Source organism: Gouania willdenowi, chromosome 21, assembly GCF_900634775.1.
Source record: "Gouania willdenowi chromosome 21, fGouWil2.1, whole genome shotgun sequence".
Taxonomy (NCBI): Eukaryota; Metazoa; Chordata; class Actinopteri; order Blenniiformes; family Gobiesocidae; genus Gouania; species Gouania willdenowi.
In genome coordinates this window covers 2,636,022-2,708,110 of record NC_041064.1, presented here as the reverse complement: position 1 = coordinate 2,708,110, position 72,089 = coordinate 2,636,022, and the positions used below count along the sequence as shown (strand labels likewise).

Sequence of the window (72,089 nt, the reverse complement as noted above, 5' to 3'; positions counted from 1 at the left end):
TGGAAGGAAAGTGGTTTTAAAACTCATTTGGTTTTTGTTGGAATGTTTTATCTATTCTGATTAGTCGTAAAATATTCTGATGATGATGAAGTTAAACTAGTAGCTAGTTTACACTTTCAAAATACAAAATGTTTTTATTGCAGTTGTTTTTTTACGATGGCGTAAAAATAAAAATAAATCTGAGCACTGTGAGATTAAAGTGGTATTTTTATGATCTGTGTCACATTTTGCCAAAAGTTATTAGAATATAATTTTAGCTTCGAGAAACGGCATGAACCTGAGTAGTTCCAAATCGCTGAGTCACTGTTAGATCTGTGTTTGAATTAGAGCTTGAAACAGTCTCCAATCTATTCCTGTAAATTCTATTTAACCAGATTAATATTGCTTCCAGTCATGTGTGGACTTGACGAGCGTTTAATACCTTCTCATCAGTCTCAATGAGCGATAAACATGGAGAAGCTTTAAACGCCTATTTATCATCCACCTACTGTAACGCCATTAGCTGATGATTATCTATTACCGCCGGCCGGTGACCAAGCATCGCGTCGTTAAATGATGCAAACCGCTCTGTGAGGTGAGCGGATTATCATTATCAGCCTGAATGATCATTATTATTATTAAAGATAAGACGAGTCAAATGACCACGTGGGCGACATGTGAGGATGTGACGCCAGGAATCTCTGACTCGTGCCTGATGATTTGATGTGAAGATTAATCCATTAATCAGATCTCTCCTTAGAAAGATCTGCATGGTAAAACGGTTAGTGCCGAAGTTTCAAAGATGATGGCTTAGTTGTAAATGTCTTACTTTTTTGCATTTTTCTACAATTCTGTATGTGTTTGAAGTCATTTTCTGTATTTTTTGTGTCATTTTCTATATTTTTTGTGTCATTTTCTATATTTTTTGTGTCATTTTTGTTGTCCTTTTATATATTTTTCATTCATTTGTGTATATTTTCAAGTCCTTTTTGTGTATTTTTGTTCCTGGGACAGGCTTCAAGCTAAAAATCCAACATCCCCTTTTTAAAACAAAAGCATCTCCATCCATCCATCCATCTATCTTCTCCCGCTTAGCCGTTTCCGGGTCGCGGGGGCAGCATCCTCAGTAGGGAGGCCCAGACTTCCCTCTCCCCGGCCACTTCCTCCAGCTCTTCCGGGGGGACCCCGAGACGTTACCAGGCCAGCCGAGAGACATAGTCTCTCCAGCGTGTCCTGGGTCTTCCCCGGGGCATCTCTTCACAAAAGCATCTCTTCACAAAAATATGATTACACATGATCAGAATTCATGTCAGCATTTAGAATAATGACCAATCTGAGCATTAACGCAGGGAACAACAGACGGTTTTTGTGTGGGTTTTATTCTCTTAATTTTGTGTGTTTTTGTTTTCATTTATTGTGTTTTTGGAGTTATTTTTGTTATTTTTCTATAATTTTGTGTGTTTGGAGTCATTTTGTGCATTTTTTGTAGTCATTTTCTATGTTTTTTGGGTCATTTTTGTTGTCCTCTTGTGTATTTTTCTGTAATTTTGTCTGTTTGGAGTAAATGTATCTAATCTTTTTGGTTTTTTGAGTCATTTTTGTTGTCCTTTTATATATTTTTCTGTCATTTGTGTATTTTTTCAAGTCCTTTTTGTGTATTTTTGTTCCTGGGACCGGTTTCAAGCTAAAAAAATCAAACATCCCCTTTTCAAAACAAAAGCATCTTTTCATTTTGTGTGTGTTTGGAGTAATTTTGTTCATTTTTCTGTCATTTTATTGTTTGTTGTTGTCAATGTATGTGTTTTTAAAATCATTTTTGTTGTCCTTTTGTGTATTATTCTGTAATTGTGTCTGTTTGGAGTCATTTTGTGCATTTTTGTATCTTCTTCTGGGTTTTTATTGAGTCATTTTTGTTGTTTTTTTGTATATTTTTCTGTCGTTTGTGTATTTTTTCAAGTATTTTTTGTGTATTTTTGGTCCTGGGACCAGCTTCAAGCTAAAAATCAAACATCCCCTTTTCAAAATAAAAGCATCTCTTCTTGTCGTAGGTTTTTAACGCTTTTGTAAATACGGCTCTTGTTTTGAAGTTAATTGATAGTCTTGTCAGTAGCACAATGGAAGGTCTCTGAAAACGTATGAAATGTGTCTACGTGGGGTTTTATGGATGAAATGAGCACATGTTGATATTCTACTTGGTCACTTTCTCACTTCAAATGTTTTCAAAACTTTCAAAGTAAAGGTGGAGAATCAACAGAGATATTTAGCCTCAGTGTGAACAAGGTTTTTAACGCTGTAGGTTCCAAATGCATCTTGGGAAACTTGGAAATACACTTCAGTGTAAACTCTCATCATCCTAATCATACTTATATTACATAGTAGGCATTATATACTATTTGAGTCTGTAGTGTGTCGGTATGCTGTAGTATAGGAGTGTACTATTTCGAACACACTTATGTTGTATTTTTGAAATTTTTCAGTGGATTTTTACAAAAGCAGGAAGTAATAATGCATGATGAGCTGTGATTGTGTTAACTTTGAGAAAGGAAACAGAGTTTGGAAATGTAACGATGTGACGCTCAAGGCCTCAGCTGCATATATCCAAAGAAAGAGGACTAGAAGACGTCTAATGTCGACTCCATTTAACATCAGCGTCTTTAACGATCAGAATAATAGTGTGAGGAAAGGGAGGAATTGTCAGATGATGAAATGTGGATGTGTGCACGCTCCCTCCCCCTCGTCTTTTCATTAGCCCTCTGTGTGTGTATGTCTGTGATCTAGTCTCGCTCTCCAGGCGGAGACGCCAAGTCGTCAGACGACGTGGTGTTTGAAGTGGCAGCTGACATCCTCAGCAAGCTGCCAGCAGACTTTGACATGGAAGTGGCGATGCGTCGTTTTCCCACAAGCTACAGCCAGAGCATGAACACGGTGCTGCTGCAGGAGATGGGACGATTCAACAAGTTGCTGAGCTCCATACGGGACTCATGTGTCAACATTCAGAAGGCCGTAAAGGTACATCTACACAATGATGGTGGTCTGCAACAAGCACAACATAGGGTTGAATGATGAAGGTCTTTCAGGTAACGGAGTGGAGTGGACAACAGGAAAGTCTGTCACAGCCGTCACACACTGAGCTACAACTCAATGATTCCTGTTCTAATGTCCTTCATTGGCTTTTTAAAAATTGACATCAAAAAGTTGTTCTGGGTTTCCATGGATACGGTTGATGGTAATGGAGTGGAAAGGAAAGGAAAAGGAAAAGTGCTGAAAATCATAAATAGAACCTGCATTACAAAAAAACTAGCGGAACTAGATTTTTCTGCTTTATTAAACAAGACACATTTGATATTTCAGTGGGTGACATTTCCTGAAAACAATATGTTAAAAAGTATAGGACCAGGACATATTTTTTCCTAAATGTGCCTCTAATGATGTTTCCTATTAAACAACCACTAAACAGTCAAAATGACAACAAAAATACACAAAATGACAACACAATTAGACAAAAGAACCCCAAAAAACATCAAAACAACAGAAAAATACACAATACAAGATCACTTGGAGCCAAACCTCCTCCAAGATCCATATCTCCTCTTTTCCAGATGATATCACTTATCTGGATCAATGATCCTGATCATGTTACATTATCATTCACACTTTAAAAGCTTGGAACATAATTCTATCCCCATTAATAACCATACAGTAGGTCACAATGTATGGACATTGGACACCCCAGTTTCATTCATAAAAATCACAATGAAATGAGCAAATTGGATGTAACTCAACAAAACACACAAAGCGACGACAAAAATAATTTTAATAATGATACAAAATAACTCATGCAATGACAGCGAAATGTGGAAAATGTCAACCAAAGTACAAACAAGTGAAAACAAAAACACACGAAAAGATGCAATAAATACAAAATGTGACACATAGAACACAACAAATGATACAAAACAACACTTAGTCAAAATACCAATGCAATTACACAAAATACCAAACAAAACAACAAGAAAAGTACAGAAAAATACACAAAGTGACTTCAATAACACATAAAACAAAAACTGTCCTGTGTTAACGCTCAGATGGACATTATTTATTATTATTCTAATGCTGATGTGAATGTTGATCATTTAATCTTATTTCATGTGATCAACTCAAGTTAGTCTTTTGTTGATTCAGTGGAGGAAGTGAGGATACACACACACGCACACACACACACACACTGTGAAGGAAGAACCAGGCGACCAATAGGAATTCATTATTTTAGCTCCCTGAGTTTACTGGTAGAGGATGGTCATGTGACCAGCTGTTATGTGTCATGTTTACCATGGCATCTTTAATGGTGCATGATTGAATGAATTCAAATAGTTTCAAGTCTCTTTGAGGCTTTAATAAGTGTTTCCACTCAGACGCTGCATTCAGAAAAACATGAAGCGCCAGGAAGCAGGAACGAGTTAATCATGGTTGACACAACGCAATCAAAGCCCCCCCATGGAGAAATAAGAGCCCCATTGGAGCTGCTGTGTTGAATACGTCGGCAACTAAATGTCTGCACCGGGTTCAGTGTGTGTGTGTGTGTGTGTGTGTGTGTGCAGGGCTTGGTGGTGATGTCAGCAGACCTGGAGGAGGTGGTCAGCAGCATCTTGAAGGGTCGCGTCCCCGCCATGTGGATGAAGAAGTCCTACCCCAGCCTCAAACCTCTGGGGGGCTACGTCACCGACTTCCTGGAGAGACTCCAATTCTTTCAGGTACGTGGAGTTACATTTAAATACTGAAGAGTAATTCAAGTTGTTCGAAGGATGAACATACGATGACAAAATGCAGAAAATGTCAACCACAAAGTACACAAAGTACCAACAAAAACACATAAAAAGACACATAGGACACAAAAAAGGACTCACAAAACAACACTTACACAAAATGATTCCAAAGACACAAAAAAATCACTCCAGACACACAAAATGCTGAAGGAAATACAAAAAAATGTACTTCAGAAATAAAAACTCACAAGGATAAACATAATACACAAAATAACTCACACGACGATGACAAAATGCAGACAGTGTCAACCAAAGTACACAAAGTACCAACAAAAACACACAAAAAGATGTAATAAATACACAAAGTGACACAGAACACAAAAAATAACTAACAAAACAACAACACTTACACAAAATGACTCCAGACACACAAAATACCAATGAAATTACACAAAATGTGTGTGACATAACAGGATCAGCTGTTCTTTGTGTTGCGCGTGCATCGTCCTGTATAGACTCTTGATGTGAGGTTGGCTTTAGGTCGCATCACATGTGATTCACAAAACATTCCCTCATTGTTCAGCTGAACAGGAAGTCCAACAGGGAGTTCATTACAACTCATGACCAGCCTGTGTGTGTGTGTGTGTGTGTGTGTGTGTGTGTGTGTGTGTGTGTGTGTGTGTGTGTGTGTGTGTTGGGTTGTCAGGATAAACTCAACCAATGATTAGATTTGAATCCCATGAAAAAAAAAAAAAAACTACTTCAAACCAAATATTGGGTTACAATGATGCTCTTAACTCTTTTCATTTTGAATACATATAAATCTTATTTTAGAGTAAAAAACACATTAGTCAAAATACATATTCTTATTCTTATTTTTATTATAAAAAATATATTTACAGTATATTTTTTTCCTATCACCTTCTTACAAACCATTTTGAAATGTTTGAACTCATGAACCAAAGTAAACATTTCTTCATTTATCACCGGACAAAGTTCAACAAAAATATATATATATTTTTAAAAATAAAAGAAAAGTTTTCAAATCATAAATGCAGTGAAAAAATAGAGGTGACTTTATTATTATTATTATTATTATTATTATTATTATTATTATTATTATTATTATTATTATTATTATTTTTACATTTATTATACAGATAAATATATTGCATGTTTTTTTTAATGTATGTTATATTGTTTAGGGGTATGTGTGTGTGTGTGTTTGTGTGTTTGTGTGTGTGTGTGTGTGTGTGTGTCATGTGTCGCTCTGTGCCGACCATTCAGGCTTAATTTCGATCGTTATATCACGGGTCCTGATGTTGTGCGGTAAATCAGGTGATGTGTGCGTCTTTGTCGCACTAATGGATGCTGACTAGGTCTACAAGCGCGCACGGATGTAGATAATGTTGGGCACGAGTTCCTTTTTTGGCCCGATTAAATATTTACTGCAGCATCTAAACAAGCGTCACTAAAACAGTCACAGCTCCTCCTACTGTTTAATCATAATAGTGCAGTGTCTGTAGGAAGTATTTATTTATTTATTTATTTATTTATTCAGTTTATTTCCGACGTGGTTGCATTCACAGTTTCTTTTTCTCTTTTTTTGTACATGCCGAGAAAGGAGACGAGAGAAGCCGGTTGCTTATCCGAGTATGTGTCGCTATAGAAAAGTGGGAGGTTTAGTAGATTTTTAAATGAGGTTGTGTTTGAAGGTGTGACGTCAGGGACATTTAGGTTTGTTGTGAAAAGTGTAAAGTGATAAATATTGTGTTTTCATATATTTTGGCTTTTACCAAGGACACTGTAGGGAGTTGAACCTACAGCTGAATCTATTCCCATTCCAGTTTGTTGTCCTCGTGAATCCGGATCTTTCCTCAGACCAGAACAGACTCTGTACGCGTTTAGCATCATTAATCCACAACAGTCAGTTCAGATACACACAGAATTTGTAAAGCATTTATCAAATAATTCATTAATGGTGTCATTGCAGTCCAAACAAATCCGACGTTGCACACACACACACACACACACACACACACAGCTGTATCCATTTTCATCTCTTCTTATTTGCATTGATTTGTAGCTGATATAGGATCAATCCTTACATCCCTGCCTGTGAGTCATGGAAAGTCAATGAAACACTTGTATCTTTTAATAAAATCACTTCTCCAAACGAACTCCAAACCCTGAAGTTGGACGTTTGGAGTTAAGTGCGTTCTGACTTCTCTATCTGATGTGATTTTAAGATTTGGTGAAATCTTGATTTTCAAATGTCTCTTTCTTCTTTGTGTTCAGGACTGGCACGATGAAGGCACGCCGGCAGTTTTCTGGATTTCCGGCTTCTTCTTTACGCAGGCGTTCCTCACGGGCAGCCAGCAGAACTACGCCCGCAAACACCGCGTCCCCATCGACCTGCTCGCCTTCGACTTTGAAGTCCTCGATGACAGGAAATACAAACGAGCCCCAGAGGACGGTAGGAGGCACGCAGACACAATGATGCAGCCATGATCAATGTTTTTAGTAGAAATAAAAGTAGCACAAAAAGACACAAAGAAGATGGTATGAGGAGGAAAAAGCAAACTATGTACATGTGCAGATAATTTCCAAAAAATGAATAAAATTTACTCTGAAAATAGACTAAGTAGACTACACAATTACATCTTGTGTCTTTTCTTTCTTTGTCCTGTTTTGTTTTCTTTCAAAAAAAATGCATCATACTTGTGATGACAGTTGTTTGTGAAAATGACAATTTGTTTGTTACTTATATAAATAAAGTATTAAAAGATAGACAAAGAAGATGAAATGAGAGGCTGTGGGAGCTGAAAGTCTAAAGTGTGAAAGTCAATAAAAGTGTGTGTGTGTGTGTGTGTGTGTGTGTGTGTGTGTGTGTGTGTGTGTGTGTGTGTGTGTCCATGAATCAGCCCCTCACTGTGAGATTCTCCCTCATTCCTCCTCTCAATCAGCCCCCAGCTGAGCCACACCCCCGGGAGGTCAGGTTTGCCCCGCCCCCTCCTTGCTCCAGGTCAGGTTGCGTTAGCGTCTGAGTTTTATTGTTGAGAAACACTTTCAGGTTTTCTTTATTCAATCCAAACCAAAAAACGTGTTGAATTGCTGCAGCCGCGTCGTCATGACAACAGAATTACATTTTATGTTTTTTTTTACTGAATTTTGGAGCATTTCAACTCCTTCAGCGTTTCACCGATTTGGACAATTAAGATATCAAAATGTGTCAAAAATTCAGCACAAAGATGCTTGTACTTTTGTGATTTGTAACTTTTATCAATTTTAGTGAAAAAAAAATAAAAACAGTTAAAATATCCATGTTAATTATGATTGGGAATTTCAGCGTTTTAAGATTTAACGGCTTCAACTTTGAACCTCAGCTGCTCAGCCATTCTTCAACGAGTTTCAACCATTCAACTTTTGAAAGATTCAACTGTTTGTTGTCTTTTAAATTTAAAGCTGATATCTGGAGTTTCTGAGAAATCTATGTTTATGTATAATTTATTTTTTTATTTGAAAAAGTAACTAGTCTTTTACTATGGCCTACTGTAGGTGGTCATTCATATACATCATTGTATATAAGACCCGCCTTCGTCCTATAGACCCCTATAAAACCCCTATTATTGGAAACGAGCGCCGAGTTGGCCCAGCCAATAGGCTGTGTTCCGCGAAGCACGTGCACAAACGTAGAGGCGTGGCTTCTGGTAGACTGCAGAGGAAGGGGGAGGAAGTGGAGCTGTTGAGGTATCTACAACTGTTTTTGACCCACAACCCTTCAACTGCAGCGGGTTTTCAGCTCCAATCCCATTTTTAGAGTGGAACAGGTCCTATTTTAACCTAAAAATCTCATAACTCCCAAAATATTCAACCCAGAGTCCTAGTTTTCTCAATAGTAGTAGTACTGTATATCCAGGATTGGGAGGGTTACTTTAAAAAAGTAATCTGGTACAATTACAAGTTAGCTGTTAAAAAATGGAATCAGTAACTTATTGTAAGTATCACTGTATTAAAGTATTGTAACTAGGGATGTAACGATTCACTCAACTCACGATACGAGTCGATTCACGATACTGGGTTCGCGATACAATTTATTTTACAAAATGGGAATGTAGATAAATGATGACTGAAAAATATTCCTTTATTTTTTTTGGGAAAAAAACTAGAAAAACTATTCAAAACAATTCAATTTAACTAAAAATGAATCTTGAATGAAATAAATACAAATGAAGAAGAAGCCTATTATAATAAATTCTGGTTCTATAGTAAACAATGCAAAACTGCATAATAGTTCTTTTTCTTTTTAAAAGTGCAACTAAAAAAGGAATTTTGTGACTTAACAATTGGACTTTAAAAAAAAAAAAAACAGTCATTGCACTGCATTTAGGTGAGATATTTATTTGGACCAGCAGAGGGCGCTGGTAACCCAGTGGTCGGTTGGCATGCAGATATTCTAGTGGCGAAGAAGAAATGCTATCCGCTAGCAGACAGAGCTAATAGAAAAACGTGACTTTTACAGATATTCACGTAATATTACAGATATTCTTTCGGTGCTAAAGGGGTAATGAATCATTTATGAACATGTTTAAGAGTAGAAGGCGGCCAGAAAGAAAGTAGTAGCAGATTCTGCCCGTTACCTACACTTCTGGACAAGAGAAGGATAAATATATATATAGCGCCCTCTGCTATTTAATTTTTAACTGCCTTACAATTAATCATTACATCCCTATAAAGAGCACACAATGACTCCAAAAACACACAAGATATCTACAAAATGACCAAAAAAATATTAAAAACACCTGCCGTCCGCTGTTTAAAAAAAGTACTGCGATTCAATTTTCAGAGAATCGATATGAACCGTGATACCTATGAATCGATTTTTAACTGTCTTACGATTAATCTTTACATCTCTAATTGTAAGTGATTACTTGTGGATTACTGTTGGATTACTTCAATACAAAACATACAAATAAAGACACAAAAGGATAGAATATGTGTAACCTGCTCATTGTAATATTTTAGACAAACATAAATAAATAAGGTGTCGAAAGATTAATTTACTCATTAATTATGAACAATTCACTTGAATCATTGACCTAGACCGCAGACCATACTATAATGAATAATGTATGTTATATAATAAATGGTATTGTTACAGTTTTGTAATGTATTTAAAACAAAAAAGCACCACCTGAAAGGTTTTAATAACTTCTATAGTTATAGTTACAAAGGGACATACACAACATAGTAACAGTTGTCATTTCTATTAAAAGAAGCGCCACCTGAAGTAGGTGTTTTAGGTATTAACACGCTAAAGTTAATTAGAAGTCATTTCTCTACACTGGTGTTAGCATTGTGTTTATGTGTCATGTAGTGTGCAGGTGCTTTAAGTAAATGTGTGCCTATTTTCTGAAAATGATTTCTGAGACTAAGAAATGCAGTTAACCTGCATCCTGCAGCCTTCTGACAGAAATAATTATATTTCACTAAAACATGATTTGTTTTTATATCAATCCTCCCTAAGAAGAGCTTTTAAAAGACTGGATGTTAATAACTTACAACACATCCATCCACTTTCTGACCGGCTAACTTACAACAGATAAAATAATACAGACTATAAGCAATATATACAAAAATATAAGACACAGCCAACACATATAGAGCCGTTATGTTAGTTCACACTATGATCCAAGTTAGCTGTTACCATAATAGGTTTTAAAATGTCACAGTTCTGCTGTTTGTTGGATGTGTTTGTTGTAGATTTCCTAATTCCTACAGTTTTGGCAGTGAGTGAAGGCAACATGAGGGTGCAGGGGACTGAGAGGAGGGGGTTAGTGTTGAGGGTTTGTTGGACCTCAGAAGTTAGGATTCATCCTCGAGTTTTATTTGGCGTGGTCACGGCCGATAGTGACCAGATAATAACGGCGTGCGCTTTTTTGTGGAATAACTTAAGCACCTACAGTCCAATCCCCCTGATACTAGATACATCATACTGTTTTATAGTAAGTGGAAGCACTGACGGGTTAGCTTTAGCTACTGTATTTCTGTGTGTTTGTAATCCCTGGATGTCAACAACATATTAACAGCAAACAGTTATCATTCACTTTGTGCTGGGATAGTGTTTCCTTTTTCAGATTTAAATGAAAAATTATGTTGGAGTTTCTATGCAGTGAAAGCTCACACACACACACACACACACACACACACACACACACACACACACACACACACACACAGAGTCAGACAGGCAGCGCGTTGGTTTCACATGTTCATCATTTGTTGTGGTGAACTGCCATGAATTGTTGCAATGTGTGTATTTGCTAAAGCTAATGTTAATGCTAGCTAATGCTAATGCTTTGTCAATGCTAATATTAATGCTAGATTAAAGTTTGGCTAATACAAATATTTTAGTTATAACAGTTTCCCTTTGAACTTGAGGAAACATGTGACTTCTTCCTTTTTCCTGCCTTTGATTGTTTTTAGTGCCTTTGTCTAATCGTGTGAGTGTGTGTGTGTGTGTGTGTGTGTGTGTGTGTGTGTGTGTGTGTGTGTGTGTGTGTGTGTGTGTGTGTGTGTGTGTGTGTGTGTGTGTGTGTCAGGTGTGTACATCAGAGGGCTGTTTGTGGACGGAGCGCGCTGGGACAGAAAAACCAAACAGCTGGCAGAGTCCTTCCCTAAAGGGCTGCAGGATCGCATGCCCGTGGTGAGACACACACACACACACAGACACACACACACACACACACACACACACACGCACACACACCTCAAAATGACTCCAAAAACACACAAAACAGCAGCAAAAATACACAAAGGGACAAGAAAATATATTTTTGTCTAACTCATCGACTGGTTTTTCGGTCAGAAAAGCCTTATATAGTGTTGCAGACTGGTGGTCCGGTGGCCACATGTGGCCCTCAGACTACTTTTGTTCGGTCCTTAAAGTAACAACACAAAATTACTTCAAAAATACACACAAAATTACAGAAAAATACATAAAATGTGAACAGAAATACACAGTTAGAAATAATAATAATAATGTAACAAGTGAATTTCTCCATTGTGAGATTAATAAAGGATATCTTATCTTATCTTATCTTATCTTATCCTAAAATTACTCGAAACAACAAACACCAACAAAATGAGAAATGATATACAAAACAACTTCAAAAATATACACAATCAAACCTCTTTGTTCCTTCCAGATCGGTCATTTTTTTTAAATCAATGGTGTCAAACTCAAGGCCTGCGGGCCCTTCTCTTTCGGCCTGTGTGGGGAGTTTGTTTGTACCCTGTATGTTTATGCCCATACATTTTAGTTCCACATATCTCAGTTACTTCAAAATAAAAAATAAAAATGCATTTTTTTCTTAAATAATCCCTGAAATTACAATAAACACGTCCACAAAAGATCCTGGAGTTACTCAAATCTTTGGACGTTCAGTGTGATTTTTTAATCACTAAAATCCAACCTGGTTTCAAAACAAATAAAAGCTGTTATTATTGAGTGTTTTTCCTCTCAGAGGAAACAATAATCCTGGTGTCTTCTCTGTCAGATGTGGGTGAAGCCTCTGCGACGTCAGGACGTTCCTCAGAGGATGAGCTACGTGGCTCCCGTGTATAAAACCAGTGAAAGACGAGGTACGCTGTCCACCACGGGCCACTCCACCAACTACGTGATGTCCATGACGCTGAGATCAGATGTTCCCTCAGAGCACTGGATCAGACGAGGAGTCGCTCTGCTCTGTCAGCTCAGCTCATAGTAGCACACACTACCTTCTCCTTTATACATGTCTTTATTTCACTTTATCTACTTCTGTTACTACGTGGGTTTATTTGGAGTCATTTTGTGTTCATTATGTGTGTTTTGTTGTTGTTTTGTATTTTTTACTGGTCTCCCTTGTGTGTTTTTCTAGTTGTTTTGGTTTATTTTTAATTTTTTGTTTTCATTTTGTGTATTTTTCTGTAATTTTGCATGTTTCTTGGAGTCATTTTGTGTATTTTTGTTTTCATATATTTTTGTGTTGTTTTGTTGTGTTTTAAAGTCATTGTGTGTATTTTGTTGTCCTTTTGTGCCGTTTTGTCATGTTTTTTATATTTTTTATTTATTTTGTATTGTTTTTGGCGTCATCTTACATATTTTTGTTGTCGTTTTATATATTTTCATGTATTTTGTACTCGTCTTATGTGTGTTTTTTACTTGTTTTTGTAATTTTTTGTGGTCTTTGTGTGTTTTTGAAGTCATTTTTGGTTTTTATATTTTTTTTTCATTTTGTAACTTTTCTGAAGTCATCTTGTGTATTTTTGTTGTTGTTTTACATATTTTGGTGTATTTTGTAGTGATGGTAAGATAATGTCTCATGAGGCATCGTACCACTAAAGCCAAAAGGTCTGAGAAATGGTTCATTTCTTGACGCTCCATGTACACTCTTCATTTTGTCTGTTATGGTTTTTGGGAATGACTATGAATTAATAAAAATGTATGAATTATATATTTCTCTACATAATTACATAAATAAATTGATTTTGAATTTATGGCTTTTATGGCTTACTTTAGCCTTACCTCCGAAATTTGGGTTTTTCTCATTTTTCATGTCTTGCTGCGTCATATTTAAATGTTTGCTTTACTATTTATCTCAGAAATAAATGTAAATGTTTATGCCTTGCTATAGCCTTACCTCCGTTTTGAGGCGTTTGACAATTTTGAGCCCAATTTAACTATGTGCATTATATTTGCAGTAGTTTTTATGGTCTAATGATGGTCTTAACTCAATTTTTTTTTTTTTTTGAAATTTTTGAAAAATATGCCTTACTAAAGCCTTATCTCCTTTTTTGGGTGATTTTTTTTATTTTTGTCAGTTTTTGTGCCTCACTGTCTTCTGATCCCATTTTAAGTATGTGCATGATATTTGCTTTAGTTTTTAAGGTCTAATGATGATCTTAACTCAATTTTTTTTTCTTTTGCAATTTCTGAAAATTATGCCATACTTAAGCCTTACCTCTTTTTTGGGTCATTTTTTATTTTTTTGTGCCTTATTGTTTTCTGAGCCCATTTTAAGTGTGTGCATTATATTTGCTGTAGTTTTTAGGGTCTAAAGATTGTCTTAACTCATTTTTTTTTTTTTTTTTTTTAATTTTTGAAAAATATGCCTTACTAAAGCCTTATCTCCTTTTTTGGGTGATTTTTTATTTTTGTAATTTTCTGTGCCTTCTTGTTTTCATAGCCCATTTTAAATATGTGCATTATATTTGCATTAGTTTTTAAGGTCTAAAGATTGTCTTAACTCTATTTTTTTTTCTTTTGAAATTTTTGAAAAATATGCCTTACTAAAGCCTTATCTCTTTTTTGGGTCATTTTTTTAATTTTTTTTATTTTTTTGTGGCTTATTGCTTTCTGAGCCCATTTTGTGCATTATATTTGCAGTAGATTTTATGGTCAAATGATGATCTTCACTCAATTTTTTTTTTTTTTTTTAATTTTTGAAAAATATGCCTTAAGCCTTATCTCCTTTTTTGGGTGATTTTTTTTTTATTTTTGTCAGTTTTTGTGCCTCACTGTCTTCTGATCCCATTTTAAGTATGTGCATGATATTTGCTTTAGTTTTTAAGGTCTAATGATGATCTTAACTCAAATTTTTTTTTCTTTTGCAATTTTTGAAAATTATGCCATACTTAAGCCTTACCTCTTTTTTGGGTCATTTTTTATTTTTGTCAGTTTTTGTGCCTTATTGTTTTCATAGCCCATTTTAAATATGTGCATTATATTTGCAGTAGTTTTTAGGGTCTAAAGATGGTCTTAACTCATTTTTTTTTTTTTTTTTTTTGAAATTTTTGAAAACTATGCCTTACTAAATAAAGCCTTATGTCCTTTTTTGGGTCATTTTTTATTTTTGAATTTTTTTGTGCCTTATTGCTTTCTGAGCCCATTTTAAGTATGTGCATGATTTTTGCTGTAGTTTTTAGGGTCTAATGACGGTCCTAACTCAATTTTTTTTTTTTTTTTTTTTTTTTTTTAAATTTTTAAAAAATATGCCTTGTTATAGCCTTACTTTTGATTTTGGCTGATTTTTGTTTTGTGTCATTTTTTGTGCCTTACTGCTTTCTTAGCCCAGTTTAAGTATGTGCATTATATTTGCAGTAGTTTTTAGGGTCTAATGACGGTCCTAACTCAATTTTTTTTTTTTTTTTTTTTAAATTTAAAAAAATATGCCTTGTTATAGCCTTACTTTTGATTTTAGGTGATTTTTGTTTTGTGTCATTTTTTTGTGCCTAACTGCTTTCTTAGCCCAGTTTGAGTATGTGCATTATATTTGCAGTAGTTTTTAGGGTCTAATGACGGTCCTAACTCAAATTTTTTTTTTTTTTTTTTTTTTTTTTAAATTTTTAAAAAATATGCCCTGTTATAGCCTTACTTTTGATTTTGGCTGATTTTTGTTTTGTGTCATTTTTTGTGCCTAACTGCTTTCTTAGCCCAGTTTAAGTATGTGCATTATATTTGCAGTAGTTTTTAGGGTCTAATGACGGTCCTAACTCAATTTTTTTTTTTTTTTAAATTTAAAAAAATATGCCTTGTTATAGCCTTACTTTTGATTTTGGCTGATTTTTGTTATTTGTCATTTTTTGTGCCTAACTGCTTTCTTAGCCCAATTTAAGTATGTGCATTATATTTGCAGTAGTTTTTAGGGTCTAATGATGGTCCTAACTCAATTTTTTTATTTTTTTTTTTATTTTGAAAAAATATACCTTGTTATAGCCTTACTTTTGATTTTGGCTGATTTTTGTTTTGTGTCATTTTTTGTGCCTAACTGGTTTCTTAGCCCAGTTTGAGTATGTGCATTATATTTGCTGTAGTTTTTAGGGTCTAATGACGGTCCTAACTCAATTTTTTTTTTTTTTAAATTTTGAAAAAATATGCCTTGTTATAGCCTTACTTTTGATTTTGGCTGATTTTTGTTTTTTGTCATTTTTTGTGCCTTACTGCTTTCTTAGCCCAGTTTCAGTATGTGCATTATATTTGCAGTAGTTTTTAGGGTCTAATGACGGTCCTAACTCAAATTTTTTTTTTTTTTTTTTTTTTTTTAAATTTTTAAAAAATATGCCTTGTTATAGCCTTACTTTTGATTTTGGCTGATTTTTGTTTTGTGTCATTTTTTGTGCCTAAGTGCTTTCTTAGCCCAGTTTAAGTATGTGCATTATATTTGCAGTAGTTTTTAGGGTCTATAGATGGTCCTAACTCAATTTTTTTATTTTTTTTTTAATTTTGAAAAAATATTTTTACTTTTGATTTTGGCTGATTTTTGTTTTGTGTCATTTTTTGTGCCTAACTGCTTTCTTAGCCCAGTTTAAGTATGTGCATTATATTTGCAGTAGTTTTTAGGGTCTATAGATGGTCCTAACTCAATTTTTTAATTTTTTTTTTAATTTTGAAAAAAAATGCCTTGTTATAGCCTTACTTTTGATTTTGGCTGATTTTTGTTTTTTTGTCATTTTTTGTGCCTAACTGCTTTCTTAGCCCAGTTTGAGTATGTGCATTATATTTGCAGTAGTTTTTAGGGTCTAATGACGGTCCTAACGCGATTTTTTTTTTTTTTTTTTTTTTTTTTTAATTTTTAGAAAATATGCCTTGTTATAGCCTTACTTTTGATTTTGGCTGATTTTTGTTTTGTGTCATTTTTTGTGCCTTACTGCTTTCTTAGCCCAGTTTAAGTATGTGCATTATATTTGCAGTAGTTTTTAGGGTCTAATGACGGTCCTAACTCAATTTTTTTTTTTTTTTAAATTTAAAAAAATATGTCTTGTTATAGCCTTACTTTTGATTTTAGGTGATTTTTGTTTTGTGTCATTTTTTTGTGCCTAACTGCTTTCTTAGCCCAGTTTGAGTATGTGCATTATATTTGCAGTAGTTTTTAGGGTCTAATGACGGTCCTAACTCAAATTTTTTTTTTTTTTTTTTTTTTTTAAATTTTTAAAAAATATGCCCTGTTATAGCCTTACTTTTGACTTTGGCTGATTTTTGTTTTGTGTCATTTTTTGTGCCTAACTGCTTTCTTAGCCCAGTTTAAGTATGTGCATTATATTTGCAGTAGTTTTTAGGGTCTAATGACGGTCCTAACTCAATTTTTTTTTTTTTTTAAATTTAAAAAAATATGCCTTGTTATAGCCTTACTTTTGATTTTGGCTGATTTTTGTTATTTGTCATTTTTTGTGCCTAACTGCTTTCTTAGCCCAATTTAAGTATGTGCATTATATTTGCAGTAGTTTTTAGGGTCTAATGATGGTCCTAACTCAATTTTTTTATTTTTTTTTTTATTTTGAAAAAATATACCTTGTTATAGCCTTACTTTTGATTTTGGCTGATTTTTGTTTTGTGTCATTTTTTGTGCCTAACTGGTTTCTTAGCCCAGTTTGAGTATGTGCATTATATTTGCAGTAGTTTTTAGGGTCTAATGACGGTCCTAACTCAAATTTTTTTTTTTTTTTTTTTTTTTTAAATTTTTAAAAAATATGCCTTGTTATAGCCTTACATTTGATTTTGGCTGATTTTTGTTTTGTGTCATTTTTTGTGCCTAACTGCTTTCTTAGCCCAGTTTAAGTATGTGCATTATATTTGCAGTAGTTTTTAGGGTCTATAGATGGTCCTAACTCAATTTTTTAATTTTTTTTTTAATTTTGAAAAAATATTTTTACTTTTGATTTTGGCTGATTTTTGTTTTGTGTCATTTTTTGTGCCTAACTGCTTTCTTAGCCCAGTTTAAGTATGTGCATTATATTTGCAGTAGTTTTTAGGGTCTATAGATGGTCCTAACTCAATTTTTTAATTTTTTTTTTTAATTTTGAAAAAAAATGCCTTGTTATAGCCTTACTTTTGATTTTGGCTGATTTTTGTTTTGTGTCATTTTTTGTGCCTAACTGCTTTCGTAGCCCAGTTTGAGTATGTGCATTATATTTGCAGTAGTTTTTAGGGTCTAATGACGGTCCTAACTCAATTTTTTTTTTTTTTTTAATTTTGAAAAAATATGCCTTGTTATAGCCTTACTTTTGATTTTGGCTGATTTTTGTTTTGTGTCATTTTTTGTGCCTAACTGCTTTCGTAGCCCAGTTTGAGTATGTGCATTATATTTGCAGTAGTTTTTAGGGTCTAATGACGGTCCTAACTCAATTTTTTTTTATTTTTTTTAAATTTTTAAAAATATGCCTTGTTATAGCCTTACTTTTGATTTTGGCTGATTTTTGTTATTTGTCATTTTTTGTGCCTAACTGCTTTCTTAGCCCAATTTAAGTATGTGCATTATATTTGCAGTAGTTTTTAGGGTCTAATGACGGTCCTAACTCAATTTTTTATTTATTTTTTTTTTTTTTTAATTTTGAAAAAATATTTTTACTTTTGATTTTGGCTGATTTTTGTTTTGTGTCATTTTTTGTGCCTAACTGCTTTCTTAGCCCAGTTTAAGTATGTGCATTATATTTGCAGTAGTTTTTAGGGTCTATAGATGGTCCTAACTCAATTTTTTAATTTTGAAAAAAAATGCCTTTAGGCTAACTGCTTTCTTAGCCCAATTTAAGTATGTGCATTATATTTGCTGTAGTTTTTAGGGTCTAATGATGGTCCTAACTCAATTTTTTTTTTTTTTTTAATTTTGAAAAAATATGCCTTGTTATAGCCTTACTTTTGATTTTGGCTGATTTTTGTTTTGTGTCATTTTTTGTGCCTAACTGCTTTCTTAGCCCAGTTTGAGTATGTGCATTATATTTGCAGTAGTTTTTAGGGTCTAATGACGGTCCTAACTCAATTTTTTTTTTTTTTTTTTAATTTTTAAAAAATATGCCTTGTTATAGCCTTACTTTTGATTTTGGCTGATTTTTGTTTTTTGTCATCTTTTGTGCCTTACTGCTTTCTTAGCCCAGTTTAAGTATGTGCATTATATTTGCAGTAGTTTTTAGGGTCTAATGACGGTCCTAACTCAATTTTCTTTTTTTTTTTTTAAATTTTTAAAAATATGCCTTGTTATAGCCTTACTTTTGATTTTGGCTGATTTTTTTTTTTTTGTCATTTTTTGTGCCTAACTGCTTTCTTAGCCCAATTTAAGTATGTGCATTATATTTGCAGTAGTTTTTAGGGTCTAATGACGGTCCTAACTCAAATGTTTTTTTTTTTTAAATTTTTAAAAAATATGCCTTGTTATAGCCTTACTTTTGATTTAGGCTGATTTTTGTTATTTGTCATTTTTTGTGCCTAACTGCTTTCTTAGCCCAATTTAAGTATGTGCATTATATTTGCAGTAGTTTTTAGGGTCTAATGATGGTCCTAACTCAATTTTTTTTTTTTTTTTTTTTTTTTTTTTTTTTTTAAAAAATATGCCTTGTTATAGCCTTACTTTTGATTTTGGCTGATTTTTGTTTTGTGTCATTTTTTGTGCCTTACTGCTTTCTTAGCCCAGTTTAAGTATGTGCATTATATTTGCAGTAGTTTTTAGGGTCTAATGACGGTCCTAACTCAATTTTTTTTTTTTTTTAAATTTAAAAAAATATGCCCTGTTATAGCCTTACTTTTGATTTTAGGTGATTTTTGTTTTGTGTCATTTTTTTGTGCCTAACTGCTTTCTTAGCCCAGTTTGAGTATGTGCATTATATTTGCAGTAGTTTTTAGGGTCTAATGACGGTCCTAACTCAAATTTTTTTTTTTTTTTTTTTTTTTTTAAATTTTTAAAAAATATGCCCTGTTATAGCCTTACTTTTGATTTTGGCTGATTTTTGTTTTGTGTCATTTTTTGTGCCTAACTGCTTTCTTAGCCCAATTTAAGTATGTGCATTATATTTGCAGTAGTTTTTAGGGTCTAATGATGGTCCTAACTCAATTTTTTTATTTTTTTTTTTATTTTGAAAAAATATGCCTTGTTATAGCCTTACTTTTGATTTTGGCTGATTTTTGTTTTGTGTCATTTTTTGTGCCTAACTGGTTTCTTAGCCCAGTTTGAGTATGTGCATTATATTTGCTGTCGTTTTTAGGGTCTAATGACGGTCCTAACTCAATTTTTTTTTTTTTTTTTTTTTTTTTTTTAAATTTTGAAAAAATATGCCTTGTTCTAGCCTTACTGTTGATTTTGGCTGATTTTTGTTTTTTGTCATTTTTTGTGCCTTACTGCTTTCTTAGCCCAGTTTCAGTATGTGCATTATATTTGCAGTAGTTTTTAGGGTCTAATGACGGTCCTAACTCAAATTTTTTTTTTTTTTTTTTTTTTTTTAAATTTTTAAAAAATATGCCTTGTTATAGCCTTACTTTTGATTTTGGCTGATTTTTGTTTTGTGTCATTTTTTGTGCCTAACTGCTTTCTTAGCCCAGTTTAAGTATGTGCATTATATTTGCAGTAGTTTTTAGGGTCTATAGATGGTCCTAACTAAATTTTTTTTTTTTTTTTTTTTTTTTTTTTAATTTTGAAAAAATATGCCTACTTTTGATTTTGGCTGATTTTTGTTTTGTGTCATTTTTTGTGCCTAACTGCTTTCTTAGCCCAGTTTAAGTATGTGCATTATATTTGCAGTAGTTTTTAGGGTCTATAGATGGTCCTAACTCAATTTTTTAATTTTTTTTTTAATTTTGAAAAAAAATGCCTTGTTATAGCCTTACTTTTGATTTTGGCTGATTTTTGTTTTTTGTCATTTTTTGTGCCTAACTGCTTTCTTAGCCCAGTTTAAGTATGTCCATTATATTTGCAGTAGTTTTTAGGGTCTAATGACGGTCCTAACTCAATTTTTTTTTTTTTTTTTTTTTTTTTTTAATTTTGAAAAAATATTTTTACTTTTGATTTTGGCTGATTTTTGTTTTGTGTCATTTTTTGTGCCTAACTGCTTTCTTAGCCCAGTTTAAGTATGTGCATTATATTTGCAGTAGTTTTTAGGGTCTATAGATGGTCCTAACTCAATTTTTTAATTTTTTTTTTAATTTTGAAAAAAAATGCCTTGTTATAGCCTTACTTTTCATTTTGGCTGATTTTTGTTTTTTTGTCATTTTTTGTGCCTAACTGCTTTCTTAGCCCAGTTTGAGTATGTGCATTATATTTGCAGTAGTTTTTAGGGTCTAATGACGGTCCTAACGCGATTTTTTTTTTTTTTTTTTTTTTTTTTTTTTTTTTTTAAAAAATATGCCTTGTTATAGCCTTACTTTTGATTTAGGCTGATTTTTGTTATTTGTCATTTTTTGTGCCTAACTGCTTTCTTAGCCCAATTTAAGTATGTGCATTATATTTGCTGTAGTTTTTAGGGTCTAATGATGGTCCTAACTCAATTTTTTTTTTTTTTTTAATTTTGAAAAAATATGCCTTGTTATAGCCTTACTTTTGATTTTGGCTGATTTTTGTTTTTTGTCAGCTTTTGTGCCTTACTGCTTTCTTAGCCCAGTTTAAGTATGTGCATTATATTTGCAGTAGTTTTTAGGGTCTAATGACGGTCCTAACTCAATTTTTTTTTTTTTTTTTTTAAATTTTTAAAAATATGCCTTGTTATAGCCTTACTTTTGATTTTGGCTGATTTTTTTTTTGTGTCATTTTTTGTGCCTAACTGCTTTCTTAGCCCAGTTTATGTATGTGCATTATATTTGCAGTAGTTTTTAGGGTCTAATGATGGTCCTAACTCAATTTTTTTTTTTTTTTTTTTTTTTTTTAATTTTTAAAAAAAATGCCTTGTTATAGCCTTACTTTTGATTTTGGCTGATTTTTGTTATTTGTCATTTTTTGTGCCTAACTGCTTTCTTAGCCCAATTTAAGTATGTGCATTATATTTGCAGTAGTTTTTAGGGTCTAATGACGGTCCTAACTCAAATGTTTTTTTTTTTTTAATTTTTAAAAAATATGCCTCGTTATAGCCTTACTTTTGATTTAGGCTGATTTTTGTTATTTGTCATTTTTTGTGCCTAACTGCTTTCTTAGCCCAATTTAAGTATGTGCATTATATTTGCTGTAGTTTTTAGGGTCTAATGATGGTCCTAACTCAATTTTTTTTTTTTTTTTAATTTTGAAAAAATATGCCTTGTTATAGCCTTACTTTTGATTTTGGCTGATTTTTGTTTTTTGTCAGCTTTTGTGCCTTACTGCTTTCTTAGCCCAGTTTAAGTATGTGCATTATATTTGCAGTAGTTTTTAGGGTCTAATGACGGTCCTAACTCAATTTTTTTTTTTTTTTTTTAAATTTTTAAAAATATGCCTTGTTATAGCCTTACTTTTGATTTTGGCTGATTTTTTTTTTGTGTCATTTTTTGTGCCTAACTGCTTTCTTAGCCCAATTTAAGTATGTGCATTATATTTGCAGTAGTTTTTAGGGTCTAATGACGGTCCTAACTCAAATTTATTTATTTATTTATTTATTTTTTAATTTTTAAAAAATATGCCTTGTTATAGCCTTACTTTTGATTTTGGCTGATTTTTTTTTTTTGTCATTTTTTGTGCCTAACTGCTTTCTTAGCCCAGTTTATGTATGTGCATTATATTTGCAGTAGTTTTTAGGGTCTAATGATGGTCCTAACTCAATTTTTTTTTTTTTTTTTAATTTTTAAAAAAAATGCCTTGTTATAGCCTTACTTTTGATTTTGGCTGATTTTTGTTATTTGTCATTTTTTGTGCCTAACTGCTTTCTTAGCCCAATTTAAGTATGTGCATTATATTTGCAGTAGTTTTTAGGGTCTAATGACGGTCCTAACTCAAATTTTTTTTTTTTAATTTTTTAAAAAAATGCCTTGTTATAGCCTTACTTTTGATTTTGGCTGATTTTTGTTATTTGTCATTTTTTGTGCCTAACTGCTTTCTTAGCCCAGTTTGAGTATGTGCATTATATTTGCAGTAGTTTTTAGGGTCTAATGATGGTCCTAACTCAAATTTTTTTTTTTTTTTAAATTTTTAAAAAAAATGCCTCACTAAAGCCTTATCTCCGTATTGAGGTGTTTGACATTTTTTCCCCCATTCTGTTTTCTCACCTTCATTTGATGTTTTTGAAAACCTTTTGCCCTTTTTTGTCTAACTTTTGTTTTGAGGCGTTTGACAATTTTTTCACCTTTTTTCAGCGCCTGACTTTCGTTTTGAGGTGTTTGAAAATTTTTTGCACTTTTTCATGCCGTACTATTGCCTTATCTCAATTTTTGAAGACATACTCGAGGAGTTTTATTTTTAACCTTAGGAATCAACGACTACATCGTTTCAGTTTATTTCTCTTCATGTTGAGAACACACAAACAAGCAAACAGCAAAGTTTTCACATTTGGCATTTTTTGATTCAGATTCAAACCGACACATACAGAGCATCAGAGATCTGACCAATGAACAGCAGGTAAACGTTGGGAGGGGCGGGGTGGGGAGGCGTGTCACACGTCAGCAGCTTTTTACACTCTCCAGGGCAGCTTCAAATCAAGCATGATATGAAAATACCGTTTAAAAAAAAAAGCACCTTTGATCACTTTAAACGTACAAAAAGTTAATTATTTTTTTCAGCAAAACCAGAGTCATAGTCGAGTCATCGTTAAGGAAGGGAAGTGAGGTCGACTTGAGCCTTAAAAATACATTCAGGTTTAATTCAAATAAATACAATCAAAAGATAAAATAAAAGGAAACAGAAAGGCTGCTGACACGGGAACACCCGCACCCCACGCTGCGTTAATCCTAGATTCATGCACAGACCTCCATTAGTGATGATGATGATGACGACGCAGACGATGGAATGCAATGGAAAAAGGGGGTGGAGTCAAGCACCAACCACTGAGGATGCAGCGTTACCATCAGGAATGATTGATGTGCTTCATTTTCTTCTTCTTTAAACTGTGATTGTCCGACAAGATGAAGCCAATATTTACAGGAAGTAGAAATAAAAACGTCTTTAAACTACAAATAAACATTGATTTACATCTACGTAGAAAATTTAACATGTTAATTTCTCCCAAAAAATAAAGAAACGTCAACTAGAAGACGTGACAACAAGTGTCCGAGCAAACACCGAGCACACGCTCGTTGGCAGCTAACGATGCTAACAGCTATCGTTGCTAGCAGCATTCATTACCATGAATCATTACAGTTTTTTTTTCTCCATAAAATCTAAGGCTATTAAATGCTATTAAGTATCAAACGACGCCACTGTTAGCATGATTCATCATATAAAGTCAAAGAGTCAGTTAGCGGCTAACCGCGGCTAACTGACTCCCATAAGGTGCCAGATATGATCCAATCAGAATAGAAGAGGAATGTTTGAGGGAATACTTTCATAAAGCTTCACAAACATCCGTCAGGTTCATCGTGGGCGGTGCTAAATCAAGCCACGCCTTCTTTCAAGACGTGCGCCCAGTGGCGGGGGCGTGGCACGGAGGAGGTGACGGGTGGACAAGTGACGGGACGACAACGACAACAAGAACAACACAAAGGACAAACACTGACGGGTCAGCCATGACAGCTGGCTCCTCCCCCTCACCACCTCCAGCTGCTGAGGCTCCTCCCACTCATGGCAGAGGCGGAGCATCAGCTTGTAAACATTATGACGCTTGGAATGGAGACCACGAATGAGAAGCTAACACTGCAGGCAAAGCACGATAAGGCCGATGATGATGTCACAGCTGGCCCCGCCCACTCACGTCCCGCGTCCTTGACTAAAAGTTAAAGTTGAACACGATGCGATCTTCAAAGATGGCGATGAGCAGCATGATGGTGAATCCACAGAGTAGACCCATGTTCTGGAGGATGAAGTGACCCAGCTGCCAGTGGTCCTCCCCGTCACCATGGAGCATCTCAGGAAGCTGAGGTGGGAGGTTAGCATTAGCATGAGCAACAGACCTTAAATTCCAAACATTTTCCATTTTTATGCCTTCGTCAGAAACAAAATCCCACATTTTTCTAATTTTATGCCTTACTTCTAAAAAAATTCCAGTCAATTTCAATGCTTTACAAAAGTCTTAGCACAGAAAAAAATCCAAAATGTTTCCATTTTTATGCCTTAGACGTGCTTTCATGATCTGAAAGCATAGGGCGGTGACAGAGACTCACCATGTCCACCAGAGCTACGTAGAGGAACATTCCGGCGGTGATGGCGAATATCCAGCTGGTGACGTTGTGCGTGTACTGACCCACGGCCGTACCGATGATCATCCCCACGTACGCCATGAGGGCAGAGAGCAGGTTATAGACGATGGCCTGTTTCACCGACATACCAGCCTTCAGCAGCACCGCAAAGTCACCTGGAAGAACACACCCAGGGTTTAGAGAAACACACACTTGACAGGGAGGGATTGGATACAACCACCAAGTCTCCCAGTAAAAATGATGATATTCCTCTTCCTCATTGGTTAACATTTAAAGATAAATAAATACTATCAAGTAGTAGTTTTTTACATTTGTTTTGCATAATTTTTTATCAGATAAACGTGTTGTGAATGTCCCACTACAAACTCAATGATTATATACTGTCTACTATATACTACAGTATATACCGTCTACTATATACTACAGTATATACTGTCTACTATATACTACAGTATATACTGTCTACTATATACTACACTATATACTGTCTACTATATACTACAGTATATACTGTCTACTATATACTACACTATATACTGTCTACTATATACTACAGTATATACTGTCTACTATATACTATACTATATACTATAGTATGATTAGGATGATGAACGTTCCCACTAAAGTATACTTCACAGTTTCCCAAGATGCATTTGGAACCTACAGCGTTAAAAACCTTGTTCACACTGAGGCTAAATATCTCTATATTCTCCACCTTTACTTTGAAAGTTCTGAAAACATTTTAGTGAGAAAGTGACCAAGTAGAATATCAACATGTGCTCATTTGATCCATAAAACTCACGTAGACACATTTTCAAAGATTCTCTATTGTGCTACTGACAAAACTTCCTGTTAACTTTAAAATAAGAGCCTTTTTTATAAAAGAGTTAAAAAAAAAAAGTAATGGAAGACAAGAAGAGATGCTTTTATTTTGAAAAGAAGATGTTTGATTATTAGCTTGAAGCTGGTCCCAGGAACATTTTACGCTATGCTTGCAATGCATCATGGGATGGTTGAGTATGACTAGTGTGCTCACCATGTATACTTAAAAAATGTCCCCATATATATTATACTGTACATCCTTTATATTTCCTGATGCTTAGACACGCCCCCCTCGCCTCCCTCTCATCTACTGAAATTAACACAGCCATCGCTACCAATTAGCTTCACTGTGGGAGGTTAAAGAATCATCTCTGCATCAGCTGCCAGACGGCACTGGGGGGGCGTCAACAGGAAACGTGACAAAGAGAGTCGTGATGCTCATCATCACTCGCTGCTTGAGACGAGACTTCAGAGCTGCTGCTAAACATCTGTGAAGTGGAGCAGGAGAAACTCTAGAAGCTGTAGACGATGAGTCTCCAGCACAAAAAAAACATCTGCACGCCAAAAAACACGAGAGCGTCTCAAACCAAACGCCTTTGATGTTTAAACAGGAGCAGGAGTGTTGGTCACACACTCAGAGCAGCTGTATGGTACATGTAGGACCTCCTCAGGTCTCACAGTGAGACAAACCAAACGCCGTCAGATGAAATGACCTCAGGCTTCAAAATAAAAGTCATCAGATTCAACGACCTCAAATAAAACTGCCTCAGGCCGTTCAACACAACATGATGTCATCAATATGTGCTGCTTCAGATATTGACCTTTATTTTTAAAGGTCAATATATATATAAATGTATTTATTAATCAAACAATACATAGATATATCTAAACTTTTAAAAAATAAAAGGAAAGAACAGCTTTTCAACTGACTTTACATGTGGACTTCCAGTTCCTTCAAAACAAAACGCCATCTCGTTTTACGGCCTGAGGCTGTTGAGTTTGATGACTTTTATTTTAAAGCCTGAGGCTGTTTCATCTGACGGAGGTTTTGCTGAGTCATGAGTTTAAAGCTGGGCTCCTTTAAAGTGGACATAATGACATCGACAACGCTCTAAATGGGAAAATGAGCTCCTGATTTTACGCCATCGCAGGAAAGGAACAGAGAAAAGCAAATTCAAGTTTTGAAATGGAAAATATAAATATGGAAATGCCTCACATCGTGCATTTAACAGAAAACACATGACTGAAACTGATAAATACGTACAAATCTCCCCATAATCTCATGCAAAAATCTACGTGTAACGGATAGAGTGGTGATGGTGTTATCCTGTGACTGGAAATGAATGCAGAGCTTCATCTGAACGTGTGTTTTTAACATGTTGGTTCACATTATTATTATGACTGCATTAAAATGTGAAAAGGCTCTGGTACAAAGACAGGTTTAGTTGATGGTGTAGTAGCTGAAGTGGTCATCAGTTTACCTGGTGACACGTCACAGCAGAACCATCTCTAATCACATGACTGTGCAGAGTTTTAAAACATGAGGGTGATTCACTGGTTGGTGGTGATTAAAGGTTTCATAAATAATGTTTTGGGATCATGTCACACATTTCTATGGGATGTTTCCTGTTAAACTGTTAGCTAAGGGTTAGCATGTGGCTAATGTCACTCTTCCTCTAAAACGGGTGTCAAACACATTTCACTTCAGGGGCCAAATACGGAGCAGTTCGAGCGGGAAATAAGTTATTTAAACATTATTGTGTCATAGTTTGCACTTCTACTTATAGATAAAATATAAAATATGAAAGAAACCGACAATATCCAAGCAATAAATGACATATATCAGTCCCAACAGGATCTTTACTTTAAATTTCCGAAATTTTGTGACCAATTTCTATTTAATTAAGAGAAATATAATGTCATAACTTAAAAATGACTGAAATCATGCCATATAAGCATCAGGAAGTGTGAACCCCTGCAAGTATTGTTGAGTTTCATTTACTCTGTCATTTTTATTTTCTCCTGTAGGCTGAACTGGATGCTCCAAAGGGCCGAATTTGGCCCCAGGGCCATGAGTTTGACACGTGCTCTAAAGCAAATAAAATACTGAATTAATAACAGTGTTTGACTCTTTTATTCCTATTTATTTATCATGTTTGGAGTGATTTAATGAAGTTTAATACCCAGTAAAGTTTCTAAACATGTATAGAAGGTTCCGGTGTTCTTACCCAGCTCATGAGGTAGTTCATGACAGAAAACAGCCACTGACGTACTGATTCCTCCTGTCAGGTTAGCGCTGAAAGCTGCTCCTGTGGAGACAGAACAGAGATAGAGCTGTAGCCACACATTCACTGTGTTCATTACCAACTATTTTATTTTCCCGGGCTTATATCACAACTTCTGACATTTCTAACTACAAAATTTGGAGAAAAAAAATCTGGTAAATTCTCACAAACAATCCCACAAAATTCCTCTAAATTACACAAAGATTTATCACAAAATGAGAAATATTTAGTAAAGAAAATCCTTCATGGACTCTTTCAATTATTGCCTGAATATTGTCAGTGTGGGATGTAAAACCTTAGGGTCAGGATCCCATTTGGGGTCACGAGACACTGGGAGGGGGTCGATTAAGTGATATCTTAATCTAGTATTGTCATTAAATATCATAACCATGAACAGGAGATTTAGATCTACACAATCAATTAAATTATGCACACAATAGGATTATGTTCTTTCAGAGAGGTAATCTACCTTTTTAATTGTAGCTCTGTTAGCTCAGGCACTGACTAATTTTTCTAAGAAATCACTTAGTACTCTAAATTAAGTGTTCTCAACCTTTGGGTCGGGACTCCCTTTGGGGTCGCGAGACACTGGGAGGGGGTCGCCAGATGCCTTTAATAACCTCACACTATTTTCTAACAATTTGAGCTCTTTTTTGCTTATTTTTACCCTTTTTCTACAAAGGAACCAAACTTGGGCTTTTCTTGCCATATTTTTGCTCCTTTTAATGCATTTTTGCTACATTACTCCCATTTCTGACACTTTTCCATCACATTTGAATGCCTTTTCTGCACATTTTTTTCCCACTTTTTAGGACATTTTTAGCACTTATAAACCCTTTCCACCACATGTCACATATGTTGACCCATTATTGTCACTTTTTCACCATTCATGATGTGTCATGCCCATTATATACCAGTTTAAACTAATTGTTCCAATATGTTCTATTAACCATTTTCTGTGGTCTTTAAAATTCCATTTCACCACATTTTAATCACTTTTAACCCGTTTTATTTCTGATTAAAACAAGGATTTCCATCTTTAACATAAATATGAACTTCCTGTATAACAGTGGCTATTATTCAGAGGGAAAGAGCAGGATTTGAACCACTGACCTATGGCGAGGCCATCACTAAAGTTGTGCATTCCGTCTCCCATGATGACCATCCATGCGATGCTGGCGATGCCGGCCTCCTTCATCTCTTTGTCTGAGTGACAGTTCCCTCCGTGTGAGTGTCCGTGTCCGTGGGAGTGTCTGTGCGTCTTGGCTTTGCGTCCGTTCTTGTTAACTGGGGACGGGGGTTCTGGGCGGGGTCCAACGGGGGTCAGCGGCGTCCTGTTGGTGGGTGAGTCGGGCGTCTGCAGCTCACTCAGCTGGGTGTCGTTGTGGCCGTTGTCACAGGAAACGACGGTGGTGTCTGGGTCTGAGTGGAGCAAAACGGAGGAGTGGGCTCAATTATTACTGGAATTATGTGATAGCCTGATGCTAATGCTATTATAGAGCTAATGCTAGGTTAATGCCATTTCTAGCTGAATGCTAATGCTAGGTAATGCTATTGTTAGGTGAATGCAATAAGGTTTTTGCTAATGCTCGGCTAATTCTAGGTCATTGCTATTGCTAGGCTAATGCTACATTAGTGTTAATATTCGGCTAATGTTACAGCTAGGCTAATGCTAATTTAATGCTAATGCTAGGTTAGTGCTAATACTAGCAATGTTAATTAATACTAATGCTTAAGCTAAGTAAATGTTAATGGCATGTTAATGTTAATGTAATGCTAACTGATGGGATGTTAAGTCTCATGTTAATACCAATGCTAGCTAATGCTACCTAATGCTAATATATGTTAATGACAATAACGCTAACGCTAGCTAATGCTAATGAAGTGCGACGCAGGCCAGCACCTGCATCCTCACTTGCATTTTCTTCAGGAAATGCAAATATTCTAATTGTAATTGACTTTCAGGGGAAAATAATAACTGTAATTTTAATTAATTTATAATTTGAAAAAATGCCAGTCAATGTAATCGTAATTGAGTTGTAATTGAACATGCATAATTGAATGCGTAATTGTAATGTGCTTACCCTCAGTGAGGGACTTCAGGTGCAGCCACTCTGCGTCAGAGCGACGGTTTAATTTGTGGTCGGACAACTTCCTGCCGATGTTTCCCTCCTCGTTCCTGTTCTTCAGGTCCTGTGAGGAGGAAATAACGAGGATTACATGATGACCTCTGACCCGTTGAACACGTGTCACTTCCTGTCACTCACTCTCTGGTCTTTGAAGTGCTTAAACATTCCGATGCAGTGTTCCACGATGAACAGGAAGTAGATCCCAGCCAGCGCCGTCAGACCCTTCCACACGCCGTCAAATGCTGTGACCAGGTCGTCACTGTGGCTGCTGCCGTGTTGGCTGTGGTCGTGGTGACTCTGAGACTAAAACACACACACACACACACACACACACACACACACACACACACACACACACACACACACACACACACACACACACACACACACACACACACACACACACACACACACACACACACACACACACAATCAAACAACAACAACAAACAACACAAACCTCCAGATTTTATTAATTTTTTTAGTTAAACGTATCAATGATCAGGAGACATTTTACTGGTGATGGAAAAACTAAACATTGATTCATAAAGTTAACAGTAAACATTATCAATATTATTATTATTATGATAGTATGTGAGCAGCGTCAGAAAAACTTTTATTTGTCCCAGAGTTGCATTTTAGGGTAAGCAGCATAAAAAAGAAAAAAGGACAAAACTATATTTACAAAATAAATACAATATAAAACATTATACAGGAAATATAATATAATAAAAGAATATACAAGTTAGCATTAAGAATAATGAACAATATGAGCATTAATACAGGAAAAAACAAAGTTTGAGTTTTTTTATTTATCTTTCTCTCATTTTGTATATTTTTGTGTGTACTTTTCATGTTGTTTTGTGATTTTGGAGTCATTTTTGTGTATTTTTGATGACCTATTGTGTATATTTCTGTCATTTTGTTTGTTTTTGGAGTCATTCCTGTTGTTCTTTTGCATATATTTCTGTCCTTTCGTGAATTTGTCATCATTGTATGTGTTTTTTTAGCCATTTTATGTAATGTTGGTGTGTTTTTATGTTTGAGTTATTTTTGTTGCCCTTTCTTTTGTATTTCTGTAATTTTGTGTTTTTGTTGTCATTGTGTGTTTTTAGTCATTTTGTCTAATTTTGGTGTTGTTTTGTGTTTTTGGAGTCATTTGTGTGTGTTTCCTATTGTGTATATTCCACATGTGGCCCCCATAAAGTGTAGTTGTGTACTCACGTGAGGCAGCAGGTGGAGCAGAGCGTCCCCGCTGAGCGTCCCCACAGCCAGAGCCACCAGGAAGGTGAGCAGGAACTTAAAGCAGGACTGCTTCAGGATGGGAACCAGTACGACTCCCAGTAGAGACAGCAGGCTGATGATGGTGATGGACACGAAGCTCCATAGCCACACCCACACTGGACAAAGTACACACACAATACACACAAGGTCAATGATGGGGCTTGAGTTAGAGCGCACATCGCCAAAATAACTAAAAGTAGAAAATCACAGAAAAATACACAAAACAGCAGCAAAAAAATACAGAATTATTCCCAAAACACTCGAGGACTACAAAAATAACCAAAATATAATAAAATACAAATAACTACATACAAAATGATAACCAAAGTACACTAAAACATACAGAAATTACATAAAAATACACAGAATGATTAAAAAAAGAAAATAATACAAAAATGACATTACATAACATACATAAAAAGGCTCCAAAAAACATAAAAAAATAAGAAAGGAAAATACACAAAATTACTTTTAAAAAATCAGACAAAAAAATACATAAAAATAGACAAAATTATTTACAAAAAATACATAAAAAAACACAAAATGACAACAAAAACAGATAAAACAAGAACAAACACAGACAAACCCTGTCTGCTGCTCAGAGTGGTGATTATTCTAAATGATGGAGGACTTTTACGTGAACGATGGTTTCAGGACCAGCGTCCTTGGAACGACATCTGAGCATATTGTGATGACTCAGCACATTTTTCTCTGGAGGCCAAAGTCATCGACATTCAGCCGACGAGATAAAGTGAGACTTCACACCATCACTTAAAGTGTGAGCGATACACAGGCCCTTTTACACAGCTCAGAGTGGAATAAATCATTACATACCAGCACCAAGGACCCTCCTTTGACCCCTGACCCCTGATAGAGACACACTGCAGGTTGGACTCCTGACAGACCCCCTGATGATCCTCAGCTTCTTCTCATTCAGTGATTCAGACGCTTTCTGTAATAGGATTCTCTCGTTTTGAGTGGTTTTTTTTTTGTCTTTTTGTATATTTTTTCCCTTTCATTTTGTGTGTTTTTGGAGTAATTTTGTGTTTTATTGTCATTTTGTGTATTTTTCTGTTATTTTGTTTGCTTTTGTTGTCATTGTGTATATTTTTAATCTCATTTTGTTTGTTTTTGGAGTAATTTTGTTATTTTTGTAACATTTGGTACATTTTTCTTAATTTGTGTTTTTTCTGTCATTTTGTGTGTTTACCTTGGGGGCCTATGTGTGTTTTTATCTAATTTTGTATATTTTTTCTTTCATTTTATGTTTTTGGAGGCACTGTGTTTTTGGGTTTGTTTTTTCTTGTTGTTTTGGGTGTTTTTTTTTGCTGTCAATTGGCATAGTTTTCTTCATTTTGTGCATTTTTGTTGCATATTTTTCTGTTATTTTCAATTACAAACATGGTGTGAAATGAAATAGCTTCCAGAAAAGCCTTTTTTCCCAACACTCACTCCTACAGTTTATACAGCGTGTTCAGGAGCAGGTGATGAGGAAATGTTTCCTCTTTAATTATGGGTCCCTGGGAGCCGTGGGGGTTTTTTCCTGGCTCTGCTAATTGGAACGTTCTTTATCTCCCTGCTTGGTTCTAGTGGGAGCTCAGTGAGAGGCAGCCCTGCTGGGTGCTGACGTCTGCTGTGAACACTTCCTGAAAGTCCACAGTGAGTTTTCATTCCCTCCTAATGAGGATTCCACGCCGGCCTTTTTCACTAGTCATCATTTATATCGTCTTTATGACTGAGGCACGCGTGACAACTTAAGTTTAGTTTACTTATTAAACGCTGACCTTCAATCCTCAGTCCAACAAAAGACGAGTCATTAAATTATCCTCACGCTCATCCCAACACATCCCACAGTAAACTGGGAGACTCTAATGCAGGGCTTCTCAACCTCGAGGCCCATTTGAAACAGAATATTTTTGCTTATTTTTACCATTTTTCATCACTTTTTCTCGCCATATTTTTTGCTCCTTTTAATGCGTTTTTGCTACATTATTCCAATTTCTGACCCTTCTACATCACATTTCAATGTCTTTTCTTCACATTCTTTTCACTTTCCAGACATTTTCAGCACTTATAAAAACTTTCCACCACTTTTACACCTAATGTCACATATGTTGACCCATTATTGTCACTTTTAACCTCTTTTCACCATATTTCATGCTTATTTTTGCCAATTTAACCACATTTTTGCCATTCAAATTATCCCTCAGGGTTTAATAAAGTATGATTCACAATTTGTCATGCCCATTATTTGCCAGTTTAAACTAATTGTATTAATAGAAACACTTTGAACCCTTTTTAACACTTTTTCTGTACGTTTTTTGGCCCACTTTAATGTGCAACTTTTGACCCGTTTTATTTCTGATTGAAACTAGGATTTCCATTTTGAAGATGACTATAATAATAGTAAACTTCCTGGATAACAGTGGATATTATTCAGATGAATAAATAAATATTTTTGGTTTTGTTTAGTATATTTTTCTCTTATTTTGTGTGTTATTGTTGTCATTGTATATGGAAAGGGTTTATAAGTGCCAGAAATGTCTTGAAGTGAAAAGAATGGGCAGAAAAGGCATAGAAATGTGATGTAGAAGTGTCAGAAATTAGAGTAAAGTAGCAAAAATACATTAAAAGGAGCAAAATATGGCAAGAAAAAGTGATGAAAATAGGTTAAAATATGGTGAGTTTGGTGTAGTTGCAGAAAAAGAATAAAAATGGGCTCAAATTTCTTGAAGGCATCCACTTTATTATAAAGATCAATGAACTAACCAATCACAATGGGAGGTGTTTTTTTTTTTTTAAATGAAGTGTATAATCTCTCTATGACATTTTCTCAGGTTTACACACACACACACACACACACACGCACACACACACACACACGCACGCACGCATGCACACACGCACGCACGCACGCACGCACGCACACACGCACACACGCACACACACACACACACACGTTTCTGTGAGGAAGTATCCGCTCATTAGGCTTTGGCCTTAAGATGACTTTGTAACAACCTGAGATGTGAGGCTTTCACTTCTTCTGCTCACGTCAGTGTTCATATGGTTTTACTGTGTGTGTGTGTGTGTGTGTGTGTGTTTCCCACAGAGGAACAGCCCCTATCAGTTCATTTACACTGAGATAAACCAGCTAACAACTCATGGGAACAGGCTTCCCACCAGCTGCTAATCATTCCTACTGTAAAATACTGATGATTGTGTTAAATAACATTATTATCATTATAAATAACTTATTAAACAGGTTTACTATACTGTCACGTGATCAACACTCCTGATAGCATTTAAAATAATGACCAGACAAAGCATTAATACAGGAAGGATGAAAGTTTTTTGTGTATGTTTTTGGAGTCATTTTGTGTTTTTAAAGTATTTTTTGTGAACATTTGTGTTATTTTTTTTGTTTTTGAAGTCATTTTCTGTCGTGTATTTTAGTTGTAGTTTTGTGCATTTTTTTAGCCATTTATTGTACTTTTGTTGTTATTTCATATTTTTTTTCCTGTCATTTTGTGTATTTACTGTGTTTTTGGAGTCTTTTGTGTACTTGGAGTCTTTTGTGTACTTTTCAAATTTTTTTCAAACATTTTTGGAATAGTTTTTTATATTTTTCTGTAATTTTGTATGTTTTTTGAGTCATTTTGTGTATGTTTGCTGTAAAATTCTTCTTTAATTCTATGCTTTTACTTTGTGGGCTGCACAGAATAGGACCTAGAACCCCATGTGGCCTTCGGGCCCCCAGTTATTGAAGTATAATATTATATATGATATAAAGAACAGCTTTCCCATTTATCGGAGTATGAATCACAGCGGTATAATATTGGTTGCTGTCCAAAAAATTCACTATTTTCTTAAAAAGATTCACAGATTAGTCGCCCCAGCCATTAAGTCACTTTCTTAATTTTCAAATGACAAAAGTCGTGACATACACCTGAAATCTTTGTGCTTCCTTTAAGGGATCTTACCTGAACTGACGGGTTCCATTGCTTCCTGTGCCACCTCCAGGTGGTCATGGCGAATGCAGACGCGACTATCTATCTGGTAGAGCAGGGCGGGGCACAGATAGGTGAACTGTGAGGGAGAGATGACTGAGTCTGGACTCAGGCCGTAGTAGGTGAGGAGCTGAGTGATGTTCAAACACTGGGAAAAGAAGAAGAAACATAAAGATAAAGGGTTTGACAAGTCATTTCAACATTATTGTGCTCTAATTTACACTTCTACATATTCATAAAATAGAAAGTATGTAAGAAACTGACCATATCCAAGTTTTAAGTGACAGATATCAGTCCCAACAGGATCTTCACTTTAAATTTCCTAATTAAGGGAAATGTGATCATTTGAGAAAGATTTAAAGATTTTATAAAAAAAATTCAGATTTTAAACTTTTTGCAGCAGTTTAACATAAAAAAAGACCTGTGATATAAGCACTGGGAAACCTGTGAGTCCCTGCAAATATTGTTGCGTTTCATTCACACAATGGTTCATGTTTTCTCTGTCATTTTTACTCTCTCCTGCAGGACAAATTGGATGGTCCAAAGGGCCAGATTTGGTCCCCGGGCCTTGAGTTTGACACATATGATTTAGAGCAACTAAAAGCAGCAAATGTCATTTTCACTGAAAAAGCTGCTAAATGATCTTAAAAGCTACTAAATAATCTAAAAATCTTCTAAATGATCTATAAATCATAACATAACCTACAGTAACCACTAGATCAGACATGGGCTCGTCTGTGAACAGTCACATTTACAGACCTTAGAGTCACTGTTAACTGACCAATAAACAGGAAAAGATTGATCATCTTTATAATAAGTGCTGACTAGGCACTGGGAGTGAGGCCCAAGGCCAACACAGGCTGACTTGATAATAATGTATCATGTTTTTCTGCAGTCAGTGTCTTCTCCTCGTCCTTCTCTCTCTGCTCTGTTTCAGGTGTCGTGAAGCTGATGATGTCAGTTCCTGATCTGTGGTTCACGACTCAACTAGTCTGAGACACTCTGATGTTCTATCTCTCTATCCTGTTCTGTTGGTCCTTCTGTCCACTAACCACAACCAGTCCACGCAGATGGCTGCCACCTCTGAACCTGGTTCTAATGGAGATTTCTTCCTGTTAAAAGGAAGTTGTTTCTTCCCACTGTCACTAAATGTTTGTTCATGTGGATCTTGTTGGGTTTTTTCTTTCTTATACATGATAAGCGCATTGAGATGACTTTGTTGCAATTTGCACTATACAAATAAAGTTGAACTAAATTGAATTGAAAAGCTACTAAATGACTTATAAACCAGGCTGAATGTTTCACTCCAATAGAAAACAATGGGATGTTTACAGGCGGTGGGGCCATGTGACATCATCAATCGCATGATTTCAAGATGGAGGAACACAGGCTTTAAAACTGTAAAGTAGTCCAATTTTTAAAAGGTAATAAAAAACAAATATGGAGCAAAATAATATGTTTCGTTATACATTAAATTCATTTCAAAAATTTTAGGCCACATTTGAATTGGGGGTAGAGAAGTGACTCATGATGTTTCATATAAAACGTGTGTTTGTCTAATGATCTGTGAGTGTGAAGCTCGTACCTCTTCATGCTGATGTGATAGTCCACCTTGGTGTCCGATGGACCCGGATCCTGGGACAACAGGAGTTGGCCAGCCCTGTGGGGCCTCCCTCTTATGTTTATGAGAATGTCCGTGGTCGTGATTATGTCCATGGTCATGACTATGATCATGATCATGATCATGGTCATGGTCGTGATTGTGCTTATCGTTGTCTGATGAGTGCTCTGTGGGAAGAGGAGGGGCTTTATTCCGGGCTCTGTGTCCCTTGTCCCTCATGGCTTTCCTGAGCTTTTTGGACTGGCTCATGGTCGGAGCAGGAGAAGGGAGGACCTTAGCAGGAGTGGTAGAGGGGAGGAGCTTAGGAGGGGAGGGAGGTTCCTCGTGGTAGGAAGTGGAGACCTGCTGTCCAATGAGAGGAGAGCTTTCTGTGATCGTCTGCACCTGATTTTGGTCCTTGTCATGGTCGTCATGAGGCTCGTGGTCTTTATGATCATGATCATGATCATGGTCGTGGTCATGGTCGTGCTCTTTGTTTTTTGCATCATCATCACCATGTGTAATGTGTACTTGTCCACCAGGACTTTTAGAGTCAGTTTCTCCAACTTTATTGTGACCATGAGGGAGATCATTGTCGTGGTCGTGGGTCACACGGTCCGTCTTGTGCACGTGTCCATCAGAGTGTTTATGCTTGTGATGATCTGCGTCTCCATGGTGATGGTGATGGTTAGTCGGTGCGTTACTGACTGGACTGGCAGCGGTGGTCTGACTACATGTGGTGGGTTCTCTGTCTGCATGTGGACGATGGGGGCCCGTTTTATGGTGCGTGTGCCCATGCCCGTGCCCTGCACCGTGGTCTGGACCCTGGGCTTCATGTCCATGGAGCCCCTCCTGCATATCTAACACGTCCAGATGTGCTACGTGATCGTGTCCCAGGTCCTCGTGGTCCACGCTGACCACCTTCACCTCCCCCAGCCCCAGGCTGAACAACAGGCTCTGGAACCCCTGGAAGTCCAGGCGGTCCTTCTGCCCGTAACGTGTGAACAGTTGCTGGATGTAGAACCTCTGCTCCTCCTCCAGGGTGGCTCCATCAGCACCTTTAGGAGACATGGTGGTCTCCTTCACGTAGCGAACCTCAGAGATCTGCAGGTCGTTATGTCTGCTCGGGTGGTGAGAGTCATCATGATGATGATGTCCAGCATGCTGGTGGGCGTGGCCTTGGTGGCAGTGGTGGCACTGATGGAAGAGGAAGGTGAGCACACACAGGAGACAGAACTTGGTGTGCACTTGAACACGCATTATCCCCTTCACGTCTAGTCGTCTGCGGAAAAAAAGCAAGAAAAAGGGACATAAATCAGAACAGAAGGTGATTAGAATCTGAATCTGACAACAGAGAGATCAAAAACGACCACAACAATTTGTTTTGATTAGCCCTAAATTTGGAAATTACAGAAAATTCCAATCGAACAAGAACAAACGGAGGAGTAGTCATTTGAAAAATGGGCCCCCGTGACACGTATGCGGTAATGGACCCCATTTATGTAATGGTATGTGCCAATGATTCGGTACCACCAACCATCGTAATATTTGACTTGCAAATAAATGAGAAATCGGTTTTTTGTTGTTTTTTTTGGGGGGGGGGGGGGGGGGGGGGGGGCAGGGCCCCAAATCAAAAATCGGGCGTCGATCCGTACACATCCATAGATTATATCTACCAAATTTCAGCCCAATCCTTTCATGAATAACAGAGGAGTAGTGATTTTAACTAGTGCAGGCAACAAGAAGAACAAGAACAACAACAAAGTGAGTGCGTTTTGAGTCTGGTAGCCCCGCCTTTAAAAAATTCAATATAAATCCAAACCAATATTATTAATATCATAAAAGGTCAATTCTTCTTCAAAACTACTGAAATAACATGAAATGTACAGAAATGTATTAGAAAAGTAAAAATAAAGTTGAGCGCAAAGAAAAATGTTCTGCTTTTAATAGAACACCCCCTATCACGCCCCCCCGAGCTGGTAAACAGATTAATCAGTCTGTATTACAACACTAAAGATGTTCTAAAATGATCATATCAAATCTCAGAAATATGTCCAACATCCAAACATGATGCGTGCCCCTGTTCTGCTCTCAACGTGGCCTTAAAATTATAAACAGATTGCATCGATTCCTATAATGACAACTAAAACACTGAAATAATAAACACAGTTGATTAATTAATATGCATTTAGTGTGGCTCATTAGCATAATAATGGGTCGTTGACTCGTTTGGGAAAGGAAAAGATAATGGGATATTATAGATATTAGAGAGATTGGGTCTGAGCTTCTTGTTTTACAAAGATGTACTCTGGTCAGTTTAAGAACTGCAGATGAGAGGTAAACTAAGGTACCAGAGACATAAAAGTGACTGATTAACATTAAGACGGGTAGAGACACAGTAACAGACATTGACTGTAACTCTTTTACAGATTTTGTGAGGATCAAAAATCCTCACAAAATGGATCATGAAAAAAGGTAACAGCATGGGTTTTTATAGTCCTTAGCAACAGGTTATTTCCACTGTCATGACTATCAGCAAAGAGCTGATGCTAGCGTTATCCTGCTGCTGCTCATTAACTTATCTTAAAAACACTTTGCCCGTGCAACTGTACCATTATGTTTATTATTTTTCAGTTACTTTGATTCCAGAAAACTCACACAATATAAATGTAACTAAGGATGCACAAGTTGACAGCAACAGTCACCTGGAACACGGTCAACGTAGCAATCAAGCTAATGCTAAAGCTAAAGCTAGCGGGAGCTAAGACCGAATAAGCCAGTGCCACTAACGAACAAGTGACTGTAATAACAACGAACCTGTGCCATGTTCATTCTATTCATTACACGTTGACTTTTGAAAATATTACACATGCTGCACTTTATTTTTTTTTGTAGAATATTTGACTTTTAGGAACTTTTATCCTTAAACGATTGCAAGTTATTTTTAGGTTGATATTTTTACATTTAAATATCCACAAAGCTGCTGCATTTGGACATTTTTGTTCTTTTTGCTCTACAAGGAAACCTAAAAGTTGATGTTTTGTTAGTTTGTCCTGTAGATTAATATTTTATCATCTATCTCAAAACTTGTGATTTTCTTTATTTGTGAAAAAACTAAATACTGCTGACTGTGCAAAAAGCGCCAAACAGGTCTGCAGTGTAACCTGTTGGACACATTCTGTTTGTTTTTAAAATGTGAAAAATAAAGACTAAAGGAAGTAATATAATTTAGTATTTTGGACAGCAATGTTCTAAACTTTTCATTTATATTTGAGATAACTACCTCATGTGCAGGTAAAACAACAAGTTTGTATTGTTTGTTTCACGGGTATTGTTCAATGTTTTACATTAACATAAGATTGAAACATTCAAGGTGTTTAATGTAAAAAATAATCGGAATCGTCAGGTCAGGCTTTTTAGAAATTGGTGATCGGCCAGAAAATCATTAAATACAACATGTTTTTGTCCCACTAAAGTACAATCTATGGCTGAAACAGGGAGGTAACTCAGACTTTAATGTGAGTTTGAAAGGATTCAAATCTTTCATTGATCAACGTTATTAAAACAATGGTATCGCCCCCCCCGCCCCCACACACACACACACCACCTGACGTAACGGTAAATAAAGGTCGCCATTCAATTCAATTAAAAACAATCAGTTTCTCACAATAAATTAAATTCCTCGACTTAAAAGTAATTTCTTTGAAAGGCTGAGATTTTCAACCTATTGATTAAATCATTAGAAATATTTCTGTTAAAGCAAACAATACAGCTCATAGTTCATTCTATTAAATACGTTAGTTTATTATGTATCAGGGTGATTATTATGAGTAAGATAACATTTAAAGACATGCAGTCACATCACAGGAGGCAGATTAAGGTGTTTCTTTTACTTCACGGGTGCTGCTGAAATGCATGAGGACGATTAACCAGAGCCTGGAATACCAGATTAGATCATTTATTTATATACTGTATGCTTTCTTTTATTTTGGCCAGTGACTAAGACCAGATCACGTCTAATAAAACAAATATTAATAACCAGGAAAAACAAAAAGGCTGCAAGAAAATAATAAAAAAAGGTGGTATCTGTTACTGGGAATAATGCTTTCAATAGCTGTAGAAAAGAGTTAGTGTACAATGGCTTTTTCTGTCAGTTTTTTAGAGCTTTGTAACAAATACATGCTCAGAGCAGCCTGGAGCAAACACAGTTTCTCTAGTCAAATGATGCTCATGAGGTCTGTAGTGGAGCCTGTGGGTCGTTGATGGGAGAAGGGGCAGCAGGAGGAGAGGCAGGGATGAGTCGGAATGTTGGATAATGGTGACAAGTCACACAGAAGATGGCACACACACACACACACACACACTTTAGAGACAGCTTGTTAGTAAAGTTTATCCTGGATGTGTGTAAATGCACACCACAGACTCTTAAAACAAGGAGGCTGATAAATCCCCCTCACTGCTGTCACCAGTCACGACAACTGTGGGCCTGATGCAGCTAAAATAAATCAATAAATCACCACCTAACTCCACTTATTTCTTTAGGAAACACTAAAACTAAACCTCAGAACAAAGACTTTTAGGGCCATAAACACTGTGGTCAATGTCAGAGCTGGGCAATACAGACCAAAACTCACATCTTCATATTTTTTCTCAAAATAAATCTCAATATTTTCAACTCAAAAAAATCTTACCAGAAAAACAATTTGTGGTTGAATTTGCTGACGTGAAATGCCATACAGGGACAATTATTTAAAAACAGCTGCACAATATAATATTTCTCCTGTATGGAAGGGGTTCTCAACCTTGGGGTCAGGACCCCATTCGGTACAAAAATGTTCCAAACAATATATGAAATCAATCCACATTTATAATAGCAATGAATATGTCTAATTGAAAAGGAGTGGGAAAAAGAAAGATTTATTGAGTCCCACCCACATTTCTTAGTTTTAACAATTTTCAAATTCCTAACCTGTTTGAATTTTGGGCCAAATTTTCTTTAGTTGCACATTTAGGATGTTGAAAATCATGGAGTGTAAAGGTAGCAGTAGCTGACTTAATGTTCCATATTAGCAGTGCTGAATTCTTTCTAATGTTTGTTTAACATGGGGTTGAATGATGAAGGTGTTTTAGTGGTAACGGAGTGGAGTGGACAACATGAACGTTGGTCACAGCCGTCACACACTGAGCTACAAATCAATGGTTCCTGTTCTAATACCTAATGTCCTTCATTGGCTTTTTAAAAAATCTACATCAAAAAGTTGTTCTAGATACGGTTGATGGTGACAGAGTGGAAAGGGAAAGAAAAAGTGCTGAAAATCATCAATCGAACCTCCATTACAAAAAAAACTAGCGGCACTAGGATTTTTCTCCTTCATTAAGTGGAGCAGTCAGAATAATCCATGTCAGTACAACTAATACTTACATTTCATTTGTAGTTTACTCATTATTTTAAAGCAAATTTTTATTTTTGACATACATTTTTTGTTTAATTATGGTTTTCTTTTTTTTTTTTGCATTTATTTTGTTTCCTCACAGGAGTTAAACACAAATATTTTCTTAAGAAATGTATAAATATTAAAAAAAAAAAAAAAAAAAAAAAAAAAAACAGAACTAAAAAAAATAATGTGGAAAACACTGGAATTTGGAAAAAAAGTTAAACAGAATTTATAGGGCCCTAATAATGGAGTGGAGAGGAAAAGTGCAGAAAATCATCAAACAAACCTTCATTACAAAAAAAAAAAAAAAACCTAGCGGAAAACTAGAAAGCTAGGCATTTTCTGATTTATTAAGCAATACACACTAGATATTTGTAATAGGTAAAATATTTCCTTATATATATAAAAATATATTAAAAAGTGCCTGGACATATTCTATACCAAATGTTCCCCAAATTAAACCAATAATCTGCAAGATGGTTTTATACATGAGGCTGACATTACGCAGTCATTATCTGCATTAAGTGTCCTTCGCTAAATTATGACACCTTTGGAGCTATGTTGGCATTTTTTGGGTTAGGTAGAGCGATCTAGTGAAGTTAGGTAGGCTTACGGTAACAGACGACACTTAATGACAGCCTTCATGACACCTTATTCATAATAATGACAGTGTAATGTCAGCCTTTAAGTATAAAACTTTAAGTAAAGTGTTACCCTACAAGATTTACAAGAATACAATGCAGTTCAGTGAACGGACAGTAAACAAGCCTAGCTAGAGATGTAAAGGCCTATAAGTTGCATTAAGCCCCATCCTCATCCATCATACGTTTATGAAGTAACTAAAACTCTGAATACTTTATACCTTGTTGACCCTTTTTTAGAAAAACGCCTTGAATTCCAATATAATCTAAAAAATCATTCATTTTTTGGGGCTTTTTAAATGAAAGGTCCAATGATCAAAACACACAATGAACCAGTGTCTAACTAAACTCAACTAAACTGTCTTGTGGTTAAAAATCTTTATCTTTAAAAACAAAGAACTAATGTAATCCCAGAGAAATGTTCTATTCAAAACACAAAAAACTGTGTCAATTGTTCCTGTTTGAAAAAAAAATGCTTTAATAAAGACAACGTCTTAGTTTACTCAGACTCTTGACTACTGGCTGGATGACAACAGCTGATCAGTTAATCAATGTTTGAACTATTAAATAGAAATAATAAAATTATAAACTTACATTTAAATAAATTCCTTGCACTGTCTTTTAACTCGCAAACGTATTGCTAAGTGTAGATCTCACAGAAGAAACACGACACACAATCATACATTCAATTTAAATTTAAAACAATCCACTAATAAACCTAATACTCCACTTTTAAAAACTCAAATTAACGCCACTCACCGCTGACTTTTCTGCACGTAGAGGTGAGTGTGTGAGTTGTGAGGCTGCAGACACTGAGTGTGATCACAAGCCGACTTCAGACAGTGTTTTAAAACACGAGGCAGCAGTGACCTATGAACCTCTGAGCAGAGATAGGTCGGGATAGGAAGGCTGGGACTAACAGCACACAGCCTGGAGTGTTTCCTGATTACATGTTTGACGACAACAAAAGAATCCCTATTAACGGCTGAAAGTTCAACTGCTCACGCTCATGATTCAACGTGTTAAACCTGCACACGATCAACAATCAGATCTTAATATTAAGGAAATCTAATCACAGAGCGATGATTTGTTCACACAGAAGAAGACGAGGAGAAGCAGTTAATCCCATCATTTACAGACAGTGATATGTTCTCACCTGATTTCCTTTCTTCTGATTGGCCCCAGTCCTGGTGCTACAATGTGAGGGGCTTCACCAACTCTCCTGATCCCAGCACTCTGGAAATATATAACCAACAGCACCAATTTAGCTTTATGTGTCAAAAAATATAACCAACATGTGCCATCATCACCCACGAAAAGACTGCCTAACAAAGAGTCAAGTTTAGGATCACCAGATTTTTAAAACTCTAAACCTTCTTAACCAAAGAAAGCGACAGATTTTCAAAAGAAACTATTTGCATATGCTTTTATTCGTAATGAAAAAAGTACTGGGTTCACGATACGATTCTCTCACGATTTATTTTACAAAATGGGACTGTACACAAATGACTGAAAAATATTCCTTTATTTTTTTTGGGGAAAAAAATAGAAAATACTGTACTATTTTACTTTTATTTTTCATTGTCAAAATAATCCCTTGATAAACTATTCAAAACAATGCAATTGAACTAAAAATAAATCTTGAATGAAATAAATAAAGGAATAATACAAATGAAGAAGAAGCCTATTAATTTAAATTCTGGTTCTATAGTAAACAATGCAAAACATTGCATAATAGTTATTTTTCTTTTAAAAAGTGCAACTGAAAATGTATTTTATGCCTTAACAATTGGACTTAAAAAAAAAAAAAAAAAAAGTCAGTCATTGAACTGATTTACGGCAGATATTTGTTTGGACCAGCAGAGGGCACTGGTAACCCAGTGGTCGGTTGACTTTTACAGATATTTACGTAATATTACAGATATTCTTTCGGTGCTAAAGGGGTAAGGAATCATTTATGAACATGTTTAAGAGTTGAAGGATAAATATATATAGCGCCATCTGCTGTTTAAAAAAGTACTGCGATTAAATTTTCAAAGTATCGATGTCAACCGTGATACCGATTTTTAACTGCCTTGCGATTAATCATTACATCCCTATAAAGAGCACACAATGACTCCAAAAACACACAAGATATCTACAAAATCACCAAAAAATATTAAAAACACCTGACATACAAAAAAGGAAAACAGAAACACACAACATGATAATAAATAATGCAAAACAGCATAAAATAGTCAACAAAATTACTCCAAAAACACAACAAATTATTTGTTGTTTCCTGTGTCAATGCTCAGATTGATCATTAATTATTTTAAATGTTGACATGAATGTTGATATTCACACTTTTGTGGCCCATCCCCTCATGACTCTTCTCTGTTAGTCAATTCCATAGAAACATAACTTTGCTCTCACTGGGAGGCAGAAAAAAACCCCCTTAAGCTCCTTCATATGATTATCACACCATCAGACACACTGGCGCAGACACAACTCTGTAAAAATAACAAGCTACTAAATCTACCACAAGACTCCTGTTAAGTGTTATTAATATTATTATTATTATTATTATTATTATTAAAAATTAGGTATTGCGCTCACTGCTTTGATGGGATACAATAAAATGGGAAGAAATATGACTTCAGGCCAAAAAGTTAATTCAAATAAAAGTCAGAATAACATGTAAGACCATTAGGACCACACATTTTTACTGGTTTGAAGAAACAGCTGTCCATTGTCACACAGAGGATAAGATAAAGAAACATCTGTAACAAATCACAGAACTGAGTTTAACTTACTCACTTCTGCAACCTCGTGAGATTTTAAAAACCTGACATGCTAACATCGTAGCGCTTTAGCATCTGATTACACACTGAGCTTCTCCTATAACATGTCACTCCCTTTAGCACTAAAACACACAGATCAAGAAAGTCATCTCAACAGGTCAAACCAATAATCTTCTAGTCATCAGTAAACACTGTGGTTAGAACTCCTGACTCATGTGCTAGCTTATGTAGCTTAGCGTGGTTGCAGGTACCAGTGCATAGACCTAAACATGCGATTGGCTGACGAATGGACAAACAAATGGGATATAATAACAGTGAATATTCTATGAATACTGGAAGGTTTCAGCAAACAAAAAAAGGAAGGATGCAAAAGTACACAAAAGAACTGAAAAAACACACAAACAGGACCCAAAAGCATGCAAGATGACAGAAAAGTACACAAAATGACTCCAAAATGCACAAAATTAGAGAAAAAACACACAAAAGGAATCTAAGATACACAAAATGACAGAAAATGTATTTTCAATGACTCCAAAAAGACACAAAAACTCACTAAGTCCAAAAACATGTAAAAATAATCTGACACAAAATGACACACGACAAAAGTACACATGATGATTTCAAAAACATACAAAATGATAGGAAAACCCCACAAAATGAATCTAAAAAGACACAAAATGACATATGTTACAGGGAAAGAAATCCAAAAATAAACATAAAAACAAAATGACAGAATTACACACAATTACTCCAATATCACACAAAATGACTCCAAAAACATGCAAAAGGAATCTAAAGAGTACACAAAATGACAGATAAATATACACGTTGGCTTCAAAAACATACAAAATGAGAGAAAGAACATACAAAAGGAACCAGACACAAAATGACAAAAACATTACAGAGAAAGGAACAAACAAATAAACAGACAAAAACAAAATGGCAAAGAATTACACAAAATGACACCAAAAATACACAAAATGAAAGAAAAAAACACACACAAACACAATCCAAAAACATGCAAAAGGAATCTAAAAAGACAGAAATATTACAAAAAATGAATCAAAAAAACAAACATAATGACAAAAAAATACACAAAACAAATCCAAAAACACCTTGATGCACAACAAAGAAAAAACTACAACTTATTTCTGGGTTGAACTAAGCTAACGTGAGCTAATGCAGGTGCATGTCTGATACCTTGTGAACTGGAGACATGTTTGCCACACACACACACACACACACACACTAATGTATTATTAGGATGTCAAAAGAAAACCACTTTGGGGAAACCCAGTTATGTTGTGCTCACCTCTGGTCACGCCGCACCAACCAACCAAGTGTTCAGACCGGCCCTCATATCAACATCAGTCAGACGGGGATTGTTTTGGGGCTTTAGAGTCCACAGACTTAGTCATATATAGAGGGGGCGGGACGCACAGGGAGGGAATGTGTGCTTTGGCTACGACCATCAACCAAACCACCTGACCTGATACTCAGACGACCTGAGTGTGTGTGTGTGTGTGTGTGTGTGTGTGCACAGGAATACTGTCACATTATGGGCTAATATTCTGATTAAATACCAATAGGAAACCGTTAATTTATTTAATCCTCTGTTTAATTAAACATTAACACAACATTTACAGAAGCATTTCAAGCTCAACAGCTTCTAATAGTCTGCAAACATCACTGATCTGTAAACGTTCCTCACTGAAACACGACATGGTCACAAGCTGGGCTCCTTCAAAGTGAACACAATGGTATCAACAACGCTCTACATACTGGAAAACGGGCCACTGATTTTACACCATCGCAGAAAACGGACAGAGAAAACCAAATTCACACTCTGAAACGGAATATTTAAATGTGGAAATGCCTCACATGCATGTTTTGGGACAAAATCCTACATTTACACGCATATGTATATATATATATTTTTTTTTTTTAACCAGTTTAACTTTTTCTTCTACAACAGATTCTGAAGTAACCACATACATCTATTAAAATGTCCAGTATGTTAAAAATAAAGTGCCATCAACTTCCAGCTAAAATGCATTGAGGAAAGAAAAGATTTGAAAACTTTTTAAACCGACAGCAACATGTGAGATGATTTAATAGTGAAGATACTAGAATTAACATAAACATGAATATAGACGCACACAGTTCACTGAATGCTTGTGTGTGTTAAGAAGTAGATAGTGGATTAAATAAGACACGTAAAATGCTCTACTACTACTACTAATGCCACTACTACTACTACTGCTACTACTATGACTAATAATAATAGTCACAAAATATGACGTTCTGATCGCGCACATCAGGCTTCATGTGTGTCTCTGTCTCCCGATCATCAAACAGGCTGTGAATGTGTAACAGGTAAATGACTCGGTGTAAAACGTTTTGGTATTAAAGCGATCCATGAAAGTGAAGTCCGTACGGGTACATCAATCGCCAACCCCACCGCCTCCCTCCTCTGCCCATCAGGATTTTGCCGTGGGTTTTGACGTATGCACGTTTATGGGCGTACGTACCTTTTGTACATGAGACCCCAGGCGTTTACATGTTATGCCAATGTTAACGCAATTAAACATTTTTTTCGTTAAAAAAAATGGTTATAAACAAAAACATTTCTTGGATCTACATCATAATCACGAGGTGAAATATTGCAATATATAGCCTAATCGATTTTCTCTTACACCCTTCATTCAAATGTGAAAAGGCTCTGGTACAAAGACAGGTTTAGCTGATGGTGTATTAGCTGAACTTGTAATCAGTTTACCTGGTGACACATCACGGCAGAAGTATCTCCAATAGCATGCAGCTGCGCATGTTTGTGCGCAAAATGTGAGCGAGATTCGTAAAGGTTTCACAAATAATGTTTTGGGACTATATTACACATTTCTATTAGATTTTTCCACGTTAAACGAGTGGCGGAGGGTTAGCAATGTGGCTAACTACGCAAGAATGATTTCAGCGTAACTATCCCAGCTTCTGTAAATCAACTGAAGAAAATAAAATGTTAAATTAATAAAATCAGTTGACTATCAACCCCATTTATCACATTTGGAACAATTTCAGGAAGTTTAAAAGCCAGTAAAAAAACATTATGAAAACGAAACGGAAAGGTGTAAAGAGAAGCTAAAATAGCAAAACCCTGAAATGGAATTTAGGTAATTGGGAATTCGGGAGTTTTTGCAGCCCTGATTGTGATGTAACGACTTTGGATAAAACCCCTTAAAGACATAACAAAACCATATTTAACAAGTACATTTCTAAATGTCCTTCGAGCTTAAACCTTAGTCAGTTTTAAGAATGATATTTTGAACATATAAACTGACTAACCTTTTAAATACAGTCGTTACCGCATACCTGGACAACAACAACACTGAACACTTCTGTTTGGTTTTTTTTATACAGTAAGCCTACTTATGTGAGATCAAAACCTAATCCCACAAACTGTATTCATAGTTTTGAGCCACTGTAATATACGGTAATAATAACCAAGTTGAGTCCTTATTGCTCAGCACTAAACAGATTAAATGGTAAAATGGTAAATGGACTTGATTTTATATAGCGCTTTATCACCACACTGAAACAGTCTCAAAGCGCTTTACATATCAGCTCATTCACCCAATCACTCTCACATTCACACACCAGTGGGACAGGACTGCCATGCAAGGCACTAGTCGACCACTGGGAGCAACTTAGGGTTCAGTGTCTTGCCCAAGGACACTTCGACACATAGTCAGGTACTAGGATCGAACCCCCAACCTCTCGATCAGAAGACGACCCACTACCACCTGAGCCACGGTCGCCCATTAAATGACAAAGTTCCCTCTGTACGCAATTAACCCATTTCTCTGGAGTCCATCACCAGCGTTCTGTCTCACATGTCCGATAAACTTTGGATGTTTTTAGTCACATTTCAAAACAAACACTTGCATGTAGTTAAATGAACAACAGAACATCTTAAGGGAGGCGTCAGAACCAAGTAATTAATCTGGAAGCAGGATGCTTACAGAAATTCATTAAAAGTTGCAAATTATAGTGCCCAAAAATAGTGGTAAAAAGGGTCTAAAGTGTCAATAAGTGGGGGGGTGGTTTGGGTAATGTAATTTAATAAGTAGGACCATATGGTTTAAACTGGTAAAAATAAGCATGAAATATGGTGAGAAGAGGTTAAAATTGACAATAATGGGTCAACATATGTGACATCAGGTTGTAAAAGTGGTGGAAAGGGTTTATAAGTGCTGAACAAATCTTGAAAGTAGAAAAAATGTGCACAAAAGGCACTGAAATGTGGTGGAGAAGTGTCAGAAATGGGTGGGAGTAATGTAGCAAAATGCATTAAAAGGAACAAAAATATGTCAAGAAAAGAGCACTAAAATAGGTTAAAATATGGCAAGTTTGGTGTAGTTGCACAAATAGGGTAAAAATAAGCAAAAACGGTCTCAACTTAATATTCTTAAAATATTCTTAGTTTCTTGAAGACATCTGTTGACCCCCTCCCAGTGTCTCGCAACCCCTAAAGTTGAGAACCCCTGTAGGACAAGGACTGGTACAATGGCTGTAACTAAAGTCAGTTAATAGTCAGAAGAAAATAAGATACGCAAGCTAAATTTATTCTAATGCTTTTAATGGCTCTTCCACTGCTGTCAGTGATTTTTCCACCGACTGTTTCAACATCAAATCCAATGAATCACTGACTGCGCTCTCTCTCTCTCTCTCAGTCACAAGAATTTACATTAGAAACATGCTTTTGTCTGGGTTTAGAACTAAAAGGAAGTGTGGATTAGCAAAGGACAGATATGTTGTAATGTACGGTCACCAAAACATATCCACAAAAGGAATTCAAAATACACAAAAAATGGCAAAGATAATACACAAAAGGAATCCAAAACATAAAAAGAATCCAAAAACACACAAAATGACGGAAAATATACAAAAGGAAAAGAAAACGCATAAAATGGATGAGAAACACATAATAAAATGAATCCAAAACACATACCAATGACAGAAAAATACACAAAATGAAAGAAAATAACACAAAATATAGAATATATATATATATATATATAGAAAATACACCAAATGAATCGACATCAAAAGAGGAATAAAAAACCTAAAATGAGAAAAGTGCAAACGAAAACACAAAAGAAACACAAAAAAAACCACATAAAATATAGAAAGATAAACCAAAAATACTGTACACACAAGAAATCCAAAACAACAAAAATATACAAAATGAATCCAAAAACACACAAAATGACAGCGCTAATACACATGACTACAAAGACAACACAAATAACAGAAAAACACACAAAATAAATTTTAAAAACACACTAAAAGCCATCCTAAAACACAAAACGACTGAAAAATACACACAATGATGCCCCAAAACGCACAAAATGATTGTAAACACATTTGAAATGGTCACAAAAATATACAGAATTAAGGAAAACGAGACAAAATTAAAGAATATAATGCACAATTTCTAATATAACTTATCATTCATCATTAATAAAAGTCAACTTGACAGTGGAAGCGATCCAGAAATGATCAGTTTTTACTGAAGTGAAAGATTCATCAGAACAGGAACAGTTGGTAGTTCATCTCTCAGTTCATTAGCATAATGAGAGAATAATTATGAGACAAGTAGACGCTGAAATGAGATGAGAGAATGAATCCTTTGGAAGAGTTTATTTGGAAAAGGAATCGGCCTTTTTCAAACATTGGAAACATTTCACAGTAAAACAACTGTTGGCAAAGTAAATGAAGACGCAAACAATTTTCATGTGTGTTGTTGTCAAACTTTTGCGTTACTTTGTAGCATTTCTGCACATTGTAATTGTATATTTTACTTCCTTTAAACCACGAGCTCAAAGTGATCATGCCAGATTTAATGCGTCTGTCTGCTAAAGTTGCTACACATTAGATCACCCATTTTACGGTGGAAAATGATATTCTCCAAAATGATGTCAGTAAAGGGTTTAGTCATGTCATACAGCTATTTCCCATTCAGGAGTTGAAATCTGTTTTATCAGATCAGATTTTGCGTGAAAAATTGCATGCATAATATTGTCCAAAAACATGCATGTGATGGTATATTCAGTGTCAAAATTATATAATTTTCACCTAATTTTGTTTAAAAATAATATTTTCCATACCTGATTATTGAAATATTTCATGTTTGTTCACTAAATCTGGGCAATATATCGAGATTCAAGATATATCGAGATTCAAATTTTGGGGATATAGAGAATTACAATATCAATTATGATATATCTTTAATTTATAGCCTATTTTGTATTAAATTACTTGTTTTAGGAGTTCCTGCCTTCGCTTCCCCTAAAGAAGCCACAATACAGAACTCACTCACATGTGCTGTCCTTTACAGGAGAAAAAGTCAAAAGTGACATATTGTGCAGATGTTTGTTAATAAATGAGCCTGTGTGACATTTTTCATCAGAACATTTTATCCAAAATAGTTTTTTCTGGTCTGACATTATTTGAAATAAAATAAAGATTCACATTGTATATTAAATTTGAGAAAAAACATTGAGATATGAGTTTTGGCTCATATCGCCCGGCCCTATGAAGTAGCAGCATCCTTTTTTTTTTTTTAAATAATTACAATTATTATTATTACAAGCGACCGTGGCTCAGGTGGTAGTGGGTCGTCTTCTGATCGAGAGGTCCGGGGTTCGATCCCAGTACCTGACTATGTGTCGAAGTGTCCTTGGGCAAGACACTGAACCCTAAGTTGCTCCCAGTGGTCGACTAGTGCCTTGCATGGCAGTCCTGTCCCACTGGTGTGTGAATGTGAGAGTGATTGGGTGAATGAGCTGATATGTAAAGCGCTTTGAGACTGTTTCAGTGGTGATAAAGCTCTATATAAAATCAAGTCCATTTACCATTTACAATAACAAAAAGGCCTGTTCTAAAGTATACATTGCATACAGTGGAGGTGGGACGGGTGATTTGCTGCAAACTTCATGAGACGGGCTTACGATAATGATGTGGGACAACACTTAAAAAAAAAAAAAAAAAAAAAAGTGAAACATTTTAGGCTGACAATATCCATGTGTCATAAAAAAGTTAAACTAAAACAATCTACACAGGCCAGGTTTAAGATATGAACACGTTCTCTTTCAAAAACATTATTTCTATATTAAACTAAATCAACAGCTCAATCATTGTGCTTTTAAAAAATCCCTCAACATTCCTTCTACAATATTTTGTAACAGTTTAAAAATATATATATGAAAATGTATGCATTGATTGTCGATTATTTATCCTAGCCCTAATAGAAGTATTTTACAGTTCAGACAGGAGACAAACACCAACCAACCTGTAGGTGGTCACTGGTTATAAATCACTGGTACACGTCACCACACAGTGGAAATCTTCACTAATCCACTGTCTTTATTTAGATAGTTAAAGTTAACTAGTTAGACTTTTAAACTTTACGTCACCAGGTCGGTGTGAAACACACCGCCCAGATCTTTGTAATATCTGTCTAACTTGTGTCACAAATCACACTCTTACGGTTTCATTCTTAATAATCAGCCTTTAGTAACCGAGTCAGGCAGGATAAACACGTTTAACCGCAAACACAGACCGGACAAACCAGGACAGGATCCCACACGTGGTCTGAATCAGGCTCACATTTATCATCAATCAACCGCTCTCACTCAATCAATGATTTACTACATGAATAAACACGCTTTTCGCTCATAAATCCACGTTTCAAAAGCATCCAACCGAAGCCACGCGGTGACGAGTAGCTTCCAAAGCTAATGCTAGCCTGAAAACCACGGTAGTAACAGCTCGAGCGGCTACTGTTAGCTAGCAGACGACTTACAGGAAATTAGCTCAGTGTCTACAAAGCACAACAATGTGGTAAATACACACTAATATGTTAATAAAACACGTCCACCGGGTGGTTTCAGACTTCAGGGGACAGTTGCTAGTACAGCCCGGGTCCATGTTGTGGGAGTGAATGAAAACAAACGGGGTTTTATATCGTTACCTCACTCGAGTGCCGTGTGCATCTCCTCTCCGCTCGGTACCAAACAGCCCCTTTCTGCAGCTACGTCATTCTCTAAAGACCTTACGTAGTTCACGTAGAGTGACGCCGAAGACAGATCAGCAGTCTGCGCAGTTTGCGTAGGAGAGTAAAAACATGAATTTGGATAGTATGGAAGCCTGTTTCCGCCATTAAAAAAAAAAAAAAAAAAATCAATATGGAAAGTCACAATTATGAGAAAGAAAGTCATAAATATATGGTCTCATGACTGTGAGTAAGTTAAAATATTAAACTTGGACCCTGAACCATGCTCTTAGGTAGATTTGTGTTTAATTATTCAATTAAAAAAAAACAAAAAAACATTTTCAATCTAAAAAAGTTTACTTCAATCAAAAAATTTTAATTTTTTAATTAAATCAAAGAAAAAAAGTGTTGAAAAGCAAAAAAAAAAGAGACTTAAATAAATGCATTTAAACACTTTTTTTATTTGATTGAAATGTTTTATTTTTTGATTAAAAAAAAAAGACACAAATGTACTACCCATAATATGGCCCAAATACAAAAAAGATCACTTCAATAATTAAAAAAAAAAGAAAACTTTTTCAATAAAAAAACAACAACTAAATATTCCCAAAACACGCAAAACAACCACAATGTTTTGCAAAATCACACATAACAACAATTGTATTAAGGTTCAGATTGGTCATTATTCTATCGAATCATTGTTAATAACATGACCCTCACAATGCATCAAACAATCACATTTTTGTGACTCCCGCTGTGATAAAAGCTGTCCATCCCTGCCTCACACAAAGTCTTTTTTATTTTTTGTTTTATTCTAGGTAATGTTTAACACAATATACCCATACAGGAGACAAAGGTTGAATGTATTAAAAGTAATACAGTTTAATTACCTTCTGAAAGTCCCTGTTTTTTTTTTTTTGTTTTTTTGTTTTTTTGGTAATGAAATGAAAAGTAATAGTTTGCAATGTTCTTAAAACTTTTACCCTTAGTTTATTAATCCAGCAGAGACACATCCTCATTTTCTAAAGAGACCTTAGGGACACATCATCACACCATTACGGAATGTTAACGTGACCGAGGAAATAGTAAAATCCTCACACTTTTCAAATGTATCTTAAAAATAACAATTGGAATAGAAAATAAGAAAGAAAACAGACTTTACTTTAAAAACAAACAAACAACACGTTCTCCATATTTTATTGTAATCCCTTATGAACTTAAATTGTACATCTAAATAATAATAATGCATTACATTTTATATAGCACGCCACTTTTCTTAGATTTTCAAATATTTACATTGATGTGCATTATTATTTCATTCCACACATGGTGGTGGTAAGCTACTATTGTAGCCACAGCTGCCATGGGGCAGACTGACAGGCCAAGCCCTGCTTAGCTTCTGAGATCTGATGAGGTCAGACAATTACAGGCAAGTACGGACAAAAAATACAACAACACAAATACATAAAAAGGACGACAAAAACACACAAAACAACAACCAAAATTATGTTTTTAATGAATCAAAATGAGTATTTATTTAAATTGTGCCATAAATGTTGATAATGTTGCCTTCAGATCAGACAGTAACTGTTTTGTGGCCCTTTGGTAAATCAGAGCTTACAGCTGTGAGTGTCAGTATTAATAGACACGTTTATAATGACTTTTCTAAGACACAAACATACGTCATGAGTAAAACGACCCCATCCAGCCTAAATATGAATTTTAATTTTTAATTTTTTTTAATTTTATTTTGTTAGTCTTCAGAAAAAAGCAAAAACAGAACAAACTAGAGCGCTCGGAGAACACAGAGCTCCACTACCATTACTACATTACCCATAAGCCACCCAGGGGTCATTTGGTGGTCATTCGGTGGCCTAGGCAACCACTGAAAAAAATACAACAAATTTTACAATTTAGAATAATGCACTATAATACAATACAACACCTACATGTATAGTGCAAAAGTCATGAGGGAACAATAACAAAAATGGTGCAAAATCAAAAGCAATGCAAAAAAGTGCAATCAACAATAAAAATAAAATATAAAAGTTTCAGTACAAAGACATTTCTACTTTCCTGTTTGGTTTTACTACACAAATCTTAAAACCAAAGAACACAACGTGCAAACAACACAATTTTATTATATAGAATAGAACAAGAATTACAATAAAAGAAATATAAATATGGGTAGAAAGAAGTGAAAGAATGCAGTTGTTTCAGATTGTTTTGTTTTGTGTGTGTGTGTGTGTGCGCGCGCTCCAAGAATAATAATTAAAACATTTTAAAAAATAATTTTGAATGAGTATTTTTTTTTTATGGTTGTAAATTAGATTTTTCAGGGGTCCCCATTTGAAATCCATGAGGTCATGACCCCAAGGTTGAAAAACACTGCATTACATACTTGGCTTCAGGTTAAATGTCTGAAGGGGTACAGGACTGTGAAAAGGGTGGGTGACACTGCACTAGATAATATCACACACACACACACACACACGCACACACACACACACACACACACACACACACACACACGCACACACACACACACACACACACACACACACACACACACACACACACACACACACACACACAAAACTAAACTTATATTTACAATTTTTACATGCACATCAAACATATATACATACATACACACCCATACACATGCGTATACTGTACATACATTACATTAATATCATTCATACCATTATGGAGATATTCCTCTTTGTGAGTGTCGACCTATGATGGAGGAGTGTGACAGTTAGTGTGTTTGTAATCTGTTACAGTCGTACAGTGTGTTCTACAAACCCGTGGGGAAAACATGACAGAGCGCTTGCTTTTCACCAACCTTTAACCAGATCAGAGGGAATGAAGAAGGATTGGTTGACGTGTGTCTAATGAGTTGATATTTAAAGTGTGTCACTTTCATCCCTCTATGTTTCTGTTTCTCTCTCTTCTTCAGCCTTTTTTCCTCTTCGTCGTGTCGTTGGCTGCCCTCCAGCAGAGAACTCCAGCTGGTCAGTCAGGGTGCCAGTATTGCTCTGCATCAGCAGAATGTCAGTGAGGAACAGGCAGTCGTTCCAATTCCAGGCTCTATATCTGCAATACCAATTTCCCTCAAACAGGAAATGGGCATTTAAGGATAGGTGACCACGATGTGACCCAACAATATATACTGTACGTATTGGATCAGGTTTTTCACTGTAACTATCAGATGGATGAATGTCAACTATAAAAGAAGAGACTGTTTAACCTGAAGCCATGTACCCCCTACTGCTGCACGCTTAAAATACATAATAATGTAACGCAGTGTTTTTTAAACCTTGGGGTCGTGAGCCCATGTGGGGTCGCCTAGAATTCAAATGAGGTCCCCCGAAATGTCTAATAATTCATAATAATAAATAAAAATACTGATTAAAAATGCTTTTTTAATGTTATTATTATTATTATTATTATTATTATTATTATTATTATTATTATTATTATTATTATTATTATTATTCAAATTATAACCACAATCTGTGTACCTTTCATTTTTTTATTTTTATTTTTTTCAAAACCAAATTAAAAATAGAAAAAACGGATTGTTTGTTGTTTTATTAATTTAAAACCAGAAACAGGGAAATGGAAAAATAAAAAAAACAAACAAGCAGCGTTTTTCTGTTTTAAAATTAAATCTGGTTCTGTTTGTGTGATATTTGATTATTTATTTATTAACTATGAAAACTAATAAAAAAAAATCACCTCACACTGATGACAGACGTATAATTTATGTGTCGATGACGTTTCATTAAGAGTTATTGGTGCTGTAAGTCTGAATCTGTGAATATCTGCCAACTTTACCCAACAGTGTTACGGTCCAAATAGTATCCAGATAAACTAGTGACTGGGCGGAGTTTTGCTCTCGGACAAGCAAAGCATTAGTTATTAATACATAAATAAATCAAAATCAAAAAATGGATGTTATGTAAAACATGCACATACGTATGTGGAACCAGAGGTGGTGTAATGAATCTAATGTTGCTCCTTGTTTCTTGTGATCATGATGTGCTGTTAGCGATATTTATAACGTGCAAAATAAACATTTTTCTGCCCTCAAAAAAGCTGCAATTGTTTTTGCAAAAGTGTCAAATGGCAGAAATTCTAACATCTATTGTTCATCACAGTCAATAGTCAGTCACCAGTTTATTTGGATACTATTTGGATCGTAACACCGTGAAACAAAACATAAACGTGAGCAGCTTTTTACGAGCTAAAACATCCACAGACTGAATGAAAACATGTGCAGAAAACTGATGAAATAAATCCTAAACAGTCCTATTGTATGTGGAGACCTGGTCCAGGACCTGGGGAGGGAAACCAGGTGTAGTGGACTTCAGTTCTCGCTCTAATTTCCCCGTAAATATCCAAATATCTCACAAACAGAACAAGTTAAAAAAAAAACAACGACAGCAAAACGCTGCTTATCTGGTTTTTGGCTTTTCTGTATTTTTTATTTTGGTTTTAAATCAGAAAAACAAAAATAACCACACTGTTTATTTGTTATTTTGATTTGGTTTTAAAACGGAATAACCAAAGAACGAAGGGTCCACGGATTCACCACACAAAACAATCTTAAACAACTGTAGTCGATACTTTCACTTTCTAAAATATTGTTAGAATAAAATGCCATATGAAAATATCTGAGCTGGCACATCTTGTCACATTGTGTCAATAATCGTGGCAACAACAAACATTATCAAAAGCTAATTAAAGGAAGAAGAAATAAAGTCTCTGGAGACGCCACAAATTTGTGAACCACTGACGTAATGTCACATAAAATGTAGCTCTACACTGAAATTTGTTTCTGAATTTTACTACATATCCTGCTGAGGAACAATAGCTAAACATTGTTTAAATAGAATAATAATCTGGAACCATGGGTGGCGGCTAATGAGTAATTTGTGGCAATGCATGGAGGCTCCTGATTGCTGGTCAATTTATATTCTAGTTTCCAATTTTTATTTTTTTCTTCATGAGCCCCCTTTGACAGTTTGCGTACCCGTACCCCACTTTGGGAACCTAGAGTATAATCATTGTTTATAAAAACACTTCTACCCATGGTTTTACAAGCTGAGGCTCCATCACAGGAGCACGGCCGCCGATCACTTCATATCAGTCACCATGTGATCACCGCAGACAAGGGAGGGGAAAACTGGTGCTTTGTACTGGAAATACACTGTGGGTAAACTCACTCATTATTTCTTCTCCAGAAAAGGAGGACAATGATTGGCTTAACTCCATTTTTGTACTTTGTTCCCAGTATTCCCCGTGATATCAACTCTTTCCGCCACACATTCAATTTTGGACAGATTTCTTTTCTTTCTGTGTAAATTCCAATATTAACATTCATCATTGTTTCGCCACAAGTTTCAGTGAAAACACCAGAAATGTGATGGGAAGTCACTATGGCAGAGTTTTTGGTGATAAACACAAGAAATAACAGTAAGAATGAAGTAAAAACACTTCCATACATCTGGGTTCTCCACCTGGGAGTTTATTATCCCATTTGGGGTCGTGAAACATTAGCTGGGAGAGGGTCGCCAGATGCTTTGAAGAAACTAAGAATATTTTCTGAACAATTTCAGCCCATTTTTGCTTATTTTTACCGTTTTTCTGCAACTACACCAAATTTGCCATATTTTAACCTATTTTCATCACTTTTTCTTGCCATATTTTTGCTCCTTTTAATGTATTTTTGTGACATTACTTCAATTTCTGACACTTCTCCATCACATTTCAATGCCCTTTCTGCACATTTTTTCCACTTTTAAGATATTTTCAGCACTTATAAACCCTTTGCACAATTTTTCCACCTAATGCCACATATGTTGACCCATTATTGTCCCTTTAAACCTCTTTTCACCATATTTCATGCTTATTTTTGCAAATTTGACCACATTCACCATTTATCATACTCATTGTTTATCATGCTCATTATTAGTTTAAAAAAATTGTTCCAACTTTTTAAAATTACATTATCCCAAACCTCCTCCCCCATCTTTGCCACTTTTATGCCAATATTGACACTTTTAACCACTTTTAACTCATTTTATTTCTCACTAAAACAAGAATTCACATATTTAAGATGTAGAGATTTCAACCCTATAATTTTTTTTCCTCGAGCAAATTATTTTTGATTTATTGATCTGTGAGCTGTGTCTCTATCTGATAAAAAAAAAAAAAAAAGACGACGACAGTTTTATGAGCATTTTGAGTGTGAATCAGTATCGATTGTGTTTTCTTTGTTGAATCCAGACTGCCAACATTATCATTATCCCATGAAGCACATTGAGTTTCCAAGTGTATAAATTGCGTGATATAAATAAATTGGCCCTTCCATCACCCACTGAGAACTCGAGGCTGTGCTGCAGCCAGATGCTACGTTTCCTTTAGTCTCCGAGCCACGTGGTGCCGCGCTGATAGCACACTGTGATTGTATCAGCGCTGCTGAGAGCCAGTTGATGAGAGTTGTGCATAATCAAAATGAAGAGCCGGGTGTAATTGAGGTTAAAAAGCCCTGCAGAGAAGCGTTGGTATCAGAAGATCCACGCTGACCCGTCTCATATTAAACTCACACATTCTTTAAGAAGCCATTAATCAGCCTGTGCAAACTTTTTAATTAAATAACGTGTCCACCATGTTGGCTTATTGTATAGTGACTGTATCTTTATGAAAACACATTTAATAAACTTTTACAAGCCCCCATGGCCAGAGTTATCATTGATAGGCCAATGTAGAAATGCTGAGTCATGTGAAAAATACTAATCACATTTAATTCTTTTTAATTTCCTCCACCCTACTGACTTAAATGAGTTTAAGGCTGTGTTTGAAATCGCATACTAACGTATTACTCATACTAAGTTTGACGTCAAAATGAGTATGTAGTACGTATACAATTTGTGTGTTTTTGTTCTAATTTGATGTATTTTTAGAAACATTTTTGTGCATTTTTTGTAGTCATTCTCTGGGGTTTTTGAGTCAATTTTGTTGTCCTTTATATATATATATATATATGAGAGCCACTATCCAGGATGAAACATGCAAGAAACATCCAAGATCCATAAGTACATCAAGGACAAGGCTCCAACAGATGACGTGCTCAGTGAATGTCTCAGACAGAAGATGAGCTGCTGGAGGTTCCGTCATGGGAGGACAAGCCCCTACACGGGATGTACCACTGAAACATAACTGAAGTGGCGGATATCAGGAAATCGTACCAATGACTAGACAGAGCTGGACTGAAGGACAGCACAGAACCACTCATCATGGCAATAGAGGCCCAGATCTACCACACCAGACAAGACCCCAGGTGTAGACTGTGCAAAGAGGCCAATGAGACAATCCAGCACATAACTGCAGGGTGTAAGATGCTGGCAGGGAAAGCTTACATGGAGCTCCATAACCAAGTGGCTGGTATAGTGTACAGGAACATCTGTGCAGAGTATGGGCTGGAAACCCCAAGGTCAAAGTGGGAAACACCTCCAAAGGTGGTAGAGAATGACCAAGCTAAGATCCTGTGGGACTTCCAGATACAGACAGACAGAATGGTAATGGAGAACCAACCAGACATTGTGGTGGTGGACAAAGAGCAGAGGAAAGCCGTTGTGGTTGTCATAGCAACACCGAGTGACTGCAACATCAGGAAAAAGGAACACGAGAAACTAGAAAAATACCAGGGGCTCAGAGAAGAGCTGGAGAAGGTCTGGAGGGTGAAGGCATCAGTGGTGCCCGTGGTCATTGGGGCACTCGGGGCAGTGACCCCCAAACTGGAAGAGTGGCTACAGCAGATCCCAGGAAATACATCAGACACCTCAGTCCAGAAAAGTGCAGTGCTCGGAACAGCAAAGATACTGAAGAACCCTCAAGATCCCAGGCCTCTGGTAGAGGACCCGAGGTTGGAGGAAAAAGAGACCACGGTGGGTGAGGAAGAATAGCATATATATATATAGACACTGGGAGGGGGTCACCAGATGACCTCAAGACACCAAGAATGTTTTCTGAACAATTTCAGCACATTTTTTGCTTATCTTTACTCTTTTTCTGAAACTCCTTTTAATGTATTTTTGCTACATTACTGCTATTTCTGACACTTCTCCATCACATTTCAATGCCTTTTCTGCACAATTTTCCCACTTTCAATACATTTTCACCACTTATAAACTATTTTCACCACTTTTCCATCTAATGTCACATATGTCGGCCCATTATTGTCACTATATTGTATAGTGTATAGTACGGAGTGTGGCATTTTGATCACAGTCTAAGTGTGTGTTTGGCTTGTATGTGAGTGTATAGTGCACATATCCAGCCAATAGCTGCTGTAGTGCAATTTCTTTTTACTCAGAGATCTGACGAAAGGAGGAATCGAGCACTTTCAAAGGCTCCCTGCTGAGAAACACAATTTCAAAGATGCTAAAAACCTGATCTGCTACATCCTCGCACCAATCAGAGAACAATGTACAGCATTTCATTTGCTCCTAATGACATCGAGATGAAGGGAAAGCCTCTGACGGCTCCACGCTGTTCTATGTTCTCTGCTGCTCACGTTGAACACGTGCATGGTTTGGTCGTGAGTCTGATGAAACAAGTCACTGGAACATTTGGATTGTTTACTATAGTGCGATCATTAATGAAAAATCTTCCTTACTCTTCACTACCTTTGAGCTGAGAGCAGCTTCAAACTCAGAGCTGATTAAATAGTTGATGAGACGCGGCTAATCAGAGCTAATGGTTCGGCTTGTTAGCGTGAACGAGTCAAACGCTAACAACCGACTTCTTCACCCATTTGCTCACAACTGAACTTATTATAAAGTGTTACTGTTTTTTTTTTCTCAAAAGCCACACGACTACCAAAGTGCCCAGTCATTGTACCTCACAGGCATGTGTACGGGACTTTAAAAACTCAACAAACCCTGATAAACTGTAGAAAAGTCATTTGGGAAAGGACACGCTCTGGGATCATTCAAAACTATATGATTGTCAACATTATTCTGCTGCTCTGAGGCTGTAATAGCCTTTGATGATTGGGCCTGGAACACACACACACACGCACACACACACACACACACACACACACACACACACACACACACACGCACACACGCACACACACACACACACACACACACACACACACACACACACACACACACACACACACACACAGAATGTCCTTCCATAACTCTGTTGCTTCCTGGTGTTTAATTTAATTTAATAATTTCATTCCTGGTGTCAGAATTAAATTAAAGTTATAAAGGAAATCATTGAATTATAAACTATTGTTTATTCTCTTCTTCTCACCAGAAAAAGGTGGCGTCCCCTCTCTGGGTCGGTGGAGAGTCGTTGCCTCAAGTGGAGGAGTTCAAGTATCTCGGGGTCGTGTTCACAAGTGAGGGTCTGATGGAGTGTGAGATCGACAGACGGATCTGTGCGGCGTCAGCAGTGATGTGGTCGCTGTATCTTCTCAGGGTGGCTGGGTGCACCCTTCAAGATAGGGTGAGAAGCTCAGTCACGTGGGAGGAGCTCAGAGTAGAGTCGCTGCTCCTTCACGTCGAAAGGAGCCAGCTGAGGTGGCTCGGGCATCTGTTTCGGATGCCTCCTGGTTGCCTCTCTCGGGAGGTGTTTCAGGCAGAGGCCTCGTGGAAGGCCAAGGACACGCTGGAGGGACTATGTCTCTGAGCAGGCCTGGTGTCGCCTCGGGGCCCCCCAGAATGGCTGGAGGAGGTGTGTGTGGATCGGGAGGTCTGGGCATCACTGCTGAGACTGCTGCCTCTGCGACCCGGCCCCAGATAAAGCAGAAGAAAATGGATGGATGTATGGATATTCTCTTCTTTTTGTAATAATGATGGAATATTACACAATGCTCAGCACCATACACTGCAAATATATTTACTGTATATTTATATGTGTGTATATGTGTTTGTGTGTATAAATAAATGAATCTGTCATTTACTGTATTATTAAATTTCCAATTCGTCTACAGGTCTCCACATCCCACAATGCAATGCACCAAACTTTACCAGCAATGTCAATAAGAGAGTTTGTGGACATCAAAACAATATTTGAGCAGCAATTTCAACCTTTTACTAATTATGTTTGATTTATTGATCTTTGAGGCCTAAACTTTGTCTTTTTCTGATTAAAAAAAAAAAAAAAAAAATCTTTAGCAGCTTTAAGTTTAGCCAGAAAGTTGTTGTTCTTTTTGTGCACAAACAACATACAGCAGCCATTACTATATTATGTGATATTATTCAAACTACTGGTCCATCTCAACAGTAAACACCACAATTTCCTCCATTTTCCACCTGTCGCTCAGATGAGTTTCTGTTTGGAATAATTCAGCCTCTAATGTTCTGTTATTTTGTCATCAGGAACAAACAGACAGACCTTACACTGTGGCCCTCACCTCCAAGCACCACTACGTCAGTGGTTCTCAACCTTTTCAGCACGCAACCCCCAAAATAAAGGTCCAGAGAGCGGGGACCCCCACTGTAGCTGAAGGTGGTTGAACACAGACATGAACATTGAAGAACAGTCATGTGGAGACAGGACCATCTATAAGGGGGAATAAAGGGGAGAGATTTTTGGGGTCCATCCATAAAGTCAGTAAAATGATGGTCTATTGTTCTATGAATCTGTGATAACCACATTTATTTATTCATCTGAATAATATCTACTGTCATCCAGGAATGTTTATTATTATCATTATAGTCATCTTAAAGATGGAAATCATGGTTTTAATCAGAAATAAAATGGGTTCAAAGTGACGAAAAAATTGTGGACAGAAATTGGTTAAAGTTACAAGATAAAGTGGTCCAAAACGGACAGAAAAAATGGTAAAAAGGGTTCAAAGTGTCAATTTTGGAACAATTACTTTAAACTGGCTAATAATGGGCATGGCAAATTGTGAATGTGGTTAAATTGACAAAAAAAAGGCATGAATATGGTCAAAAGAGGTTAAAAGGGAGAATAATTAGTCGACATACAGTATGTGACAGTAGGTGGAAAAGTAGTGGAAAGGGTTTACAAGTGCCGGAAACATTTGAAAGTGGAAAAAATGTGCAGAAAAGGCATTGAAATGTGATGAGAAGTGTGAGAAATGGGAGAAATGTAGCAAAAATCATTAAAAGGAGCAAAAATATGGCAAGAAAAAGTGATGAAAATAAGTAAAAATTTGGAAAGTTTGACGTAGAAGCAGAAAAAGGGTAAAAATAATCAACAATGGGCTCAAATTGATAAAAAAAAAAAAAATCTTTTATTACTAATATTATAATTTTTAAAATTACTCATCACTTTTGTTAGAAAAACTCCTCATCTCATGGTCATAGTAGGCCTTTTACTCTGAAATCGAAAAATATGTTTTTTCCCACATGCTTTCTGTCACAATCCATCGTTTCAATTTGAAAGATCACAAGCAGCCTCCACCACGAGCACTGACGCGGTTATTCAATAAGATTGAGATGGACACGTTTCATTCTTCATCTGCCATGGCAACAGAGGAAACGCTCTCGCCTTTCATCTTCAACCTGGTTGGCTTTTCTTTTTTTAATGAGACCTCCTGGTTCAGAGATCAGCAGAAAAGAGGACACGCTAAAGCACATGGGTTGCTATGGGTTGCTATGCTATGCATCAAAGGTTCAACTTGATAGAAAACGTGCTTCTCAAAGCACAAAAGATGATATTTTATACACAAAGAAAGCAACACAATGTGCTTTAAAAAGTCTTTACCCTCAGACTTATGTTAAGGACTTTTAAACCATAAATGAGTCGTTTTCTGAAAATTGGAGGAAGCTAATTTCTTAATTTACCAAAAATAATGACTTGAAAATCAGATTAAACAATGCAAGATTTAAAACGTTAAAACAGATAATTATAGGTGTGAAAAGCAGAGGTGAAAGTAACTGATCACAAATACTCACGCTATTGTAATTGAGTTGCTTTTTTGGATACTTGTCATTTTTTTTAGTATATTTTTCTAAATCAGTAATTTCACTTGAATTTAAGTACATTTTAAAAGAAGTAATATCATTAATTACATTTCTACACCCAACGTTACTGAGTAAATTATTATTTGTTTGTTTCAAAATGATTAACGGACTTTGTGAAATTACAAAATGCATCACATCATAGCCGACCAATCAGATTAAACGTAATGTATCACAACATAGCCGACCAATCAGATTAAACGTAATGTATCACAACATAGCCGACCAATCAGATTAAACGTAATGTATCACAACATAGCCGACCAATCAGATTAAACGTAATGCATCACATCATAGCTGACCAATCAGATTAAACGTAATGTATCACATCATTGCCGACCAATCAGATTAAACGTAATGCATCACATCATAGCCGACCAATCAGATTAAACGTAATGTATCACAACATAGCCGACCAATCAGATTAAACGTAATGTATCACATCATAGCCGACCAATCAGATTAAACGTAATGCATCACATCATAGCCGACCAATCAGATTAAACGTAATGTATCACATCATAGCCGACCAATCAGATTAAACGTAATGTATCAGATCATAGTCGACCAATCAGATTAAACGTATTGCATGGCACCAAAACAGCATTGAATGGAGGTTATTTTCTCTGTTTTAAAGTTAATAAATATATTTATACTTGTCTAATTTTTTTTATTTTGAATTGAATCAATTGGTATTATTTTATTTATTGTACATTTATTGTACATTTATTTATTGTACATTTTTTGACAAACACTGTATTTTATACAGATGCCTTTGTGGAAAATAAATGAAGATCCATTTGTGGTAGATTTAATCTCTTTCTTTTTAATTTATACATGAGATATTTACTGTATGTAAGGGAACCGTACCAAGATTTATTACCAACTATTAACGTGGGGGGTGAAAGTAACTAGTAACATTTACTTTGAGTAATATTTAATTGAGCTACTTTTTACTTGCAATTGAGTATTTCATGTATTACTTACTTGTATTTGTGTAAAATGTAAATGAATAGTACTTCTTTATTTTTTTTATTTTTATTCATGTATTTTTTTTTCATTCATGTATTATTTTTATTTTTCTAATTTTCAATTTCTAATTCATTCATGTATTTATCTATAATATTATTATAATAATTATTATTATTTTGTATTATTTAAATTAATTGATCTATTTTTAAAAAAAGAAAAAGTGTATATTCATTTGCAGAGAGTTAAAGCTCAGCCATAAGCAATGGAGAAAAGGAAAGCTTTAATTTTGAAAATAAGGACATTTTGGTGCAAACTTCAGTTTAGCTGCAGTTTGTTTCATTACTTTGAAAGGCAAGACACGTTTATTTTTATATGATAGCATATTTAACACATATTACAATGTTCTTTACCTGATGAAACAGAAAACAGTAAACAAAGTTTTAAAATAAATAATAAAAATAGATTTATATTATGTTATATATATTTATTATGATTTAGATTTATTCCCTTCAGTTATTAAACCTAGGAACAAACCCACAGCCTTTTTTTAAATATATTTTTATTTCCTTAAACTTCGCTTTGGAATCCAGCCCAAAAAATGAAATGACCGCCCAAGGACGGAGGAGTCTATAATTTACATACAAGCCTAGAAACAGAAGTGTGCCACACACACACTGGGACAGAAGATAAATCTACTCCATCACCTCTGGCCAGGAAAACATGAAGTGAAGGAAAAACTCGTTCCTTAAAAACCCCTCCAGGCGTGGAGCGAAGTTCCCGAGTGTTTCACGATGTCCGATGACATTTCGATCGGAGGAAAAGACTCCCTGAGTTCATTAATAAAAGTGTAAAATACAAAATGAAGGCAGTTAACTTGGAGTTATGTCCTCGAACTAAAGGTCACGAGAATCTCACGCAATTACTGAGCAACGGGTCAAACCAAGCATGTGTCAGAGTTCATTTAAACCAGGACAGAGACACATTTCTATTATTTCTACATGTCGATTTTTCAGCCATAACATTATGACCAGACCAAATCTGGCCCCTTAAAGCAGTGGTTCTTAAACTGTTTTAGGCTCAAGTCCCCCTTTCTCTTATTTCTGATCCAAGTCCCCCTTTTTGTCCGACAATGACAACATTTTACAGATCATGATGTTGGAATGAGTGAGTGATAACACACTTTTTACAGAATCTTGTTTGGAAAATAAGCGGAAAGAAACATTATTTAGTCCAGTGGTTTTGATGTCAAGACATTTTTTTTCTAGAATTAGTTTTTGATCATGTTTGATCTCAGATAAAAAAAGAAATAAAAATACAGCATTTTAGTTGAACTAGATTCACAAAGTGAAAGTATAGAAATATGTTGTTTAATTATTAAATCATTAAAAAAAAGAAAAGGAAGATGAAAATAAAAAAAACAATTTTAATTTTTTCAGAGATTTCAGGCGACAGCACATGGGGTTCTGACCCCAAGGTTGAAAAACACTGATTTAGTGGCTCCTGAATAGATATATTTCTATGTTTTCATATCACGTTTGAGGTGGGAACAAGACTGATCATTTATTTGTTGATTTTCCACTCTCTCTCTCTCTCTCTCTCTCTCTTTGAAGAACCCCCCGTAGTGCCAGGGTGTACCTCTAGGGGCCCACATACCCCCATTTGAGAAACACTGCTTTACAGCATCCAATGTGGCACATTGTACATATCCCAGTCCATCCAAATAAACAAATTCAATGAAACTCCACAACAATTGCAAAGTTTTCCCACGTCTTTATTATGAAAACAGTGGAAAAAAAATATCTCACAAAGTTCTTACACAAAAAATGGTCATAAAAATGAAGTATTTCTTAAAATAAAGATCCTGCATTTATTAACGTTGTTTTTTTTAATGTCTTTTTATATGTTTCTCTGTTATTTTTGTGTATTTCTTAGTGATCTCGTGTATTTTTCTCTCAGTTAGTTGTTTGTTCTTTTTTATTATTCAGCATATTTTTCTCTTATTTGGCACATTTTTTGTTTTTGTTTTGTGAGTTGCTGGTAATATTTAGTATGATCATCACTCTTAATTAAAAATAAACATTTTAAAAGCCAATATTTTAATGTTTTTATTTGTTAATTTAATCTGTAGTGCCATCTCGTACCCCTAAGAGAACACGTACCCCCATTTTAGAAACTCTGCTGTAAGTAATGCTGAGATTGGTCATCGTATTAAATGCTGACATGAATGTGGCCCAGTTAAGAAAAAAAGATGCCCATCCTTGTCGTCTATACATCCTGGATTATCTTTTCATTATTTTACTAATTTTCATTTTGTTTTACTCGTTACAGGAAGGTCTCCACCTCAGGATTTAAAATATTAACTACTAAAGCTCAGTCCTAAACTCATCCTTATGTATTTAAAAATAATGAGTTAAGCAGATCCTTAGAAGCAGAGGTTGGCCTTCAAACATGGCTCCTATAGTATGTCCCCCCCTGGCTGAGGTGACCCTGAGACGTCCCTGTTTTATGCAGTTTGAGGGCGTTCCATGAAGCGTGCATAGATTTACACGCCACCGTTACATCTCATTATCTCTGTGTCTATACTTTGTGTCTCTGTGGCGTCTCCTTCTGCAGTCACAGACTGCACCAGCCGGCCCACGCTCATTATTTGTTCCTTCTCCTTTTGCTTGTTCTTTTTCACACTTTTCTGACAGTTTCTGTCAGAACTTTGTCCCTGTAACGGCTGTTCCTTTTCTTTGTCTCTCCTCTGCTGCCTGGAGACAAAGAGCATGTGTGGTTTAATAAAAATGTGTTAAAACTAAGGGAAAGTGCATTTGAATGAGGTGCGATATTATTTTTTAAAATTCTATCAACAGCTGAGAAAAGGTTTTCCAAGAAATCCCAGATTTTTCCACGAAAACCGACATTATCCTTTCAGATATTCCTGAATTAAAATACTAACACCAATAGGAAAATCACATTTTTATGCTATTAAAGGCTGTGAAAAGATTGGAGTTGGGTGCTATTGCTAGTGCCAGAGCTAAGATGGTTCTAATCAGGGTTGGGGTCAATTATAATTGTAATCGCATTGTTGATAATTTACTTTAATTGTAATTGCCATGAAAATTGTATAAAAAAATGTCAATTACAAATTAACGCAAAACTGGTGGACCATGTCACGGTTCTATGTACAGTTCTACACATGCATTTAGTTAGCAATTATTAAAATATGTTTCATATCAAGCTTTCCCACATTTAACCATTTATTTACCAACCAAAAGAATACTTTAAAATACTTTTTTCCCTATAACTTGGCCACTGGTACCATTGAACAATATTTCCTTTCAATGTGTGACCTTGACCCTTGCTCAAAGTCATATTTAAGGTAAAGAACTCTTCAGAAAAGTGAACAAAGTGAGACAACGAAGCTCATCTAAGAGATCATTGAGATCCAGTGCTCAGACTGGTACCATTGAACAACATTTCCTTTCAATGTGTGACATTGACTCAAAGTCATATTTAAGGCTTCTGTTGTTCCTGCTTAATTACTTTCAATTTCATTAGTAAAAACAACAAACTTGTCAACAAATCATGATACCGTCATTTTTGTCAATTTTCAATTGCCAAATACGCATTCGCCTTGTGAATACAGGTCTTGCCTAGTTGTCTTTTGTTTGTGTTTGTTTTTCCTATTTCTTCTTTCTCTTGACTGCGTTGGGGAAAAGAAAAAAACAAAACATAAACAAAGACAGAAACAAACAGTTTGTCATAAAAAAAAAAAAAATTTCTAGAAAGTAAATGAAGCTGTTCTAAAGGAGCTTAAGAAGGTAAATGACCTCTAGTTGACTTTCTGAGGATACAAAAAAATGTAATTTTAATGTAAATTGGAAAAAATGCTGGTCACGATAATTATAATTGAACATGGGTAATTGAAAACATAACTGTAACTGAAAATGTAATTGACTCCAATCCTATCTATCCTATCCTAATATCTCAGATAATGTGGTCCTGAGTACAAACACTGGTATCTCTCATATTATTTATCAGTTATTTGACAACAATCCAGAAGTGCTGATTAACATGAGACAGTAAACTCATTGACACCTAAGCCGACGCCTTCTTCCCGCCTGGCTTCCTTCTCACAGGTCAAGAGTTTGTCGAGTAAATTATCAACGGTGACTTTTTGTTTGCGACGCGTTCCCTCAACACTCCAAGGTTCGCCGCTCACTTTTACTGCATCATTCATTAAATTATGGAAAGCTATTAGCGTCAAGATTAAAAACTTGCAAATTCTTTGTGGCGTCTCGCCGAGCATATAAAGCGGAGAGCGTCGGCTTTTTATGCCCAACTAAATATCGATGACGGCCCTTGTTACAGTTGATGGATGAGCTTCATAATTAGATGGTGCCACCACTTTGGACTTTTAATGAGGGCTGTGAATCGTTCCCTTCCCATCATTCAGCTGATGTTCCAGCCAAAAGTCTGAATACAGATCAAGGTGGTTGATTCTGGGAAAAATGCATTTCAATAACTCTTGCACATGATCCCTGGCATCGTTTTTTGGCTCCCAGTCAAAGAGATAAAGGAGCATAAAGCATCTGGTCAAATAATAGTCACCTAAAGAGTGACAAAACACTTTTCAACCAAATAGAAACCATATATTTCATCAGACGAGTGAACAACAATGTTGTTTCTCCAGACAATGAAGGAGGCAAAAGACGGAAGTTTCTCGCAACTAAATCCATCATTTTCATCAGAAAACTGACTTCAGAAATAGAGTATTTTGCGCCGTTCATGTGACTGTTTACTGCAACACCTGTGCACATGCCTCTGCGTACATGGTTGGAACCAAACAGTAGTTTAGTCCACTGTCCTCGTCTTCGTCATTTGACGTCATTTCCGCAGAACTGCGCGGGAAATTCACGCCCAGAACAGCAGTAAAAAATGTATCACACAATGTTTTCAAAGCAATAGGTAGAAATGTGTGTGAGCACTTCATCACCCATTACCATTAAAAAAACATAAAATCAATGTTTATTTGTTCTCAAATCCAGCCCTATGCTCCTGTTCACACACCTAGCAACAATATTTACATGTTTACTCACACAAACCTGTGGTAAATCAGGCCCTCAGTGTTTGAAACTTAGTGCACACAGTAGTTAAAATGCTTAAAAACGTTTAATCTTTTCATGAACATAAGATTAGACAAGGTTGGATATTCATTACTATTTTTAGACTAGGCAGAATCAGTAAAGCAGTTCAATATGTATTTACCTGTATTTAC

At 35.7% G+C, this 72,089-nt stretch overlaps 2 protein-coding genes across 4 annotated transcripts in view; one reads left to right on the top strand and one right to left on the bottom strand.

The window, feature by feature from the left end:
• dnah7 (dynein, axonemal, heavy chain 7) overlaps positions 1-12,570 on the top strand; it is a 95,052-nt gene extending 82,482 nt beyond the window's left edge. Inside the window, exons 58-62 of the mRNA XM_028436073.1 lie at positions 2,758-2,988; positions 4,578-4,730; positions 7,041-7,218; positions 11,345-11,448; positions 12,302-12,570. Coding sequence (XP_028291874.1) covers positions 2,758-2,988; positions 4,578-4,730; positions 7,041-7,218; positions 11,345-11,448; positions 12,302-12,508 — 873 coding nt within the window. The 3' untranslated portion in view covers positions 12,509-12,570. The remainder of the gene's footprint in view (positions 1-2,757; positions 2,989-4,577; positions 4,731-7,040; positions 7,219-11,344; positions 11,449-12,301) is intronic.
• A 10,016-nt stretch (positions 12,571-22,586) lies between these two features.
• On the bottom strand, positions 22,587-53,912 carry slc39a10 (solute carrier family 39 member 10). 3 transcript variants are annotated; one of them, XM_028436920.1, is made up of 11 exons: positions 53,808-53,912; positions 44,149-44,228; positions 36,902-38,198; positions 35,290-35,464; positions 31,250-31,425; positions 30,164-30,328; positions 29,981-30,089; positions 29,010-29,318; positions 27,840-27,920; positions 24,754-24,944; positions 22,587-24,506 (listed from the first exon to the last, which is right to left on the bottom strand). In XM_028436920.1, exons 3-11 carry the CDS (start codon positions 38,174-38,176, stop codon positions 24,360-24,362), a joined length of 2,628 nt encoding a protein of 875 aa, XP_028292721.1. In that variant the 5' UTR covers positions 38,177-38,198; positions 44,149-44,228; positions 53,808-53,912; the 3' UTR covers positions 22,587-24,359. The 3 variants fall into 3 exon arrangements, with proteins under 3 accessions (XP_028292721.1, XP_028292722.1, XP_028292723.1); XM_028436921.1 differs by lacking the exon at positions 53,808-53,912 and adding an exon at positions 47,088-47,230; XM_028436922.1 differs by lacking the exons at positions 44,149-44,228; positions 53,808-53,912 and adding an exon at positions 43,752-43,882.
• Positions 53,913-72,089: the final 18,177 nt, after the last annotated feature.

Coding starts and splice junctions, on each gene's coding strand:
- slc39a10 (XM_028436920.1), bottom strand. CDS start 38,176: ATGCGTGTTCAAGTGCACACCAAGTTCTGTCTCCTGTGTGTGCTCACC. Junction 24,945..27,839: donor TGAACTACCTCATGAGCTGG/GTAAGAACACCG, acceptor GTGTTCTTCCAG/GTGACTTTGCGGTGCTGCTG. Junction 24,507..24,753: donor ACGTAGCTCTGGTGGACATG/GTGAGTCTCTGT, acceptor CTCCCACCTCAG/CTTCCTGAGATGCTCCATGG.